Genomic DNA, 72,089 nt, shown 5'->3' with positions numbered 1-72,089 from the left:
AGGATTTTCATTATATTAAAAACCTACCTTTGTCATCGTAGGATGTCTTTGTTTGTTTTTTGTTTTTTTTTTTCACAGGTGGAAAACTTTCTGTTATTAACGTTTGCTCAAAAGTACAGTAAGCTTCGCTGAAGTGTTAGCATATGCTGCATCTTAAAAAGTTGGTTCACGTTGACAATTAATTGAAAAAATTAATAAAAATAAGTAAAATCATGAATGATGGCTCTGGGGGGGGGGGTTGCAAGTAAGTAGGAGCAATACAGTCATTTGTTAAAGTGTAGAATAATAACCAGGCGAGAAATTGTAAACAATAATAAAAATCAACAAATACCTGATACCAAATGTATCAAGTATCTTTTATACGTGCTGAAACTGTGTTTAAGTTTTTTTATTTCATTTTTGTTCTTAGTTGTCTTTATAACAATTAACTGCATGTCGTTTAACCATTAGGGACTTCACTCTTGGAAAATTGTATAAAAACTCTATGACTATCACTAACTCTAAATTTGGGAGTGCTTCTCAAACTTAGGGTTAGTTATAGATAAGTCATTTGTTTATAACTTTGAAAAAATTAAACCTCCTTACCCCTTATGTAATAAGCGGCCATTTGTTTATTTTATTTATTTATTTTTTACATGGAGTCACCACTTATCAAGGCATGAAAGCCACTCGGGGATAAGGATTATTGCGTGTTTAGTAATCAATGGGATAATATCGTAGTAATCGTTAGTAATGGAGATTTGATAAAATGTCTTACTTAAGGGGGCGGTTCATCAGGAATTTGTTTATGTTGGACTTGAAGACATCCAAGTTGTAGACAGGTGGGAAACAGGCAAACGGAAGAGAGTTCCACAGGCGTGCACTTCTGAGAAAGAAGCTTTGTTTATTGAATCTACATTTTGATTTAGGCACAGATAGGGAGTGGGGAAAATTATTGACAGTGGATTCAGCTAGACGGGTGTTTTTCGTGAAAGATCGGCGAGGGGGTAACAGAGATTGGAGCTCAGATGAGCACTTGCTATGGAAATAACGATAAAATGACAGGCTCGCAACAACCCTTCTGTGGGAGAGAGGTTGCAGGGAAAAGAAAAGGGCATCCCCACTAAGCTACGAAGTCTATTTTGTACTCTGTCAAGGTAGGATAGGCTGTTTTTAGCAGCTCCTGCCCAGATGTGGCAGCAGTATTCCATCCTCGGACGTACTTGGCTTTTATACAGATAGAGAATTGCATCAGTAGTGAGATATCTACTAGAGAAGTAGAACAATCCCACCATTTTTCCAGCGACATTGGCAACAGATTTGATGTACATGTTCCATTCCAGATCAGGAGTAAAGGTCAATCTCAGAAGTTTTTCAAAACATGGAACCTCCCCAAGACGAGAGTCATCCATTTCAATTGATGCCAGATGGGGATCAGAGCATTGATGATGTAAAGATAGAAGCTTGGTTTTAGATGCATTAAAAGTAACCAGCTACCTCTTTTCCCATTGTAACATGCACTCAAGATCAGAGGAAAGAGAATCAGAGAGAACTTTGTAATTTACGGTCTTTGATGTGTTGCCATAGATGGTCGTGTCATTAGCATAAATGTCAATGAATGATTTAAGTATGTGTTTCGGGAGATCATTGATGCAGATCAGGAAGACAGTTGGGCCCAGGATAGATCCTTGAGGAAGACCAGCATTAATACTGTGGGCTTCTTTCTGCCCATCAACCACTACTCTTATGAGCCTATGAGAGAGAAATGATTTAATAATTGAGAAAACATTTCCAGTTATACCGTAGCTGGAAATCTTGTGAAGTAGGCCTTTATACAAACCTTGTGAAATAGGCTTTTATGCCATACATTTTTTATTCAGTGTGTAAAAACCAATTTGGACAACATATTTTGAAATAAAAAAAAAACGCCCCAAAAAAGACTCTGTTTTAGTACGTTAAAAGAAATGGATTTTTTATATCTACGGTTTTTTTTTTGGGGGGGGGGGTATTACTTTTTTTTTAAATTAACAAATAAATGTTATGGTAAGATTTTTTTTTTTTTTTGCGAAAATAAAGGAAAATACAGCGATAGTTGGAAGAGGAAATTGTGATTTTAACAATCAAACTCTTTAATAAAACAAGGATGAAACTGTTTTTTAAGCTGTGGCAACTCTTTTTTTTTTACTGTAACAAAGCTTATAATATTAATGACACCAACATTTAGTTTTTAATATTACAAAAAAATAAAAATGCGACAATAGTTGTAGAGGAATTGTAATTTTTATTACACCATTATTAGTAGCGTCCTCGTCCTACTAGGTAGGTTGGTAGATAATTAAATTCTACTGTGTTTGGTATAAGTTTTACTTTTTTTTGTCATTCTTTTGAATGAGATCTGTTATATAACATTTGTTACATTAAAAAAAAATGTTACAACTTTTTATTTTAATGTTTTGATTTGATAAAAAATATCGTATATAGCGTCCTAAATTATGAGATAAAAAATGAACAAATTTCTTAGTAAAAGAGAGTTGTCTCCCCCTGCACAGTGAACGACTGTAAAAGAGCGGCGACTTTATAGGTTTTCAGGTATGCTTACAATGAATAGACACCCTCAACCTCCACATCTTAAGAACAGCTTTCAGAATTGACACCCCCAACCTCCCCATGTTAAGAATGGATTTCGGAATAGACATCCCCATGTAACAGCTTTCGGAATTTGGCACTTCAGATATATATGACCGTTTTGAACAACATGAGAAACCTCCTACTTAAATCTTCAGGTTTCCGAAATTTTACTAATGCATAAAAATTCTTGTATTTGTAATTTGTGTACATATTGATAATATCTAATTTTTTTTTTTACTTGATTTTTATTATTTTATCAATTATTTTCGATTTTTTGGGCGCATGCAAAATTAAAAAAGAAAGATGAAAACGGAAAGAAATTTAAATTTCCGTTCCGTTTTTAAAACAACCGTAAAACAGCACGTTCTTTGCATGTTTGGTGCTTCTACACTTTATCACCGAAATTGGAGATGCCATTTTATTTCATGCGCCTGCTGTCCAAATACAAGGGAGAAACCATTATTTTAAACTATGGCCGAAGCATGAAATAAATAATTAAAAAAATTAAAGCGGAGAACGAACGATTGCTTCCGGAGGGAAAGAATAAATTAACCTAAAATTAACATTTATTACTCCCGGAAACGTGATAAAACCGACATTACTGGAGAAAATGAATCTTGACAATATTACTCAAGAAGATATCTATATTTTTTTTTTTACAGATAATAACATCAGGATGATAGGCTTTCCTTCTCCATTCAAAAAAGGAGGAGGAGGAGGAACAACAACAACAATAACAGCAATAATGATAATAATAATAATAATAATAATAATAATAATAATAATAAACGGTGGCGCTTTTCAGTTTCATTTAAATTAATTTGTTGTTGACCCTTCAAAGTTACTTTAATTAAAAAAAATATTTAAAATTATTTTACGTTCGAAAAAAAACAAAAAAAAAAACAAACAAAAAAAAACAGAAAAAAAAAAACAAGCAAACTATTTTATAAAAATCCAATGTTGCTTTCATTTCAAAATTGTTTTATTAAAATTATATTTTCTGACATAAACTTTTCGGTACTTACGCAGAGAGTGATCCGTGCTGAAATAATAACGTTATTATTTAAAAAGCCATTCTTAACATGGGGAGGGTAGGGTATTTTGCACCTATTCTGTACTTTAACCTTACAATTAAATTAAAAAAAAAAACATATCATAAAACTTTAATTAAACGTGGAAATACGATTTAAAAAATAGCGTGGATCACTCTCTGCATTCGCACCTTATTTTTATTTTAAAACTAATAATTTTTAATATTCTTGATTTGACAGTGTAAAATACTGATGTGACCCTTCTTTAAGGTTAAAATTAAAGTGGAGAACCTAATATTAACATTTATTACTTCCGAAAACGTGGTGAAACCGACATTACTGGAAAAAAATGAATCGTGACAATGTTACTCAAGAAGACATCTTTTTTTTTTTTTACAGAAAATAACATCAGGATGACAGACTTTCTACCTCGCAGGTTTTCAAATTTGTTCCTGTGAGAGGGAAATGCGAATGATACCTGCAAGGGATCTCCCTCTCCATTCCATGTTTAAAAAGGATGTGTCCTCTATAGTATCAGATCTGACCGAATGGTTACATGTAGGCATAGGCCAATTCATACCATCCCAAAAATTCCAACAAAGACCTAACAGCCAGACATGGTTCTCCCCCGAATGTGCTGCTGCCATCGCACACAGAAATCACTTTTTCCATAGCTACCAACGTAATAGATGCACTGAAACTAAAGCTGCTTTCAGAACCGCCAGCAACCATTGTAAAAGAGTAATAAAAAATGCAAGAGAACTATATGTGCAATCCGTTAAGTCCAAAGTAGCTGAGCAGCGGCTTGGTTCCCACCAGTTCTGGCAAATAGCAAATAGGATCTTGAACAGAAACGTGCGCTCTATCCCAACCATTATCAATGAACCAGAGGTCATCTCGACAGCATTCGACAAGGCCAAACTATTTGCCAAAAACTTTGCGGCAAATTCTACCCTGTGTGACGAAGGCCATCAACTCCCATATTCCCTCCTATAACAGACAACATGCTATGCAACATACAAATATCTGTGCGTGAGGTCGCCAAGCTAATCAAGAACCTTGACTCCAGTAAAGCAACTGGTCCCAACGGTATTCCAATTATAGTGTTAAAAAAATTACAACCAGAACTTGCCCCCATACTTTCCAAACTGTTTAAGCATTGCCTTAAGGAGAAGTGCTTTCCAACACCCTGGAAAACCTCATCAGTTTGCCCTATATTTAAGAATTCAGGTGATAAGTCATTCCCCTCTCAGTACAGACCAATAAGTCTCCTGTGTGCCATGAGTAAGTTGCTGGAATCCACAATAAATAGAGAAGTAGTCAACCACCTCAGCAGAAATAACCTTCTTAGTGACACGCAATATGGTTTCTGCTCTACTAGATCTACAGCAGATGTGCTAACGGTTATATCTCATAGGATTAGCGAATCTCTCGACAAAGGCTTCATTTCTAGGGCAATTGCTCTCGACATATCAAAGGCCTTTGATAAGGTTTGGCATAAAGGCCTACTACACAAGATTTCCAGCTACGGTATAACTGGAAATGTTTTCTCTATCATTAAGTCATTTCTCTCAGATAGGCTCATAAGAGTAGTTGTTGATGGGCAGAAATCAGAGGCCCACAGTATTAATGCTGGAGTCCCTTAGGGGTCCATACTGGGCCCAACTCTCTTTCTGATCTACATCAATGATCTCCCAAAACACATACTAAAATCTTTCATTGACATCTATGCTGATGACACGACCATCTATGGCAACACATCAAAGGCCGTAAATGATGATGTTCTCTCTGATTCTCTCTCCTCTGATCTTGAGCCCGTGGTACAGTGGGGAAAGAGGTGGCTGGTTACCTTTAATGCATTTAAGACCAAGCTCCTATCTCTACATCATAAACGCTCTGATCCCCATCTGGCATCAATTGAAATGGATGGCTCTCGTCTAAGGGAGGCCCCAGGATTTGATAAGCTCCTGGGTTTGACCTTTACACCTGATCTGAAATGGAACACATACATCAAGTCTGTGGCCAAGGTCGCTGGAAAAATGGTGGGATCCTTCTACCGCTCCAGAAGATATCTCACTACTGATGCAATTCTCTATCTATATAAGAGCCAACTACGACCAAAGATGGAGTACTGCTGCCACATCTAGGCGGGGGCTGCAAAAAACAGCCTATCCTGCCTTGACGGAGTACAAAATAGACTCCGTGGCTTGGTGGAGGATGCCCTTTTCTCTACCCTGCAACCTCTTTCCCACAGAAGAGACGTAGCGAGCCTGTCAGTGTTCTATCGTTACTTCCATGGCAGGTGCTCATCTGAGCTCCATTCTCTGATCCCCCCTCGCCGATCTTTCTCAAAAAACACCCGACTAGCTGAAACCACCGTCAATAATTTTCCCCACTCCCTATCTGTGCCTAAATCAAAACGTAGATACCATAAACAAAGCTTCTTTCTTAGAACTGCACGCCTGTGGAAATCTGTTCCACTTGTCTGTTTCTCTCCTGACTTCAACCTGGATGTCTTCAAGTCCAATACAAACAAATTCCTGATGAACCGCCCCCCCCCTAAGTAATGACACCTTAACAATTATCCAATACTATTGCTACACTATTCCTTTGATTACTGTACACACAATAACCCTTATCCCTGAGTGGCCATTGGGCCTTGATAAGTGGTGAACTCCATGTAAAAAAAAAAAAAGAAAAAAAAATCCGTGACGGTTTTATATGGCGGTGTCGGTGTCCCCATCAACTTTTCAATAAATGTTTGGGTTGAATCCAATTTTAGCGTTACAAATTCCAGAGAATTTTTTGCAGATCGGCACTACTGCTAAACAAATTACTTTGCGCTAAATAATAGTTTTTGATTAAAAAAATAACCATTGTAAGCACTGAAAAAAATATCGAAGCCGGTGATTTTGTTTACTTTATCGCCATCTTCTAAATTGAAAATAAAAATGTCCGCTTCTTGTCTTCCTCATAAAATCATCTTTTAATCTGATTGGTCAATTTTTTTCTTCGAGAGTGACCTGCCCTTTCTTTTTTTTTTTTTTTTTTGGTGGGGGGGTCACTTTGAAAATAAAGTAAAACAAACGAGAAAATTATTAAACAAGATTTAGTTTTTTTCCTTCAATGTGCATTAATGTTACGCTTTTCTCGAAGCTTATTTTACCGAATCCGTACGAATGTAAAATAAATGTCTAATAATGTTTGTTTTATTTTTATTCGAATCTTGTTTAATAATTTTTTTTGTTTGTTTTATTAAAAAGGAAAATTTCACAACCACCCCCACCCCACCCCCAGTTGAAAGAAAAAAAAACAAATCCTGTTTAATAATTTTTTCGTTTAAGTAAAAATCCGTCTCCCCACCCCCCAAAAAAAGAAAAATAATTCGTTTAGCAATAGTGCCGATCCTCAAAATATTCTCTGGAATTTGTAACACTAAAATTGGATTCAACCAATGTTTGGTGCAAGTCTATAAATGGTCCACAAGTAATCCTTTTTACTATAAAAATCTGAAAAAAAATCTTTATAATGTACGTACTTGATGTCTATTCCGAAAATCAGGTAAATCGATCAAGTAGTTTTTCTTTTTTAAGAAAATCAAATATTATCAGACATTTTACCGAAAAAAAAAAACCCATCAAAACTACGTAACACAGAAAAATGAACCACATGTTTTTGTTTCTGAAAACTTTCTTGTTTATTTCAAAGGTATTCTTCTGCGATGTGACAAGTCACCTTACTACGCGCGTCCATGCGCAAACACGTCGCATCATGTAAGAATAGCATAAACGATGGCGGTGAGTTGGCACGAAATAGTGCGAGGGTTCAGGGGTTAATACCATGCAAACGGTAAATTTGCGACAGGTTTGAATATCAGATTCGTTGTTAGCGACCCCGAAAACTTATAAAAAAAAAAAAACAAATTTTATTGGTCGGTGTTCTGTTGTAGTTAAAGTAAACATTTACCAAAAAAGAATATGAATAAAAACAATACCTTAAAAATGATTAATGAAAATCCATTAATTTTAAAATGGGTTAAAAATATTCATATTTATAAAATCAATCGTATTCAGCGTGACCCTTGGTTTTTTTAACTCTCGATATTTTTCCGTTTTGTTGTTGTTGTTGTTGTTGTTGATGATGATGATGATGATGATGATGATGATGAACAACAACAACAAAACAACTTTTGAGAGAGAGAGAGAGAGAGAGAGAGAGAGAGAGAGAGAGTCGTTTCGGTTGATTGCGCATGTGCCGAACTACTTCTTTTTCATGCTCAGCATGTAATTCATGAGCTCACAGAGCTAGGGTTATAGATTTAAATTTAACAATGATAGCATTAAAAGATTCACTGTTAGAAATTTCAGAATGCAAGGGCGATAACTGCTAGATTGTTCAATCACACGATTATTTTGACCAATGAAATTGCATTGTTTCAGTGGCTGCGGAGGATTCAGGAATTGGCGGGAATATTGTGTTTCTTCAAACAGATTTCCATTCCGTGTCGAGCAAAGCAGACGCGTGGTGTCTCGCTCCGTGCCAAATGAACTATCAGGCAGGGTTCTATTCTATTTGTTATCTCCGCTCACTTAAATGCGGATACAAGCCTGAGGCAAAAATGTTTATGGACTAATTACATTCATCATCATTGCGCGCAGGAGGGCATCCTTTATTATGGAACATCGATCGCAATGTGCGTTGTTCTTATTTAGAGAGTCCGGAAGGATTTCGAAGAACCCTCAACCACTTCTACGAGCAGCCGAATTCAACCAGCATCTTCAAAGAAGAAAACTACCTACACCTTTCGAGGCATAAACTACCCGCCATTTGGCCGAAGCTAAAAAGGTGCACTCTTTTGCAATTATGGACTCATTTTACTTTTCTTGTAAATAAAATATTCTTGGAATTTAAGGTGAGCCTTTGTTGCTTTTCTGGGTGTCTCTTTCATTCTGCCAAAGGCAAAAACGAGTAAGAGAAATTCTTACACCGTTTTTATTGCAAAAGAAATCCCCCCCCTCCAATTTTTTTTTCTTATGAGTAATAACGTTCTTATTGCATAAGATTTCGATTCCCCCCCCCACATTATTTTGGATTTATTCCTTTCATTGTGTCGCCTTTAAAAAAATAATATTTAATATTCTTTTTTATATTTAATTTGTAATGGTCCTTAAAAGACCATGTGCTTTGAAAAAAAAATAATATATTGAATATTCATTCTTATATTAAATTGTAATGGTACATAAAAGAACTTATTCATTGAAAAATAAATATTATTTCATGTAAATTGTAACTGAAGTTCATTTGAAAAAAAAAAATTATTTCATGTAAATTGTAAACTGAAGTTTTAATTCGTAAAAAAAAAAACCTTTCAAATATTTTACGATAATTGTAATCGTTTAAATAATGTATGGAAAGCAATTATATATTAATTCTTGAATTCATAATTGATTCATTGTTGAAATGTGTTGTCGTAATGTCCGTCTGAACTTTCCTTATGGGTTTAAATTCCTTGTTCATTGAGAGTCACAAATTTTGTTGACGTAACCCCCTTCAGATAATAGTTGTTCTCGTCGGAGAATCCTTTTCGCACCCTTTGCTTTTATTTTCCCACATGGGAACGGCCATTTTTTTTTTCTCGTGTTGTGTCCTTCGAACATGGCAAATTCAAATCTCCTTGGTCGAATAGAGGCTAAGAAGTTTTGTATAACGGCTTCTTTGGATTGGATGAACGAGAGAGGAGGTGGGCGTTGTATAAATAATTTTTCTTCGGACATCGAGAAACGATTGTCTGAAGTGGACGATTTATTAGATCAGTTAATTTTGGAGTCCCCAGATGAGGAAAGACTAAATATCTATTGTGGCTTCGAAATGTTTAAGGCGGAAGTCCACGACAGACTGGCTGAGCTCCAGCTAGAGATTGAGAAATCAAGGGATATTGTTCCCATGAAAATGGAGTTGGAATGCCCCCCTTTAGTGGGGATCCAACCTCCAATAAGTTTGAATTCCGTGGGTTCCTAAGGAAATTTTAATTCTGTACTGCGAACATGAAAAGTGCAGATAAATTATTATTGCTAAAATCCAAATTATCAGGAGAGGCGTTTAATATTGTTTCTAGGTTTGATGTGATTCCCGAGAATTACGACGCAGCTTTGGAGTGTCTGAAGGAAAAATATTAAATCCTTCAGCAATTATGAACAAAATATTCAATGACATTATTCCGCAACCAGAGCATTATGCGTCTTTGAGGGATATCAGAATCCTCCTCCAGCGAGTAAAACTAGAACTGACGGAGATGGATAATTCCTTTGGCACGGATTTTCTTACAGATAAATCCACCTCAGGAAGATTAATAGCTCATATTCTGTTCGCTAGATTTCCGAACAGTGTTTGCAGAGAAATAATGAATAAATCCTGTGAACGGTTTCCTTCTTTAAAGTCTATTTTAATGTATACGTTTGACGTTATAGACATAATAATAGCGTCGCCTTTAAATGTGTCAAGGCGGGAAAATTTCCTGCCAAACATGTCGGGTTCATTGAATGCTGGAACCCTCGTGGCGAAGAATTCAGAGCCAAAACAAATCAAGTCCTTTCAGAGTAATAATAACTCTAAGTCTTTCGTCAAAAATGGCGAAAATAAATTTTGTAAATTGTGTCAGGTTGATGGTCACCTGACAAGAGTTTGTTCTAAATTTCCAAATTCGGAATCTAAAATTATTCGAGCGAAAGAATTAAGATTATGTTTCCAGTGCCTTGGTGAGCACTCAGAGTCCAGTTGCAGGGGGGTAAAGGAGTTCCCCTTCCATTGTAGTAATTGTGGTCTAAAAAACCATTATTCCTTAATGTGTCCTAAAGGCTCTAGATCCTTTGTGGGACGTACTTTCATGGCGGATCAGGACAAGAGTATTAGTTCTGTACTCAAGATATCTATGAAGGTTAAAGGGCACCCGGTTTATTTTTTCTGTCTGATAGATACGGGTAGCCAAAAATCCATTTTCTCTAAAATAATTCTGGACCGGTTGATTCACAACCGTAATCTAAATCCTGAGACGGTACAAATGTCCGTCAATACCCTTGTGGGGAATAAGTCCTTACATCTTTCAGAGCTGGAAGTGTCTATTAAATTGGGACATCAGCGTCCTTTTTATCATTCTGCATTGTTTGCTGAAAATTTTTAATTGAAATTTAACGTAAACAGGTTTGATGAGATTACGTTGAATTTAACTGAAAAAGGGTATAAGTTTTGCCCTGGTTATTCTGAACTAAACGGTTCTAACATTCTCGGTATCATTAGCCCGGATCTTATTCCTAAAATCCATTATCTCAGTTTAATTAAGTGCTTGGGAGTTTCCGCTTGGAAACTCCCCAATTATATCATTCCCTTCGGTGAGGGGTCAAGTTTTTTAAACAAAAATGATAAGGCTGTGGAAAAATTGCCAGCCTTCGATCAAGTTATTAAAACACTCCCTATGTGTCAGTCATATTTAATTGATAGTGTATTAAAGCCAGTAGCATCTTACGAGGATGTGCTGCAACCTTTTTTTGACGGTCCTGCTGTTGAACGTGGAGTAGAAAAGTTTTTTTCTCTGGACTCCATAGGTATCGAGGATGCCAACCAGTTGTCTTCAATTGATAAAGAAAAAATAAATGCCTTCGAAGAGGCTATAGTTCTCAAGGAAGGAAAATATTACGCTGAGCTGCCTAGGGAGCATGACAAGCTTCTCAACGTGGAGTCCAATTATGTGCCTTCACTGCGAATAATTCATAGGGTGGCCCAGTCCTTGGAAGGAAAAGGACTGTATAACGATTATATACAGGTCTTCAAAGAATACGAAGACTGCGGAATTATCGAACCTTTCTCCGTTCCCCATGGAACTTATGAGAATTATAAATGGATTCCCCATCGGCCAGTAATTAAAGAAGGTCTGGGAATAACTACAAAAATCTGCCCTGTTTTCAATTGTTCATTGAAATGTAAAGGTAGCATTTCGATTAACGACGCTGCATATTCGGGTGTTTACATGACTGCATTGTTGCTAGATATTCTACTAGCTTTCCGAAAAGAAAAATATGTGCTTTTGGGCGATTTGCGCAAAGCTTTTTTACAGATCAGGTTAAAATCAATTAAAGATAAAAATAGATTTTGTTTTTTCCTCAAGGTAGATGGCAAATTGTGCGCCTACCGATTTAATACTATTATTTTTGGGTTCAATGCCAGCCCTTTTATATTAAGCTTTATACTTAAGCATCATGCCAAAAAATATGAAGACAATTTAGCTTCACATTCGATTTCCAATAATTTCTATGTTGACAATTTAGTTACTACTAATAGTGACCGAGATACTCTAACCCATGTGTATAATAAAGTCCGCGACAGACTCGGAGAAGCGGGGTTTGAGCTCCAATCCTGCAACTCCAATTGCACGAGCATACAAAATAAAATGATGGAAACGGTACTATCTCGTCTTCTTCCCCCACCTTTGAAAAGGTGCTGGGGTATCAATATTCTGTTGAAAGGGATACCCTTAAACTTGCTCCATCTGTAATAGATGGCAATGCCAATACCAAACGCAAGATAATATCTCAAGTTTCAAGTGTATATGATCCATTATCTTTACTTCTTCCTGTCACCGTGCAGGGGAAGATTATTATTAGTCAACTGTGGAAAAAGGAGTTGTCTTGGGATCAACAAATCCCTGAAGAAGTTAAGGCCACATGGCAAGCACATGCCAACGAGCTGAATTGTATAGGAGACTTTGAATTTCCTAGATGTACTCTCCTAGCGGAATCCCCTGTTGAAATTATTTGCTTTAGCGATGCTTCTAAGCACGCTTATGGGTTTTTCGTGTATGCAAAACAAGGTGCTCAGTGTTCCTTGATATTCGCCAAGGCAAAAGTGGCACCCATCAAGGGAAAATCACTACCTGTTTTGGAATTATTAGCTATATTTCTAGCGTTTAAAGTTATTCCACAAGTTTTGGGTGCTCTAGCGCCCATCAATATCAAGTCCTTTTTTGTTGTGTCTAATGCACAAGTAGCCCTGTCATGGATTTTGAATGGGAAGGCTGCGAGAAAAAATATATTTGTAGAAAATTGCGTGTCAGACATTAATAAGTTCATTGAAAACATTAAACTTAAATACGGGATAAACCCTGAATTTAGATATGTTCCTTCGTCGGATAATCCGGCTGATCTTTTAACCAGAGGTATTACTGCCTCTAAGTTCAAACAATTTTTCAAATTTTGGACCTGCAGACCAGATTGGCTTAATCAAGTTGAAATCAGCTGGCCCACGTCCCCCTTGCCTTGTCTTAACAATGTTAACAGAAAGATGGTAACATGTATGTTCTCGGATGAAACTGCTTCTAACGAGAATCACTTGCCAATTAAGATATCTGATTTTTCCTCATTAACTAAGGCTATTAATGTCTTAGAAAAAGTTGTGAGATTCGGTGATAAATTCCGTCACCGAAAGACTGACACCGTCAAGATAGCTAAATTTTTGCTCTTCTCTCATTTACAAAGGGAAGCCTTTCCCACGGAACTTGCTTATTTGCAACAACCCTCTAATAGGGCTGCTCCCCCAAGAGTTACGGCCCTTGGGTTATTCCTAGATAGGGAGGGACTGATACGGACTCAAGGACGTATTCAGAACTCCGAGGTTTTCACATATAAAGTGAAATTTCCTATATTGTTAGGAAAAATACCCACCTGACCAAATTGGTCATTATTGAAACTCACCAGAATTGTTGTCATATGGGAGCAAATTCAACCCTTAGCAAGGTGAGGCTATCGGGTTTTTGGATCCCCCAAGGGAGACAGGCGGTGAAGTCGGTTCGCCGTGACTGTGTTATATGTAAGAGAATTAATTCTCTACCGTACAACGCACCCTCTGGGTCTCAACTGCCTTCTGATAGAGTAAATTTTGTCCAGCCCTTCAAATGTGTAGGGGTGGATTTTACTGGACATTTTTTTTGTCAAAAACAATAATGAGGATGTCAAAATGTACATCCTACTGTTTACTTGCATGAGTTTACGTGCCATACACTTGGAATTGGTACCGGACATGAGCGCAAGATCTTTCTTGTTAGCGTTCATTAGGTTCACCAACTTATTTGGTGTACCAACTCATATGTATTCCGACAATGCTAAATCTTTCATAGCGTCGGGTATTATATTATCAGACATATTTGTGTCTGATGAATTTAGAGAACATTTCAAATCCACTACTATTGTTCATTATACCATTCCCCTGTACTCTGCATGGCATGGTGGAGTATGGGAGAGATTAATTAAAACTGTGAAACAGTGTCCTTCCAAGTTGTTGGGTAGGAGGAGGGTCGGTTATTTTGAATTCCTAACAGCCCTTTCAGATGTTCAAAAGGCCATAAATGATAGGCCTCTAACATTTATTTCAGCTTCTGATAGAGGCCTTGATGGGTTGACTCCCAACCATTTTTTGCAGACAGGATATCATCCCAGCCTGCTTATCAATCTTAGTGGTTCAGAGGACCCTTGTCCAGAACCGCCAACAATGGAACAACACCTATGGTGTGTTGCGACTCGTGCAATGAGTGGTACCATTTTGGTTGTGTCGGGGTCGACCAACAAGTTACCGTTGAAGATTGGGTGTGTCCGGATTGTGCGGACCAAACACCAAGTTAATAATTGTATATTCCTTTTATAGACTCATCAGTAGAGTCATACCTTTTATTACTAATAAATTCTCTGTTTGCCATAGAGAGATCGTTATAAGTTCAGATTGACAACAGACACACATTGAATTTAATTGTTATTATTGTGTTAATATTAAGTCCTTTGGGACAGAATTTCATTGTAATAACTTGTCCAAATAGGCGACAATCATTAATTTCCCGATAAAAAAAAGAAAGAAATGAGTAATCCATTTCTTTCTCTTCCTTCCTTTGGCAGTGTGTTAGAAATTTCAGAATGCAAGGGCGATAACTGCTAGATTGTTCAATCACGCGATTATTTTGACCAATGAAATGGCATTGTTTCAGTTGCTGCGGAGGATTCAGGAATTGGCGGGAATATTGTGTATCTTCAAACAGATTTCCATTCCGTGTCGAGCAAAGCAGACGCGTGGTGTCTTGCTCCGTGCCAAATGTACTATAAGGCAGGGTTCTATTCTATTTGTTATCTCCGCTCACTTAAATGCGGATACAAGCCTGAGGCAAAAATGTTTATGGACTAATTACATTCATCATCATTGCCCGCAGGAGGGCATCCTTTATTATGGAACATCGATCGCAATGTGCGTTGTTCTTATTTGACCAGTCTGGAAGGATTTCGAAGAACCCTCAACCACTTCTACGAGCGGCCGAATTCCACCAGCATCTTCAAAGAAGAAAACTACCTACACCTTTCGAGGCATAAACTACCCGCCATTTGGCTGAAGCTAAAGAGGTGCACTCTTTTGCAAATATGGACTCATTTTATCTTTCTTGTAAATAAAATATTCTTGGAATTTAAGGTGAGCCTTTGTTGCTTTTCTGAGTGTCTCTTTCATTCTGCCAAAGGCAAAAACGAGTAAGAGAAATTCTTACATCACCTAATTCTACCCTTTAAAGCAAAAAACAAACAAACAAACAAACAAAAACAACACACTCAACCCTTAAAACATCAACGAATTAAAATCAATCGTAATCAGTGTGATCCTTGATTTTTTAACTCTCAATCATTTCCCGCTTTTTATTATTATTATTATTATTATTATTATTATTATTATTATAAAAACACAAAACAACAACAACAAAAACTTGAGAGAGAGAGAGAGAGAGAGAGAGAGAGAGAGAGAGAGAGACTTGTTTGGGTTGATTGCGCATGTGCCGACCTTTTTCATGCTCAGCAATGACCTCACAGAGCTAGATTTATAGATTTAAATTTAACAACGATAACATCAAAAGAGTCACTTAATTCTGCCTTTTAAAGCAAAACAAAACAAAAAAAAACACACACACACTCAACCCTTAAAACATCAACGAATGTTTCGATGAAACAAGTCAAGCAAACGTAAGTAAAATATTATTTGAATTATTTCAACCTTTTTGTAAATATGTTTTTATTAATTAAAAAAAATATATATCACACCGAGGTGGAAAGCAATTTTAGAAAGCAAATGTCTGTAATTGGGATTAGATAAATTTAACTTTTTAAAAAACATAATTAAAAATTTAATCTCTTTGACAATTTTATGCGAATTCGGTTGATCATAGCGAAAAATTAGTTGCTTGTTGACAATTAAACTACGTTAGAACAATAAACAAGGGAGATAATTGCATATTTCGCCGTTATCGGGAGATGGCCGAGATAATTCAATTTGCCGCAGCAAATAAATATATAAGTTAATAAATAATAATACTGAATAAATAATTAATGAATAATAATAATAGGTAAACGTGCAGTTTGGCGGTGGAAATTATTTGATGGACAAAAAATTATAAAAACTATTTTTATATAAAACACATTAGACTCAAACCAGAAAAAAAAATTCATTTATTATTTTTTCATTAATTTTATTAGACTAAATGTACGACATTCGAGGCCGTCGTATTGCTATTAAAATTTCGCCTTTATACTGGTTGACAGGGCCTTTTTAAGGCCAAATTTGGTCTTTTTTTTTTACACACCTTCATTACAAAAAAAATATATGGCGGTCAAAAACATGGTCCATGAAAGAGCATAAAACGGCCAAATTTGGCCTTAAAAAGGCCAATCTGTCAAACAGTAAGACGACCAAATTTTAAAAGCAACACGGCGGCCCTGAATGTGATACATTTTGTTTAATAAAAGTGATGAAAAAATAATAAACATGATTTTTTTCTGGTATTTGGGTCTAATATTATTTTATATAAAAATAAATAGTTTTTTTTAATAATCTTTTGTCTATCAAATAATTTACGCCACTAAACTTCACATTTACCGGCACTAATACACTTACTGATCACAGCTATTTTTTTTTAATCGTATTTCCACATTTAATTAAAGTTTTATGATATGTTTTTTTATAAAATTGTAAGGTTAAAGTACAGAATATGTACAAAACACCGTCCCCTCCTCATGTTAAGAATGGCTTTTTAGATAATAACGTTATTATTTCAGCACGGATCAATAAGTGCACTAATACCATTTTTTTAATTATTTTTATTAGATTAAATGTACGACATTCGAGGCCATCGTATTGCTATTAGAATTTGGCCTTTCTACTGTTTGATAGATAGCCTTTTTAAGGCCAAATTTGCGGCCAAAAACAAACAAAAGAGCATAAAACGACCAAATTTGGCCTTAAAAGGGCCTATCTATGAAACAGTAAAAAGGCCAAACTTTAAAAGCAATACGGCGGCCGCGAATGTTGCCCATTTCGTTTAATAAAAATGATGAAAAAACATGAATTTTTTTCTGGTTTTATTTCAGTATTTGAGTCTAATTTGTGTTTATATAAAAATAAATAGCTTTTATAATTTTTTGTCTATCAAATAATTTACGCCACTAAACTTCACATTTACCTAATAATAATAATAATAATAATAATAATAATAATAATAATAAAACTGTGCATGAAACCAGACCTTAACTTTCAAATATGGCGGCAGATCTATCAATTGAAGTATGGAAGCACAAAATAGATACTATACTTCTGCTATTCTTCAAAAGTGGTTACTTATATATTTAGGCAAACTAATTATTAATAAAGATATTGGTACTCATGCAGAGAGTGATCCATGCTGAAATAACGTTATTATTTAAAAAGCCATTCTTAACATGGGGAGGGGAGGATGTTTTGTACATATTCTGTACTTTAACCTTACAATTGAATAAAAAAAACACATCATAAAACTTTAATTAAATGTGGAAATACGATTTAAAAAAATAGCTGTGATCAGTAACTGTATTAGTGCCGGTAAATGTGAAGTTTAGTAGCGTAAATTATTTGATAGACAAAAGATTATTAAAAAAAACGGGTTTGTATTACTGTACACATAGATTCGAAAAAGTTGTCAAAAAACAAATATAGAACAAATAAATGTTATCAAAGGCAAGATAAGTTACTTTTCTACCAAACTGGATATATTTTTTGTGTTTTTATTCAGTGTAACATGTTTATTCAGCTCGAAAAACATGCAGTGTTTACCGATGTATTGGAAAATTCAAAATGGCAGCCGACTCTCCCTCGGAGAGGGTACGTTTGGGAAAAGGTATTATAAATAATAAACTAGACAAAATACTGTTAGAAATTCGCTCAATATATGTTACCGTGACATAAGTTGACATATATTCGGTTGTTTTCTAACAGTATTTTTCTAGTTTATTATTTATAATACCTTTTCCCAAACGTACCCTCTCCGAGAGAGAGTCGGCTGCCATTTTTGAATTTTCCAATACATCGGTAAACACGGCATGTTTTTCGAGCTGAATAAACATGTTACACTGAATAAAAACACAAAAAATATATCCAGTTAGGTAGAAAAATAACTTATCTTGCCTTTGATAACATTTATTTGTTCTATATTTGTTTTTCACAACTTTTTCGAATCTATGTGTACAGTAATACAAACCCAAAAAAACTATTTATTCTTATATAAAATAATATTAGACCCAAATACCAAATGTGGAAATACGATTTAAAAAATAGCATGGATCACTCTCTGTATTAGCAGCAAGATATTTTTTGTTTATATATTTTTTCAAACATATTTACATTTTGTTTTTTGTTTATTCAAATATAGTTACATTCTTTTTAAAATGTACTTTATTTAAATATACTTTATTTAAACCTGCACAATCTATTATGACTGTCGCTACTGGATTCATACATATTATGTTGTTTGAATTTAATGGCTTTTTTTTTAACATATGTGAAATATTGTAAACTGTAAAACTATTTTCTGTTTCACATTTCCCTTATTGTAACTGCAAAAACTGTAAAAAAAAATGTGACACATTTGTTGTTGTTGCTTTTTTTTTCAAGTTTCTGTAAATAATAATAATATTGATAATAAGTAACGTCCTAAATTAGCACCAAGAATATTTCAATTTTACGAAATGTGTCATTTGCAGCTATGCAGAAAATAATCTGTGATATTTTTTGTGGTGTTTTCCATAAAATTAAAGTTTTACAGTAAGTTTAATTTACTACATTGTTAGGTGAAAGTATCTAATAGTTATAAAACGCCCCCCCACGTTAAGAATGTTTTTTTTTTTTACACAGTGGTCACTACTTATCAAGGCCCGGAAACCACTCAGGGATAAGGGTTATTGCAAGTACATTACGTTAGTGTGGAGATTTGATGAAGTATTTACTTAAGGGGGTGGTTCATTAGGAATTTACTAACGTTGGACTTGAAGACATCCAAGTTGTAGTCAGGTGGGAAGCATGCAGACGGAACAGAGTTCCACAGGCGTGCAGTTCTAAGAAAGAAGCTTTTTTCATGGAATCCATGTTAATAAATAATCACGTCATTATTTCAACATGCTATCTTCTCTGTATAAGTACTAAAAATAATAACAAAAAAATCACATTTCAAAAAAAAAAGAAATAGTAATTTTATTAAATAATGAATATTCCAATTATAAAGTGTTTTCAGTGAACTTCTGAAAACGGCGAAATATGCAATTATCTCCCCCTTTTTATTTTAAATGAATCAACCAAAAATTAATTTAGCATTGAAATTTTATACCAGGTATCAACACCGAGTAAATGTTCTTTTTTTCTTGATTTTTTTAATTTGAGTTGACTTCTAATAATTTCATAATAAACTAATATAAAATAAAATTTGATTACAACTGTTTCTAAAAATTGTCTTGTATTTACTAATCCTCAAAAGGCCACATATTGTCTGGCATAATTGTATAAAGATGATAGTTCTTATCATTAGATGTTATGAACAACCACAGTGAAATATCTTACGGTACTGCATATTTCAATAAAAATATATAGATAAGTGCCTATATACATAAACAAAGACAGAGTATTATAGCTACAAAATAAAACAAATAAAAAAACATAAATGCATAAAAGAATAAGCCCGAATTACCTTCTTAACACACGAACACAGATACATAAAAGATAAAACAAAACAAAAAAACAAACTATAAACAAAAGAACACAAAATAAAAGCATCAACAACAGCATCGAAAAAAAATTAATATTTAATACAAACTAGTATAAAACACATATATATGTATATCTAATAATAATAATAATAATAATAATAATAATAATAATAATAATACATTAAAAAGAGATAAAATAAGGCCTTACACTGTTATCTTCACTTCAATACTATTATTGTAAAGAATGAAACCCCTTGTCAGCATAATAATAATAACAATAACAATCCTACTACTAATAATAATGATAACAATAATAATAACAATAATGATAAATTATACAATATTATATAAAATAAAAGAAAAATAATATATATGTATATATATAACCAAAGCTTACAACAGAAATAATAAAAAAAATAAATAAGTAAAATAAAATTACCCCCAACTGACCCTGACCTTTTTCTGCAATCCTGTCACATTCTCTTCCGCCATCTTGAATCTACTTTTGTCTTCTATTTTGAAAAAGAGAAGTCCCTTTCTCTCGAAATTAATCAAAGTTCCATACCACCCACGGACTTTACATACACCGGACATACCAGCAACTTGGTTATAAATAAGTATACATTGAGGTGAAGAATGATAGACGAATAAATGGCTAGGCACTCCTCTACTCAAGCATACCCGTCTACATTTGTTTGTTGTTCAATTTTTTACTTTCATGATTCCGGTCTTTATCCGCATTGTTTTTGGCTTTTAAAAAAATTCTATATATCTTTTAATTTAATTTTAAAACAGCACCAAAAATTATTTTAGTATTGAAACTTTAGTTTTAAATAAGTGAATACCAGATATCCATCAGCAAGTAGATGTTTTTTTTTATTTGCGTTGACTTTTAATAATTTCATAATATAGTTAATATAAACAATCATTTCTAGAAATTGTCTTGTATTTACTAATCATCAAACGGCCACATACTGTCCGGCATACTTGTATAAAGATGATGGTTCAACGAACACATGAAAGGAAAAAGAAAATGTTTTTATAACAACAACAACAACAACAACAAAAGTGTTTATTCAATTAACTATATCGTTTTGTATAAGTTAAAGAAAAGTTTGACACTGTTCAAATGAGTAAAGGTACAGTTGGGTTACTGAAAGTTTTTGAGCTGTTATCTTCAGTAAAAGGCTGTTGCTGATTGGCCATTCAGTAGGAAGGGACAGGACAGATAGAGAGAGAGGGGCGTATTTCTTTATAGCTTTCAAGGATCTTTCTGCTAACTGACGGTGATTATCAAAGGGGTTGAAGTAGTTCTATGAGGAACCATAGCCCTTGAGGGGCATAGGCCATCTACAACTTTTGTAGATGTTTTTGTAGCGAGGAGTTCTTTTTACAGGGTGAGGGTGCTGGCCCCACGCCCAACTTTTCTAGAAGGTACATACAGTGCCTTGCCTTCCCAAATGGTCACCCGTCTGGTACTGGCCAGGCTCAACGTTGCTTAACTTCAGTGATCTGGTGAGAACTGGTGTGTCAACGTGAATGTGTTGTACTCTTTAAGGAACAAATATACTCAGTCAGTATGTAACCAAATCGTCCACAGCAACATTTCTTCAAAAAAGATAAATCTTTTATTGTAAGTATTATTTAGGTGCTGAAAGGGGTTGACGTAGTTCTTTACGGAACAAATAAACTCAATGATACATGTAAGTGCATTAGTCAGTATCGATCAGTCAGTATATAACTAAATCGCACACAGCAACATTTCTCAAAAAAAAACAAATTTGTATCTATTATTTATGTGGTTTGGAGAAAAGCTAACAGAAAAATTAGGTAGTGCTTTTTGGTAGATATAGCAGTTATAAATAACAAAAATAGAAGATTAAAAAAAAATCAATTTAGAGATTTTTCTTTGTAATAAAACAATGTGTATACTTGCAGTGAACACTATTTTAGGCAGAAAATATATTTAGCTTTTTAGATAAAATTATTTTTCAATAGAAAAATGTTTTGGTAAGCAGAAATCATATAATAGATTTTAAGGCCTCACCATCAACTACACGTAATGGGGGTACAATTGTGTTTTGGAAATGTATGCATTTTTATTAGGATGGGTTGATGCAATGTGTATGTACAAGAAATATGAGCTTTTGTGTCTTCAAATGCCTGTCAAGGGTGAATAATTTGTCATTGCATAGAAAGCTTGCAATAAGAACCAATGTAAGGTTGAGTGAGAGAAGCTTATGAACATCCTTAGGTTTAATGGTCTCTTACCTAAGGCTAGTCTAGTTGGAGAGTAATCAAGATCTTGCTTGATAGTTGCATGGCAAACAACTAAGACATTCGGTACAAACTTCCTCCATCTTTATTGGTCAGGATAAACACACAATGCAGGTTTCAATTGGTGATAGAAAGGTTCTATCTTCCCATCAGAAGCCAGATGATAGCTAGTCATATTACCATATTTAATCTCTAATGAAATCAATATCAATGGACCTGAGGTCATCTCGTCAGCGTCAGACAAGGCCAAACTATTTGCAAAGAACTTTGCAGCTAATTCTACCCTATGCGACGAAGGCCATCAACTCCCCATATTTCCTCCTATAACACAGAACAAGCTAGGTAACATACAAATATCCGTGCATGAGGTCGCCAACCTAATAAAAACCCTAGATTCCAGTAAAGCAACTGGCCCTGATGGCATCCCAATTATAGTGTTAAAAAAGCTTCTACCAGAACTTGCTCCCATACTTACGAAACTATTTAAGCGCTGCCTTAAGGAGAAGTGCTTTCCGACCCCCTGGAAGACCTCATCAGTTTGCCCTGTATTTAAGAATTCAGGTGATAAATCATCTCCCTCTCAGTACAGACCAATAAGTCTTCTCTGTGTTATGAGTAAGTTGCTGGAATCAATATTAAATAGAGAAATAGTCAACCACCTCAGCAGGAATAACCTTCTTAGTGACACACAATATGGTTTCCGCTCTGCAAGATCTACCGCAGATGTGCTGACGGTTATATCCCACAGGATTAGTGAATCTCTTGACAAAGGCTTCCTTTCTAGAGCAATTGCTCTTGACATATCAAAGGCCTTTGACAATGTATGGCATAAGGGTCTACTTTACAAGATTTCCAGCTACGGTATAACTGGAAATGTTTTCTCGATCATTAAATCATTTCTCTCCGATAGGCTCATAAGAGTAGTGGTAGATGGACAAAAATCGGAGGCCTGCAATATAAATGCTGGAGTCCCTCAGAGGTCAATCCTGGGCCCAACTCTCTTCCTGATCTACATCAATGACCTCCCTAAACACATACTTAAATCATTCATTGATATCTATGCTGATGACACGACCATCTACGGCAACACATCAAAGGCTGTAAATGACAAAGTTCTCTCAGATTCTCTCTCCTCTGATCTCGAGCGCGTGGTTCAGTGGGGGAAGATGTGGCTAGTTACCTTTAATGCATCCAAAACCAAACTCCTATCCTAACATCATCAACGCTCTGATCCCCAGCTGGCATCAATTGTGATGGATGGCTCTCGTCTGGGTGAGGCCCCGTGTTTTGACAAGCTTCTGGGTTTGACCTTTACTCCTGATCTGAAATGGAACACGTACATCAAGTCTGTTGCCAAGGTCGCTGGAAAGATGGTGGGGTCCTTCTACCGCTCCAGAAGATATCTCACTACTGCAATTCTCTATCTATATAAAAGCCAAGTACGGCCAAGGATGGAATACTGTTGCCATATCTGGGCAGGAGCTGCCAAAAACAGCCTATCATGCCTTGACAGAGTACAAAATAGACTTCGTGGTTTAGTGGGGGATGTCCTTTTCTCTACCCTGCAACCCCTCTCCCACAGAAGAGACGTTGCGAGCCTATCCTTGTTTTATCGTTATTTTCATGGCAGGTGCTCGTCTGAACTCCAATCCCTGGTCCCCCCTCGCCAATCTTTCACGAAAAACACCCGTCTAGCTGAATCCACTGTGAAAAATTTCCCCCACTCTATATCTGTGCCTAAATCAAAACGCGGATTTCATGAACAAAGCTTCTTTCCTAGAACTGCACGCCTGTGGAACTCTGTTCCTCTGCCTGCTTCCCTCCGGACTACAACTTGGATGTCTTCAAGTCTAATGTTAACAAATTCCTAATGAACCGCCCCCCTAATTAAACACTTCATCAAATCTCTTCACTAACGTAATGTACTTGCAATAACCCTTATCCCTGAGTGGCTTCCGGGCCTTGATAAGTGGTGATCACTGTGTAAAAAAAAAAAAAATATAAACATGACTGAACTGAGTGTCTGGAGTACTGCATGTACCAAGATGTGCAGGGATATATTTGTACGTCTTTGAATTTTGGCAAGATGCATGTTCATGTACTGATGTCATGTGTCATTTGCAGGTTGAGTATGGTATCAAAAACAACCCTTTAATAACATGAAAAAAAAATAAGTGATGTGAATCTTAAGAGCTGATAAAGATGATCTGTGTGTCTGAAGTATGTAAATTTTCAAATTCAAGTAACAACGGATCCAAGACCAATTGCTGGAGGTGATATCTTCAGTACATAGAATAAGGGGCAGGACAATACGTCCATTGCAGCATTCTGTGCACTGAAGGTATGTAGAATATTATTGGTTAACTGCAATATAAAATTCAAGTAGTACTCTTCGTCCACCAGTTTTTTTGTAAATAAGCATCACTTAAATCAAATTTAGAAAAAGTTTCCGTTGTTGAGTTTAGCAAAAATCTCTTCATAACTAAGCAGAGGGTGGTGATAATTCCTTGGTGCATTATTCAATCCTATGGAAAAATCTGCACTAGAATATATCTTTTATATTTTTACGAAACATGCAGGCTATATTCTACTTTCAATAATATTTACGTTTCTTAAGCATGGAAAAGGAACTTATAAAATAAAACTTATGCAATAAAAATCAGGGTTTTTTGTCCAAGTAATCTTTACAATAAGGATATCAGCAATATATATAAAGAACCAAAGAACAAAGGCAAAAATATGTCATGATGCAACTAAATGGTTGGGGACAATGGCAAATAATAGATATGCAGCATTCCAAATAATATGAGTGACATATTTTATTAATAACCTCATAAATTTGATAGTCTGGGAACAATCATCCAGATAAATAAATCGTGTTTTACCCACAGATATCATTGTGGAAAAGTCACTCAAAAGCCATTATGACATTTTGGCTTGGTTAACACAAATAGTAAGCCTGTATTAGAATATATGGAAACAGTTTTAAAAAAGGAACATTTTTACCGATAATAATAAAAAAAATAAACATTGTTTTACTGGCAACAACCATTCATAACGATGCTTAATCGTCGTTGCATGTAACAATTTTAAATTTCCTGTCAACATGTTGTGCCAACAAAACAACATATTTTTTATCTCTGAATCTTCTATAAATTCTCTTTTATATGCATATTTCGTAATTATCAACTCAAAAGTCATTATGGTATTTTGGCTTGGTTGACATGCAGTAAGCCTGTATTAAAATATATGGAAACTGTTAAAAAAAGGAATAAAGGGACATTTTTACCAATAATAATAATAATAATAAATAAACATTGTTTTACGGGGCATAACCATTCATAACGATGCTTAATCGTCTTTGCATATAACAATTTTAAATTTCCTCTTTGCATGTTGTGTCAACAAAACATTTTATTTTCTTCTATGAATCTTCAATGGACATTATAAATTCTTCTTTTTATGCATATTTCGTTAGTATCAACTTAACACATGCTAACATGTAAAACGGTATATAACAAACGTGATAAAATTCCAACATAATGTGGTGTTGTATGGATGTTATGTTTTAGCAAATGAAGAGAATGAAAGATATTCACGGACATAAATGTAGAAATAAATGAAACATTGAAATAATAAAAGTGTCAATAGGTAGAAATCTAAAATATAAAATGAGTTTATAATAAAAATTTGCAAAAACGAAATTTTAGACAAAACATTTTATACAAGAATACAAAAGTTAAATTTTCATCATTGAAATGTTCATTTGTAAAAACTTGTGTTTGATTAATGAAAGTTTGGTTAACAATCACAATCAAAATGTTTATCGTGTGAATAAATGTAGATGCAAGTTTTGTATGGAAAATTTATTTGCCACTTACCTCCTGGCTCCCCAGGCTACATGTGGTAGAATTAAAATATTTATTATAGTCTATCAATACTGTGGCTTACTTGAGAATTCTAGACAAAACTATTTTTCTTGACGAGCGATTTACTATAATTCCTTTTACAAAATATATATGAAGTGTTCCTGGTTTAGGACAACAAAATTAAAGAAATAAAAAAAGGAATTCGTCTTTGCAAGCCAACAACCACCGGGTTTGAGATCACCACTGGTACCAATCTTCGTCTGTCTGCCTCACACAGAGCAAACCTGTCAACTCCTTTTATACATGCCTCCCGCGTGATTTCACGTGACTTCTACCAAAGCACACCTTTTAAAACTATGGCCACCAGCTTGATTTCTCTCTCTCTCTTTCGCTCAACCTCGCCCGACACACACACGGTAAGACCTCCGTTTATTTGACCTGTTTTTCTTTTTCTTCTTCTCCATTCCGTCTGCTAACTTTAAACAACATATAAATATATATATCTTGTCAATGTTTGTATGTGTACAGAACAATATCTACAGAAATACTCCGTCAATTCTTGTTACATAAACTTGAAACTTGACAAATAAAAAACTTCAAACATGTGAAAGGTATCACATTTGGGGTTAATTCGTTAAAATAGCTACTAATCGGTCAAAATTGAAAAATCAAAACTAAACTGGTGTAATTTGCAATAGCACCCTCTATCCCAAACTATACAGGTCTGCTTTTCGGCAATGACTAGGCCTATGACAGCAAAATATTCTTATCATTGTTTTGACTCTTAAGTATATATCTGACAGAGTGAGACACAGTTAATCAACTGAGAACCACATCATTCTATATAAAAGCATATAAGATATCAACCACATCACGCTATATAAAAGTATATAAGATATCAACGAATACACACTCGAGAGTAAAAAAATGAAAAGAATATGCTGTTGTCCTAGCCCTAGTAATTGTTCTTCCAACCCGAATTACTTTTTTGCCTTCCTCAGACCATAAATATAAGGAAACAAGTTTCAATAAATTACTGAATGTAGTTTTTAATATTCACGTTCAACTTTAGTCACTTTACATCTGGCAATCATAATTGCTTTTAGATATCCCTTTGACCGTCATTGCTCTCTAGTATTCCTTCAACCGCAATTGTTTTTATGCATTCTTTCAACGATAAATGAGGAAACAAGTTTCAATAAATTACTGAATATTTCTTTACATGAAAACTGATTTAATGAATAAATAAAGTAATTAAGGTAAAATATTATGTGTAATAATTTTAATCCTCAAAAATTTATTTTAAAAAGTTTTGTCTGCTTTTTTATTTAATCGTTACTATTATTTTTTTATTTAATCGTTACTATTATTCTTTTATTTAATCGTTACTATTATTTTTTTATTTAATTGTAACTATTTTTTAATCGTTACTATTATTTTATTATTTGTTACTATTATTTAATCGTTACTATTATTTAATCATTACTATTATTTAATCGTTACTATTATTTAATCGTTACTATTATTCTTTTATTTAATCGTTACTATTATTCTTTTATTTAATCGTTACTATTATTTTATTATTTGTTACTATTATTTAATCGTTACTATTATTTAATCATTACTATTATTTAATCGTTACTATTATTTAATCATTACTATTATTTTATTATTTAATCGTTACTATTATTCTTTTATTTAATCGTTAATGTAGTGTCAGTCCTTCTCTTTCCATCTGTTATCATTTTCTAATGTTAAGATATTTTAATTGTTTTAATTTTACAGAAACTGCATGAATTAATGTTTTTTCTTGGCATTAAAGATATTTTAATTTTTTAATTTTTACAGAGAATCCTGTAATCATGTAATATTCACGTTCAACTTTAGTCACTTTACATCTGGCAATCATAATTGCTTTTAAATATCCCTTCGACCGTCATTACTTTCACCACAATTTTATGCATTCTTTCAACGATAAATGAGGAAACAAGTTTCAATAAATTACTGAATATTTCTTTACATGAAAACTGATTAAATAAATAAAGTAATTAAGGTAAAATATTATGTGTAATAATTTTAATCCTCAAAAATTTATTTACAAAATATGACGATGCATTTAAGATATTTTAATTGTTTTAATTTTACAGAAACTGCATGAATTAATGTTTTCTTGGCATTAAAGATATTTTAACTTTTAAATTTTTACAGAGAATCCTGCAATCATGAGAAAAACAAGTATCATTGGATTGAATTGATGTACATTTTATTGGTGAAATGTCCTACAAAATGTAATTATTTAAATGTTAAAAATGTTTATGTAAAACCACTTTGGATAATACAGATGTTTTTCTTTCATCAAATTCAAATTTTGGATTATATATTAGAGAAAATATTTTCTTGTCAATTATACGTGTACTTCCTCTCCAAATATGTATTTTTCTCTTATTATTTTATTTAGTTGAACATTAATGTTTATGCTTGTCACTAATGCACGCGTTCAATGTACATAGTCTTGCATATGACTAACAGACTCAGATATAATATTGATATTCATATTCTTATATTTTCTTGTTTTCCAAATAATGTGGTTATTCATATGCGAACACATACTAAAGAAAAACAAAATTCTTGTAAAGCATTTGGCTGTTCTTTTATGCAGAACCAAAACACTGAAACATTTGCAACAACATACTTAAGAGGAACAATATATTTGTGAAGTATGTGGCTTTATTTACATGGAAACAATATGTTAAAACACATACAAACACATACTGGAGAAAAACCATATTCTTGTGAAGTATGCGGCTCTTCTTTTACAGCGAAACAGCATATGTTGCAACACATGCGAACGCATACAGGAGAGAAACCGTATTCTTGTGAAGTATGTGGCTCTTCTTTTACACAGAAACAAAATATGCTGAAACACTTGCGAAAACATACTGGAGAGAAACCATATTCTTGTGAAGTATGTGGCTCTTCTTTTACACGAAAAGATACGCTGGTGAAACACATGCGAACACATACTGGAGAGAAACCATATTCTTGTGAAGTATGTAACTTTTCTTTTACAATAAAACAAAATATGTTAAAACACATGCGAAAACATACTGGAGAGAAACCATATTCTTGTGAAGTATGCGGCTCTTCTTTTACAACAAAACAACATATGTTGCAACACAGGCAAGCACATACTGGCGAAAAACCATATATTTGTGAGGTATGTGGTTCTTCTTTTACAACAAAACAAAATATGTTACAGCACATGCGAACACATACAGGAGAGAAACCATATTCTTGTGAAATATGTGGCTCTTCTTTTACAACAAAGCAACATATGTTGCAACACATGCGAACGCATACTGGAGAGAAACCATATTCTTGTGAAGTATGTGGTTCTTCTTTTACACAGAAACAAAGTATGTTACAACATATGCGAATACATACAGGAGAAAAACCATATGCTTGTGAGGTGTGTGGCTCTTCTTTTACACAGAAACATCATATGCTGAAACACATGCGAACACATACTGGTGAGAAACCATATTTTTGTGAAGTATGTGGATCTTCTTTTACGCGGAAAGATACTATGCTTGAACACATGCGAACACATACTGGAGAGAAACCATATTCTTGTGAAATATGTAACTCATCTTTTACAATAAAACAAAATATGTTGCAACACAGGCGAAGACATGCTGATAAGAAACAAGATTCTTGTTAAATATGTGACTAATTACATAGAATATGTTGCAAAATATGGATGGCATATGCTTTAGCAAGAGGTCTATACCATAAGGGAAGGATAGAGGCCTAGATGGATTATCCCTCAATATGTCCAAACAAAAAAAATATTCCACCACCAAAAATATATCAGCGACACAGTAGTCTGAATGTTTTTAATTAGGCTAAGATTGAATACATTAAAACCAAAACTTACAAACAAAACAATAACATTACCATTAAATATGTTGCCATGTAAATGAAAACATACAACTGTGGCATAGTTGACTGGCTTCAAAGGACATAAACATACTAGTCACTTATAATAACATAGAAAAACCAGTGTTTGCCTAGAATGTATCTGACCAGAGATTGACCATCTGTATGGTGCCACTATCTCAAGTACTGGCCAATTTTGGATAAGCTCCCACAATCCAAATCTAAATATGACGCACCAACAAGATGAAACAAGGGGTAGCAGAACAACTTCCTTCACGAAACTGTCCAAACTTTTTAACAAAACTTTTGTACAATAAATCGAAATCAGAAAACAAGTATACGATGGAAATATCACCAAAAAAGTCGTCAAATACATAGTAATAACTCCCATTGCAAAAAATAGAAGAATGGGTTAACAGTCATTTTGGTGTATATAGATAAGGAGGCTCGATAACCTTTTTTTTCCACTATGTATTGAACCCAAATATTCTACAGTGCCACTAAGTCGTAAGGGGCTACTGATAGGGACCAAATTTTCTGGGATACTATGTAGGAGGTTTCGCAGGGAGATGTCTGTTCATATTACACTTGAATTTCTGAATGTCGATGCAATCAGGGAAGCAGGGGCATGGTGGGGAATTCAAAGCTATAGCAGTTCGAGGGAGGAAGCTATTTGATTAGAAAGCTGGACGGAATCCAACGATATCTAGAGTGTAACGGTTGGATTTAACTGATTTTCTGGTTTGTCAGCGGTATTTATGTCGACAGGGTCCTAGTGTTTTGAGTTATTCCAAGCACTTACTATTAAAGTACTTGTAAAACAGTCACAGATATACCCCATTTTAGCGATGAGACAGAGGTTGAAATTTTGCCGACAGTGCGAGATCTATTAGGTTGGTGACTCCTTTTCTCATATTATCTTGAAGGAAAGACTATTGGCCGATGCATTAACTCAGATGTGACAACAATATCCCATGCATGGGCGAAAAATGGCTCTGTAGAAATGAAGGGTGCTTTCAGCTTTGATTAATAGGAACACAGCACTTTCCTCGCAGCAGCCTTGGCGATTATCTCAATGTATTTGTTCCAATTCGTGTTGTTTTTTTTAATTGTTAAGCCTAAGAACTTGAAAGGATTTCAGGTAGTTTATCATTAGCTCTAGCAATCGGTGACTGATAGGGTCTCTTCTGATTATTAAAGGCAATAAGTTTAGTCTCAGTAGCATTGAACGTTATAATCCAGTTTCAGCCTCATTCCACTACAAACAGGTCTTCTAGAATCTTAGGAATTTCTTTAGATATGTATTCATTAGTTTTCCTCTCAAATCTGTTATAGAGCATAGTATCATCAGCAAATATACCCATACCAGAGACGATTTTATCAGGGATTTTGTTTATGAATATCAGGACATAATGGTCCGAATATTGACTCCTGTTGCACATCCATATTTATTGATACTTGGGATTTTTTTTATCTAAGAAAGATTTATTTTTATTAGGCGTCAAATAATACTGTATGATATCAATTTGAACAGTACCATATCCAACGCCAGGAGATTATAGTTATACCTGCAGAAAGGGTTTTCCTAAATGCATACTGTCAGTCAGAAAGACGTCTATTATCTATTAAGTGGCGAACTAGTGCTTGATTAATTAACACAAGGGCGTGTGCAAATATCTTCACTGGACGATCTGCCAAAGGTTGGATATGGAATGCAACAGTAAGTCCTTTGAATATATACCAGGAAGAACAGTTGGGAATAAGTTATACACCATCCACTATGACTATCCAGTTTCTACATAGCTAGAAACTGGAAGCATGAAACTTGAGATATTGATATGGAACAAGCAGGGGAAAGAAGCAACCTTAGTAGAAGTTAGTATCTACAATGATGCTAGGATAAACAGAACTGAGAGAAATGATAACGAAATACCATTGTCTTATGTATGACATTAGATGAAACTGGAATCTATGGAAGATTGCTATCATTCCAGTAATTATAGGAGTAACTGAACTTATGAAAAATAATTTTTTTAAATTACCGGGCAAATATAACTTTGGAACCAAGTGCAAGAGAGATTAAAACAATTGCACTAAAATGACGGCCAGAATATTAAAAAGGTCTCTCGGATTATCTGTATTAGAAGGTAGATGGTTGGCATTCAATAGGATGTCTCACCCCGAGCTTGAACAAACTGATAAGAAAATTGAAAAAAGGGAAATACATTCCAGTAATCATACGAGCATGTTAAGTAATCAAGAAAAAAAAATTACTATGCAAAAATAACCTGACAAATATGCCTGGTGTAGGTGTATCAGAATTTTTATAGGAATTTTTTGACACCTCTAACACGAAACTGCGAATAAAATACAAAAAACTCGTAATTTCTCTTTTCAAAGTGGGTTGTTTTTTTCTTTATTTATTATACTTCCAAAATAAACTATTAAAGTTGTATAAAAAGTAATAGAAATATTATTTAAAAAAAAAAAACAGTAATGAAATCAATTGAATGTTACGAGTTCAGTATTTTTCAATTTTTAAACTTTAAAAATCTATCAAATTATTTCTATTGATTCTATTTTTACGATATTTTCAGGGTCAATGTGAAATTTTGTGCTCTTTCTAATAAACCGAATATAATATTTTAGACAAACTTTTTTTAGTTCGCACCCCACATTTTGAAATGTCTATTAAAAAGTAAATAATTAATTTACTCACCAAAGTTTAATATATCACAAATTGAAGACAAAAGATCAATAAAACATATATTCAAATTTTAACCAACAAAAAAAGAAGTGTTTTTTAAAAATTTACCTGTAAAATTTGGAGTGTAAAACCTTTTTTTTTTTTAGATCACGTTGTTTTTTTCTTTTTGTTTTTTTTTTTAAATGAACCCTTGGTCCTTGCTTCTTTAATTGAAAAAAATTAGGGCTTGAATTACATTTTTCGAGGAGTTATAAGCTTGGAAAGACAGGGGGTCGAATTATTCAATATTTTTTACGAAGTTTCTGACTCACCTATGCCTGGTGAACTCATACCGAAGTGGTGAAGATTGTACTTCAATAATCTTTGGAACTTTAATTTATCTCTCATATTTTAATATTTCGATATGATTCATTAACATCTCTTGAAAACATAACAAAAATCTGAGTTGACACAACGCCAAATCGTATATTTGGCAATATTAAATCAATGCAAACATGAAAACCTTTTTAAATGAAGAAAAATGATACGTATTTTAGTAACACATTTTGTTTTATAGCAGATAAAAAGCTATAAGTTTAAATAACCCTTCAGATACATCACAAAAAAATCAATTTTTGTTTACTGTGAGAAAAACATGACATCAGTAATCATATTTCTGAATTTTAATTTTGTACTTCGACACAAAAATAAAATAATCTCTCAAAAAATGTGCAGTTTTCCCTTATATTTTTTAAATACATTTTGTCTCTATTTCTCTTTTACTTTTACTGTTATCAAAATGTAACGTCATCAAAATGTAACGTAATATTTGTGTAACATTTACCATTTGTACAATATACTGCAAAATTTAAAAATTAGTTGTAACCCAATTTGCATCTTATTGATTTTACTTGTATGAGAAGTAGTCTTTGAGTTGACCGTTTTGATTTAATAAAAATATTTTTGTAGGACGAAATCGATTTGAAAAATATTATCTCATTTATAACCCGTTCCTGCTAGTACAATTGCGTTGTTATATACATGACTGGTATGGTAGTAGTTTATGAAATATAAATTTCAAATTTTAGTTGTTTTTTTAAAATAAATATTGTAATGTCTTAAACAATAAAGGGAGATAATTATCATTTTCTTCACTTAGGTTGAGAGATTCTCCCCTCGTACATAATAATTCATAACTATCACTTTCTTCACTTAGGTTGACAGATCTCTCCTCGCACAGATGTCGGACTCATCGGTGCAAGAACTCCAGACACATCATGTTTGAATAAACTCTTTGACACATATTTAAAAAAAAGCATTGTAATGTTTTGAACAATAAAGGGAGATAACCTTTGGTGTCACATGAGTTACGGCCCCTGGTGACATCCGGGGATGATCAGTCTGTATATTTATCAAACACGATTTCGAGTGTTCATTTTCTCTCTCTCTCCTTAATCGCTACCCATCTCTCAACCTCATGACAGTAATACTCGATATTTAACAAGTATCGATTACTTACTACACCAATCATCACAATTATATCACTGCTCGTGATATTTTTTGCTATTATACGTTTATTATGAAATTACATTTTATCAAAAAGGCACAGTATTCTAACGTGTTGATTTTCTTTTTGTATTTTTGTTCAGTTTTGTAAAATAAAGAATATTAATCTGCCTTTTATTGTTTCAATAATTGTGTTGGAAATATTTTTGCTTTTCTATGCATTAAATGTCTTTAATTGTGAAATCTTATCAAAAAATGACACTGTAAAAATTTTTTAAAGGGAAATTACATTACCTCGAGTTTCTGTTGAGATAGTTAAGATAAAGCATGGAACGAGTGAGAAATTTATTTGCTCAATTGGAATTGAAAAGCGTTACCGGAATTAGCTTAACTTAAAGGTAATTTGACCATTTACGTCAGAAATTTTATCCTCTTTCAGATAAATTCGACGCGAAAATGACTAGCCTGCAAAAACAAAAAAAAAGCATGAGATAAAAGAGGGGGGTAAAGAATGAAATATAAAGGTCTTGTTTCAAAACAAAGAAGAGATTTTATTTACAATAAAATTAGTTGCAAATTTTTCCCTTTGCCGGCATTAAATCCAAAGAACGCCAAGGTAACAACATATAATGCAAAAAACAAAACCAAAAAAACGCTGGTTCCTATATTGAAAATGTATCCATGAACGAATAAAATATAATTCAAATAGTAGTTCCTAATCCCACTCTCATATGTGTGGGGGTCGCCTGGCCTTTTTTTGGGAACTGACTTCCTCCACAAATAATAAAAATGAAAATAAGAAATCTTATGTGCAACACAAACGGAGGTTTATTTCCGGAATAGAAATAACAAACAATAACAAGCAAAACATAGTTCTCAATATTTCAGAGTTCTTTTTTTTTGAGTTCATATGAAAGATGGAGAGTCTCTTTTTTTGTGTTCTTTGAATGTTCAAATATGTAACAGAGACAATATTAATGTTCGTCTGCTAAAAGAGAGTAGTAATGCGCGGAGCAGTGGAAATGAAATAATTGATGTTTGCACGCGTGGCAAGTCCTAATGAGAAAGCGTTGAATGAGTCGGAAGAGTTTAAAGAGACGAAAGAATGCTCGAAAGGCTAAGAGACTAAAGAGATAGATTTTGTGTTTGTGCATGTTTATATATGATTTGATCGGCTCCAAACGAGCTCTAGAAAATCAGTTTTAAAATATGTCCTAGGAGGAATTCCATTGGACGGAAGACATCACATGGGGTGCTTTCAACTACGTCCGCACCTTTGGTATATAAAGGTCACGCCGGAATTTGCGTGGGTGTCATTTTTCATTTTTTTAACGCGCTGAAACAAATCAATTGCACTGCGCGCCTAAATTGTATTTAACGATTTTAAATTTGAATATTAAACTGTGCCAACTGGCACATATGCAATAAATTTTAGGAACGTACTCAAAAATTGATGGCGGTCAGGCATGTGCTTTTTTCTTTTTTTTCTTTTTTTTTCTCAATTTAAAGTCCTTTTAAATTTCTCTCCTTCCAATTGCATGCAAACCGTAGCCACGTAAATAAGTCTTCAGAAGTTCACTTTCAACACTTCCGGGGTGTTCTTTGTCGGTTACTTCTTTGAAGGAGGGCTGTTAAAGTTCTGTATCTGCGCCGGGTAATGAATCCACGTCGCTGGAATTCAAAACAGTTCAATTTTCGCTCCGGGGGCCCGTGACGTCATCAAGGAGCTAGCATTTCCCTTTTCTTCAAATCAAACGGAGTTTCATTTCTTCAAATTAAAGGGAGTTTCATACATACCCAAAATATACGAAACTAAGAACCATAAAAGATACGAAATACAGGAAATCAAATATGAGAACCAGAATAAAAATATAATAAACAGGGGGATGCATAATTATTGGTACAAAAAATTCCAACATTTAAGAATAAAACTACTAGCATTTGACATTACCTCGAGTTTATGTTGAGATAGTAAAGATAGAGATTTATTTGCTTAATTGGAATTGAAAGGCGTTACCGGAATTAGCTTAACTTTAAGAATAAAACTACTAACATTTGACTCTGTAGTTAAATAGGCATTGATTTACATATCAACGAATCAGCATCCACAAAATGAAATCAAAAGAGCAAAGGAGAAAGGACAGTGAAGTGGTTGGCACTTGGCACTATAGCGGAATTTAAGCAAAGAACACCGATTTATATAGACACCAGGAAGTGACTTTCCTTGACACACATATGGAGAATGGGGTTGAGCATTGAAAAGGGAAGCCATGAGAGAGACACATGTTTCGGCCTTGACAAGAAATGTAAAGTTTTACTTCAATGAGAACACTGTCCCACTATGAGATAAAGTAGGACTTTAATCACTTCCAAGTGAGTACCAAGTTATTGTTGTTCTGTATGTATGACTTTCATGGTTGTCAATTCGTAATAAAATGTGTATTTATGTACTTGCGACATATCTGCGTTTGTTAAGTATTTATGTTTGTAAGCATTTCTAGTTTCAGTGATTCAACCGACTATGAAACCCCTAACGTTTACAACAGCATAAAAGATACGAGACGTGTCTAAAGTTGTACACATACTGGCAATAGATTTTAAATATATCTTTTTAATCCTCCTTAGGCCACAAACTAATTTTGGCGAGAAAGGAATGAGTTTAAATTACGAAACCAGAATATTTATTTACAGATGGCGGCGTCAAGTTATGCATAAGAAAAAATTACAGTTCGAGTCGGATTTTTTAGAAACACCGTCGGCAGGTTATGGAAAAAACCTAATTACAATTCAAATTCGATTTTTGAGAAATATAGTCGTGAAGTTATGAAAAAGAATAAAATACAATTCAAGATGGATTTTAAGAAATATCGTCAAGTTGTGAAAAAGAGTAAAAAATGATTGTTATGATTTAATTTGTTGTTAAGAGTTATCCCCCTTGGGATTGACATTCATAATAAAAGCGCCCTCTGTTTCATTTTCCCGGTCGATCCTTTCAAGAGCGTACGTGTATTTTACAGTTAATAAAACCTTTCTAAAAGGCAATTCTTTACTTACTGATACTATTCACTTCAATTTTATTAACTGTAATCACTTAACATCTTGTTATCGGTTTAGTTTTTAATATTCATGGCGTGCTAAAATAGAATCATTTCACTTGATTTTTATTCTGCGTAAATATTTAAATATTAATCCAAGAGGAAATGTCATGCCAATGGAAGATGTATGCACAATGTCTTGGTTTACTTTCCTGGAATTTGTTATTGATTTTCATTTTCTTCTGTTCATGAGTTTGCAGATTGCTGAGGTTCTACACAAGAACTCGGTTCCAGATCAATGCTTGCAATTGGTAAGGATGTTGGTACGCGACGAGGTTTGCCATCTTTAGCAGCACATAAATCTAAAAAGAACTGTTTTTTTTTATTTCATATTTTTCATTCAAACGTTCAAACGAAAATAGTTGTGTTTTTTCTTCATAGAGGGCAGCACAAAGATGATCAAATGAGTTTGGACCTTTCGAGATGATGATATCCAGAAACTTACTGGCTTTTTTCTCATTCGATGGCTCATTCTCAATAACTTCACAATCTGTTTGGCTTAAAATATTCGCTTGACACAGATAATCAAAATGAAGTTCAGGCAGCAGGTGTTGACAGATATAGTCGCGATTAGACAGTAAAATCTCTTTTTTGAATCCCATCAAAACATCCTCCTCATTCATGATTTCACCTTAGAAAATCAATTTAGACACCAATGTAAACTAATCGAGTTGAAAAAGAGAAAGTCCAAGACTGCGGCTCTAGCGATGACGCAAAAAAAAAAAAAAAATTTGTCTATAATTAATTACCCCTTACTTGAATACTTTAGGACGGGGAAAATGTTATGATTTAATTTGTTGTTAAGAGTTATCCCCCTTGGGATTGACATTCATAATAAAAGCGCCCTCTGTTTCATTTTCCCGGTCGATCCTTTCAAGAGCGTACGTGTATTTTACAGTTAATAAAACCTTTCTAAAAGGCAATTCTTTACTTACTGATACTATTCACTTCAATGATTCAGTTGGATTCTATGAAAAGATTCATTGCTGTTAAATGTAGAACTTAAAAACAGTCCAAGTTTTATGAAAAAGAAGTCGCTGTTTAATGGAGAACTTAAAATGCGATTCGGTTGGTTTGAGTGAAAATATTCGTTTCATTTAAACGAGGACTTAAAATACGATTAGAACCGGATTTTTTATTTGGCCTCGTATTTTCGTGAGTATTAGGTGCTTGCTGTCTCGCCATGTAATGAGGGCTAGCTGTGCCAAGCTGTGTAGTGAGGGCTAGATATGTTTAGTTATTTAGCGAGGATAGCTGTGTCTAGCCATGTAGTGAGGGCTAGCTGTGTCTAGCCATGTAGTGAGGGCTAGCGTTGTCTAGCCAGGTAGTGAGGGCTAGCTGTGTCTAGCCATGTAGTGAGGGCTAGCTGTGTCTAGCCATGTAGTGAGGGCTAGCTGTGTCTAGCCATGTAGTGAGGGCTAGCTGTGTCTAGCCAGGTAGTGAGGGCTAGCTGTGTCTAGCCAGGTAGTGAGGGCTAGCTGTGTCTAGCCATGTAGTGAGGGCTAGCTGTGTCTAGCCATGTAGTGAGGGCTAGCTGTGTCTAGCCAGGTAGTGAGGGCTAGATGAGCCTAGCCGTGTAGTGGAGGCTTATTAGACATTAGTTATGAAAATATATATGGCAATTAAGCTACACAGAATATCCCACGTTTCAATCTCGTGAGAATTCATCAGGCTTATATATATATATATATATATATATATATATATATATATATATATATATATATATATACTTGTTTATTGTTATATAAACATGCTCACATCCCGCTGCTACAAATAGCCACTTGTTTCAATCAAACAACAGATATCATCAGGCAGCGACTTGACTATTCAAAAGTTCAATGAATAAACAATAAAGATTATTCATTGAACTTTTGAATAGTCAAGTCGCTGCCTGATGATATCTGTTGTTTGATTGAAACAAGTGGCTATTTGTAGCAGCGGGATGTGAGCATGTTTATATAACAATAAACAAGTATTATTAGCTCTTTTTATTGAGCACTATCTAACAACCTCATTGAATTCATTAGCCCATTACTTTTGAATATAAAAAACCCGAGTATATATATATATATATATATATATATATATATATATATATATATATATATATATATGTGTGTGTGTGTGTGTGTGTGTGTGTGTGTGTGTGTGTGTGTTTGTGTGTGTGTGTGGTTGTCACCCGAGATTATTGTTTTTTAAGAATTATTTGATTATACAGAGTGAAAGAATTAAAATGTTGTCATAAAGAAAACAAAACTTCAGCTTTATTTAAAAACTTTTATTGAAAAAAAATCAAGTCAGGTTACTTGATTATCTACTAAAGTTGACATCTGTTAATGTAGCCGCCTTCAGCCTCAATCACTGCCTCGATACAAGTCCAGAAACGGGAGCATGTCTTTCCTACAAGCGCCGACAGGAATACGGCGAATATGCTGATGATGGCGGTAGTCAGGTTGACTTTGGTGTTGTGGGATGTCATGTTGGTGATGTTCTCGACGTATGACCAAAGTAGTCCAGCGGGTTCAGGTCGGGGAAAGAGGAGGGATAGTTAGAGAAGGGTACAAAATCGAAGCACTCATGACGCCAAGACTGGGCCCCTTTAGACTTGTGGGCCGGCGCAGAGTCCTCCTGCCACACCAGGGTCTGCCAGCAGCCACCTGATTGCACCAGGGAACTACCACATTCTTCAGCACGTCTAGGTACACTTTGACATGACGCACCTGAAGAAAGTCAAAAGTTACATCGGCTGAAACGTTGCAAAAATAACATGCAAGATGAGAACAGTAATCAGAATAATCGAGATATTACTGATTTTCAATTCTCATCTAAAAATAGTCAAAACAACAAAAAAAATTTCCGTCATTTTTTTCAACCGAATGTCAACAATACAAGGTGGAACGATAAAATTGTCGCCCTAGAAAAGATGACATGATTCCATTTCCATTTGATGAAAACCGGTTTTCTTTTGTTGTTGCAAATCATCAACTAGTTGGCCAGTTGTGCACGAATCCCAAGCTGAGCATAACCATGACTATAAACTTTGGTTCCATCCCCCTGTGCACGTCTCTGTTAATCGTGGCAATCCAGCCATGAATTTTGAGGGTGTTGGTAATGGTCTTGTCATAACTTGGATCGGTAGAGAGCAGGAGTTGTACAGCGGCACATCTCTGATCTCACTCGTTAAACATTGTGTCACTTTCAGACATGATAGAAGACTCCTATCGCTTTTGGGATTTGTACGCAATTGGCCGACTAATAGATGGTCTGTAACAAAAAAGAAAACCAGTTTTCATCAAATGGAAATGGAATCATGTCGTCTCTTCTGGGGCGAAAATTTTATCGTTCGATTCTGTATTAAATCTTTTAAGTAATAGTGTAGGAACTATTGTTTTTATATAAAGATCTTTATGCCAGACAGTATCCAAAGCTGCCGATATATGAGGTGATACTACTGTAGCAGAAACAAATAGAACTCTTTTCTCGTGCGTCAGTACCACCCACCCCCCTGACTGTGCGATATGGCACATACTGACCAATCAGAGGCATAACGCAGGGATCTTCCTTACCCCTTAAGGAACTATAACTGCTTCTGTCCCGGACAAGAAAAACTCTCCCCTTAATCCAGCGAGACGTCAAAGAAAGCGGACCTGTTTCCTCACTTTCTCTCTCTAAGTGACTAAAAGTAGTTTTTTCCCCTCCCCTCTTCTTGGGGAAAACGATGCTAGAACGCACACACATGTAAACAGGAGACAAGTAATTCGAGGGACAGTTAATTCCGCAAAACAAAAAAGAGAACTTTTACTAAAAAAAAAACTTGCTTTCACGTATCGGCCAAAACGTAAGTACCCGTTTAAAGAATTAATTTACCTCCAGGTTATAGGTTACACACACAGGCACACACACACAAAACACACACACACACACACATATTGTTCATTTTTTTACCACTGCTCTTTTGAACCATTTTTCTAGTTTATTTTCTGGTAAAATTCTTTCTTCTCTCTCTTTTTAGCCTGTTATTTGCATTTGCAATGATGTCACAACCTAACGACATCGTAGATATGGCTATTTTAAAAACCATTGAGAGACTCACTCACAAGGTAAAAAAAATTAGCAAGCTGAAGCCGCAGTTGCGCAGGCACCACCTGCAGACTAACTCCTTACATACAGGCCACTACCGTCGCCACCACCGCCGCCACCACCGCCGCCACCACCGCCACTCAAACTTTTATCACAGTCGTTTTGGTATGGAGGGGCGGAAATGTAAAAACCCCTGTTCATACATGAACCAGGGAAACTAAGGTCTGGGGAGCTAAGCACGGCAGGCTCTCCACGGGATATTCACAACAACCGTGCCTATTTCATTATGGACTCTCGATCCCAAGCACTTTGTTTGGTTGATACAGGGGCAGCTTGTAGTATTTGGCCACTTAAACTTCTCACAGAGAAGCCTTCAGTGTCGTCCATTACATTGCAAGCAGTAAATCATTCTCCCATTCCGACATACGGTCAAATTTCTTGTTCTCTGGACTTGGAACTACGGAGAGACTTTACGTGGGTCTTCACTATAGCAGATTTACCCTATCCCATACTAGGCACGGACTTCCTGTACCACTTCAACCTGATAGTGGATATGCGCAGACGGCGGCTGATAGACGCAAATACAGAACTTTCTGTCCCTGGTGTAAAAACAAACACCCCCTCTATCAGCCCAGTATTCTTTATTGCCGCTTCAGATAGCCTGTATCAGACCGCCTTAGACTCCTACCCGGAGTTAACCAACTTAAATTTCGTGGTCAGCAAACCCACGCACATCACAAAACGCCACATTGAGACCACAAGTGCTCCTGTTTTCTCACGCCCTCGCCGCCTCCCTGCTGATAAACTTAAGGCAGCGAAGGCAGAATTTAACCATATGCTGCAGCTAGGAATAATACGCCTCCTCGTCCAATCCATGGGCTTCCCCTTTGCATATGGTCCCGAAACGAGATGGAGATTGGCGTCCGACTGGGGACTACCGACGACTCAATGCCATGACGGTACCTGATCGTTACCCAATCCCACATATACAAGATTTTGCTTTCTCTCTGCATGGTTGTAAGACCTTCTCCAAGCTAGACCTAGTTAAGGCTTACCATCAGATTCCAGTGAATACAGCCGACATACCTAACTGCGATAACAACTTTATTTGGAGCGTTTGAATTCTTAACTATGCCCTTTGGTTTACGAAATGCGGCTAGCACATTTCAGCCCTTCATTGACGAAGTAGTGCGTGACTTGGACTTTGTCTACAACTACATAGACGACATCCTCGTGGCAAGTGCCTCACCTGAGGAACATGTCACCCACCTCCGCCTACTATTCGAACGGTTTCAGCAATACCAGATGAGGATTAACCCTGGTAAATGCGTTTTCGGTGCTTCGTCATTAGTTTTCCTGGACCACATTATCAGCCCAGACAGTATATCTCCGTTACCGGAAAAGGTGAAGGCTCTGCAAGACCTTCAACCACCCACTTCACTTCACCAGCTAAGGCACTTCCTCGGTCTGTTGAACTACTATAGACGCTTTATCCCACACTGTGCGAATCTTCTAGCTCCTCTTTCCGACTTGTTATGTAACAGGAAGAAGAAAAATGAGCAGATCTCACTTAAAACTTTCAATGAAGTGAAAACAAAACTAGCGACAACATCTCTAGTTGCACATCCTGTACCTGATGCCCAGTTTTCACTGGTCTTTGACGCATCAGGCAAAGCTGTAGGTGCAGTATTGCAACAGTAGCACCAACACCAGTTACAACCTCTCTCATACTTTTCGAGACAGCTGAAACTGGCTGAACAATGTTACAGCACATTTGGCCGTGAATTCTTGCAATGTACCTCGCAGTGAAACATTTCCAACATTCTTATCTACACTGATCACCGTCCGCTTACATACGCACTTCGTTCTAAGCCGGACAAATATTCTCCCCTTGAAACACGCCACTTGGATTTTGTTTTGCAATTTACCAGTGATATCCGACATATCTTAGGTGAGCGGAATGCTGCGGCAGATGCTTTGTCCCGCCTCCCCATTAATTCTCTGTCCTCACCATCGGATATCGACTTACAGCAGATGACCTTAGACCAGCCAAGTCTGGACACGTTGGATCCGTCGTCACCTGAATTTGCAACTTACAAATTCGCATACCTGCCCGTGCCTACCTCGGACACGCAGATCATTTGTGACACCTCAACGGATTCACCTTGACCATTCATTCCATTGATTCATCGTAGAGTTGTTTTTGACACCCTACACAATTTGGCACACCCCAGATGCAGAGCCACAGTGAAGCTGATTACAGCTAGATTTTTATGGCCAAATATGAGGCGTGATATCACTGTCTGGACACGTTCCTGTGTATTCTGCCAAAAGTCAAAGGTGCACAAGCATATCCGTGCACACCTTGGAACACTCACCACCCCAGACGCTCGGTTTAGCCATGTGCACATCGACCTGGTTTGACCTTGGCCGGTCAGTCAGGGATTCACTTATCTCCTGACCTGTATAGACCGTTTCACACAGTGGCCTGAAACCATTCCCCTCACAGATATTTCGGCTGAGTCCATAGCACAAGCCTTATATCAGGCTGGATATCGCGTTACGGAGTTCCCACTACCATCACCACTGATTGTGGCGTACATTTTGAATCCCACCTCTTCCAGGAACTCTCCAGGATGCTAGGGATCCAACGTATTCGCACTACAAGCTATCACCCTGCTTCTAACGGGATGATTGAATGCTTCCATCACCAATCGAAAGCAGCATTACGTGCTTACCCTGACCAACAGCGATGGAGCGAATATGTACCAGTTGTCCTTCTTGGCTGTCGTGCCTCAATCAAAGAGGACTTGATATTCTGCAGCTGAACTAGTCTATGAAGCACCTCTATTGTTGCCAGGTCAGATGCTGACCCCGACAGGGGATACAACAACTGACTAAGCTCTGTATGTCAACAAAGTACGAGGCTATCTCAGTAAGCTACCACCAATGCACCCTAGGAAACAGACCATAAAATCTTTGGTCCTGAAGGACATATCAACATGGACCCACGTGTTCCTTAGAAAGGACGCAGTAAAAGCTCCCCTAACTCCACCCTACACTGGCCCTTATTGCGTGCTTTCACGCACTGATAAAACTTTTATCCTTGACATTAGTGGTAAAAAAGAGACAGTTTCATTAGATAAGGTAAAAAGAGCCTTTCTGGACGCATTAATACATGAGCCACACATTCCTCCAACATACACACAGCATCATCATACACCTGAGGTAAATGCTCCACGTGAGAACAGTTATGTGACCACTACTACACGTAGTGGCCGACGGGTACATTGGCCAAAGAAACTATGTAAAACTGTATATTTCTGTTAAAAAAGAAACTTTTCTTTCTCTCCTTTCTACAAAAAAGAACGTTTTATAAAAAAGAAAGAATATTCCCCGACTTTTTACAGAAAACTACGAACATTTTTTTTCTTCGTAAAAATAAATAAAAAACGTGTATACATTGACATTTTTATTTAATTTTATTTACTTTTTTTTGCTATTCGTTCTGCTACCTTTTTCTCTCTCGGCTTTCAGCCTAAGCAGGGGGTTATGTAGCAGAAAAAAATAGAACTCTTTTTATCGTTCGATTCTATATCAAATCTTTTAAGTAATAGTGTAGGAACTATTGTTTTTATATAAAGATCTTTATGCCAGACAGTATCCAAGGCTGCCGATATATGAGGTGATAATACTGTAGCAGAAACAAATAGAACTCTTTTCTCGTGCGTCAGTGCCCCCCCCCCCCCGACTGTGCGATATGGCACATACTGACCAATTAGAGGCATTACCCGCTTAAGGAACTATAACTGCTTCCGTCCCGGACAAGAAAAACTCTCCCCTTAATCCAGCGAGACGTCAAAGAAAGTGGACCTGTTTCCTCCCCCCCTCTCTCTCTCTCTCTCTCTCTCTCTCTCTGTGCCTACATCGGTATCGACGGTCCCCACTTGGGAATAACTACCGGGCAAAGGCAGACGAGTCTATCCCAGCTATATCTAAATGGCATCTTGTCTTACTTCAATAAACCTTTTCCTTGCAAGTTTTACGAAGTCGTTTGTTCGTTTATTCAGTAGCTTGTGTTGAAATATTTATTTTATTAGGGAGTGCCCGAAAAGCATAAACTCAACTCCCTAAACTACCATATCTTTATCTGTCTTGGAAATGAATGAAATATGCATTCAGTTGTGGAAATTAACATATCTAATGTAGAAGAAAGTGTCCTAATTCCATAATGTTTAAAAAACAATTTAGCATTATCGAAATGGTGAACTATCATTGTTTCTTTTAAAGTTTTACATAGCATTTATTTATTTCAAAACATAATTTAATATGAACTCGTATAAAAACTTCTCATTTTTATTACAATTACATTAGTCATTAGAAACTGACCTTACGAAGGCTTGAAATATATTGAATAATTCGATCCCCTGTCTTTCCAAGCTTATAACTACTCTAAAAATGTAATCCATCCCTAATTTTTTTCAATAAAAGGACCAATGACCAAGGTTTCATTTACAAAAAAAGTGTTTTAAAAAAAAGGTTTTAAACTTCAGACTTTACAGGTAAATTTCTAAAAAAAAACACTTCTTTTTTGTTTTAAATTTGAATATATTATTTATTGATTTTTTATCTTCAATTTGTAATATATAAAATTTTGGTGAGTAAATTAATTATTAACTTTTTAATATAGATTTCAAAATGGGGGGGGGTCGTCAATTAATTCGAAACCCTGTCTTTCCAAGCTTATAACTACTCGAAAAATGTAATTCAAACCCTAATTTTTTTTCAATTAAAGGAGCAAGGACCAAGGTTTCATTAAAAAAAAACAAAACAACAACAACAACAAAAATAACGTGGTTTAAAAAAAAAGGTTTTAAACTTCGGACTTTACAGGTAAATTTCTAATAAACTCTTCTTTTTTGTTTTAAATTTGAATATATTATTTATTGATCTTTTATCTTCAATTTGTGATATATAAAACTTTGGTGAGTAAATTAATTATTTACTTTTTAATCGACATTTCAAAATGGGAGGGTGTGAATTAAAGAAAAAACGTTTGTCTAAAATACTATATTCAGTTTATTGGAAAGAGCATAAAATTTCACATTGACCCTGAAAATATCGTAAAAATTGAATCGATAGAAAAATTTTGATGGATTTTTAAAGTTTAAAAATTGAAAAATATTGAACTCGTAAAATTCAATTAATTTCATTACTGTTTATTTTTTTAAATAAAAAATAATATTTCTATTACTTTTTATACAACTTTAATAGTTTATTTTGAGAGTATAATCCATAAAGAAAATAAACAACCCACTTTTAAAAGAGAAATTACGAGTGTTTTATATTTTATTCGCAGTTTCGTGTTAGGGGTGTAAAAAATTCCCCCCAAATTCTGATACACCTACGCAATCGACCCAATGTTAATGATATAAGGTCACTTTGTATCTGTCAATTTTTTTTTTCAGCGTGGACTGTATACGTAAATCACACAAAAAGCTCAGTCAGCAATATTGGGAATTGTCATGCTGTGTTGTGCATGGATGTGTAAGAATAAGATTGGAACACATGTGTTTGGTTGGTAAGAAGGGAACTAAATAATGGCGCCCCGCTTTATTGATTAATTGCTATGCGCATGCGTGAGTGCATACAAAAGTTAGATCATGAAACCGGAACGAAAGGGTCCATATAAAAGTTACTGAAACGAAAGAGCATTACATGTCCCTTTCTCTGAAAACAAAGATGACTTATGCATGTAAAACAAAACAAAGAAAATGGAAAAGCTGGTTCAGGGTAAACTGTCTGAACAGCTACAGCGAAGCAGGGGATTATTCTGCCCCATGAGATGTTTGCTGGGGGGGTTATGAGTGTGTGCTCATCATAAGTTCATTTTTGATGGTAATCGTACCACCCTACCACTACGGGTACGTTTTTGAGTGTCATTTGGTATGTTTGGGGATGCACACACAAGTGGATCAACAGACGTCGCACATTTTTGTGGAACTATGTTGGGGAGTTCTTGCGACATTTGTGGGGTAGGCGTCACTGGAATATTTCTTATGTGTTGTCGGTTTCTTCGCAGCACATGCCCATTGACATTCTCCAGGAGATAGGAGAGCTGACCATCTACCTGGGATACTACAGTCGCTTGGTCCCAGCTTCCAGACACAGGATTCTGTACCCTTACCCGTTGACCATGGTATAGGGGTGGTAGATCTTCCTTAAGTGCATGTCGGTCAAAAAACTTCTTTTGGTTCTACTGGCGTTGTTGGAATGCGCTGTATATCTGATCCTGATCATGGTTGTTGTTTCTGAGTTTGGTGATCAGTGGAGATTAGATTCGTCTACCCATGAGTAGTTATGCGGGGCTTGGTATGACACTTGAAATTGGGGTGCAGCGCCAGTGCAGCAGTGCGATCTCAGGAGTTGTTCCCGACTGTTTGGCTTTCTTGAGAATATTTTTGATAGTCCTTATTTGACGTTCTATGAAGCCATTCCCTTGTGGTCTCCGAGGTGACGTGGTCTCATGATGAAAGCCCCATTTTTTGGCGAATTCGTAGTAGAGATGACTTGAAAAGTGTGGTCCGTTATCGCTGACTATCTTTAATGGTATGCCAACCTCTGAGAAGATTTGGCATGTGATGACACTGCTTGGTGAATTATCAGATAGGCGTTTGACCATAGGATACTTTAAGTAATAGTAAGCTATGATCAACCATTGACTTTCATGGAGATCAAACAGGTCTGTGCCAACTACGCCCCATGGCTTTGTTGGAATGTCATGTTGCATTAGCGACTCTTGCATTTGGGAGGTCTGATGCTGTTGACAGATACTGTATGACTTTGTGAACTGTTCAATGTCTTTGTTTATGTTTACCCAATGAACAGTGTCCTTGGAAAGGAGTTTTGTTTTCTCTTGTCCTAAATGAGCAGCATGTAGTTGTTCTAATATGTCTTTTTGAAAAGAGATGCTTGCAGTGGTTTATGGTCTGAAAAAAATTTCATCATTACACGTATGGAAGAAAAGTGAATGTCCTCACTGACCCCAAACTACTTGTGTCGATCTGCTGGAAACCACTAGCAAAAACATCTAAACGGCTCCAAAACTTGCTGCTACGGGCTGAACATTATGATTTCTCTATCAAATACAAGCCAGGAAAAGAAATTCTGTTGCAATATTTTTTTTTATTTATAATGGGGGTATGCTGCCTCACAGTTGGGAGATTATTTATAAACGATGTTGCTGGGAACTGACGAATCAAATTAATTCACGTTCTGCTAGCAATCAATAAGAAACCAGAATTACTCCATAAAAATTAAATCTTTTTCTTTAGCAACTTCGCATATGTTTTCTTTGTGTCAACACGGGAAGAATCTTTTGCTCTGTGGCTTCCAACTCAAGAACCGTCTACTGAGAACCAGTCACCTTCTTCAGGACTTGTATAGAACAACTAACAATCGGAAACTGTTCTGAAACTAAAAATGGCTTCCAACTCAAGAACTGTCTATTGAGAACCAATCATCTCAAGGACTTGTATAGAACAACTAACCATTGGAAACTGTGCTGAAACTAAATATGGTTTTCAACTCAAGAAAGTCCATTAGCAGACACCCTTTCACATGCGCCTGCAAACAAACCAAAGGCAGCAGAGCTCATGACAGTGAATAACCTGACGATGATCCCGATCAAAGATCACACTTTCTGAGATCAGATCCAAGACACAGCTCTTCTTTCATTTGTGGGATCTCGTTTCCCCTTCAAAATTCCAGGCCACCCGACGCATTTCGTTTCAGCTTTAATCCCAAAGCCGCTCTCCCAGCCAATTCTTCCAGTGCCTTGGCGACCAACCCGAATTTTATTAAAGTGAACCACCACTTCCTTTACAGTCACTAAAGTTTCATTCACGAGGATGTCGTTGATATATGAGCTCACGGCGCCATCTCCTTTCCCCATTCTTTCTAGAATCTTCCTTAGACTGGTTGACATGATCTTGGGTGCCGAGTTCAGCCCAAACCCCACTCTCGTAAGGCGGTAGGTTCTGCCTTTATATCTGACCAACTCGTATTTCCAGAGTTTCTTGGTAACGTGGCGTTGCAAATAGGCAGATTTTAGATCGACCAACTTAGAGGCACCGTTCATTTGCCTCCATTCTCTGATGGTCTCACTGCATATATCTAGAGCGTCACCCCCAGTATGGCACGCGACCTGTCAGTTCAATTCTTGGAAATCTAGTACTGGTTTGACCTTTCCTTTTGTTGGTCATAGAACGGCCAGTAATGGCAAGATGCCCGATTCGACGTCATTCGTCCACAGCAACAGTAATCCCTCCTCAATCCATCTTTTCGTTCAAAATTCTTTTCTTGCTCCTCCTTTGAGCGACTTATTGTAACATGCCAGCCTGTTTCTTCGCGTCGGTGGTTAATTCTTCCATGCCCACTCCACTGTCCACTGATCCTCGTCGAATTCTGCTTTGAAATCCGGGATAACTGATTGATATCCATTTCTTTTCTCCAACCTATTTGATTCCTTCATTGACCTGCTCTGATACTGCACATCCAGCTGGTCCGAACCTCACGCCATTGCTGCCGACTGTGACACCTCCAAGTCGGCATATTACGTCCATTCTGACAATCGCTTGGACGCCAGACACCAGGTGATCAATGACAACCGCATGGACTCTCATCCAGTGATCCTCACTTTCAATTGTGACAGTCCTCCTCCCTCAAACTTTTCAGTCGTGACCCATTGAATGCCACTACTTCACCCTTCTCTTTCCATCTTCTGATAAGGCTAGTGTGCACTATGGTAGTAGTACAGCCAGGATCTATCAGGGTCACAGCTTCTTGTCCATCCATCACGATTTCATGCTTGGGTATCTGCTGCAAACACGCCATTATTCCCAAGTCGGGGCAGCTGCTGCCATTTTGGCTCCTCTTTGACAGTTTCCCCGGACTCTTGTAGTTAACTGCCATGTGACCACTCTGGTTACACCTGATGCACACTGATCTTTCTAAGAACTTCCTGCAGTCTCTCCGCAGGTGTAGGCCCCCACATTCGAAACATGCCTTGTGGTCTTGGGCGGCTTTTGGTCTCATCTTCTGCACTTTTGCCACCGTTCCTACAGCTCCAGAGGGTTGGGTGCTCACTAATATTCTTGCAGTTGGGAGCACAACACTTAGCTCCAATGTCTCAATATCTGGGACCTGCTGTAGCCTCTTGGAAATCTCCTCAGGGAACCCAGTAACGAATGCCATCTTTGCTACGTGATTCGCTACTTGTCTCCAAATTCCTGCCAGTTCCACCAATCTTTTGCCATCATTTGTATACACATCGATGGATTCACCCGTCCACCTCTTCTCTTTCAATTTATTGTACACTTCCAACGGCCCTTCTGTAAATGCTTACATCAATCTGGCTATGATCATCTCAGCATCCTCTTGTTCACAGGAGCTCAGCTCCAAATATAGGGCTAGCGTGTCACCCTCCAGGAACAACAGTATCACTGTAGCAACGTCGCCTATCTTTTGGAGCTTTGCCACTAGGTCCACTTTCTTAAACCAAGCCACCACATCGCCTTCGCCACTGAATGGATTTATCATGTTGTGCAGGCCGGGAGCCATCGCCAAAATAGCTTGAAGTGTTCTTTGTTTAGGACAACAAAATTAGATAAATAAATAAATAACAAGCCAACAGTCGCCGGGTTGAAGATCACCACTGTCACCAATCTTCGTCTCTCTCTACCTCTCCCCAACCTAACCTGTCAACTCCTTTTATACATGTCTCTCACGTGATTTCGCATGACTTCCATCAGAACACACCTTTTAAAACTATGGACGCCATCTTGATTTCTCTCTCTCTTTCGTCCAACCTTGCCAGACACACACCCGCTAAGACTTCTGTTCATTTGATCTCTTTTTCCCTTTTTATTTTTTCTTTTCCTTCTGCTAACTTTAAACAATATTTTTGATAAACAAACGTTTATTACTAGTTACGTGCAAGTGACTCTATAAGTAACTTCGTCGGTCCGTCGGTCCATTTGTTGGTCGGTCCATAACACTTTTGTGCTTGGCCTTTTTGGTTAACACCAAAGATCTGTTGTTAATAGATGCTGTTCTTAGCTTTTTAAGCTTTTCCTGGCCTTTTGGCCAAGATCAAAGTATAGTATCTGTTCTTACTACATGCTGTACTTATGTTTGTAACTTTGTGATATAAAGTGGGGGATCACTTTTCTGTATTAATTTAATATAAAATGATCACCCACTTTACAACCAGTCAGTCTTAAAGCCATTCAAGTTGTTTTTGAAGGATTCCAGTTATTTTTTTAAGCATTCAAGTCATTCCTAATGTCATTCAATTCATCCTTAAGTTCATTAAAGTCATTCTAAGTCATTTACTTTTTATTTATTCAAGTCATTTAAGCCCATATTTCGGTCATTTTAGTTTATCTTTAAGAATTTCATGTCAATCCTACATTCACGCATTCATTCATTGCATGAGAGCATGCGACTAATGGCTATAGGCCTTGTTTAATTTGTATTACATTTTTGGGACAATATAAGTATGATAAGTAAAATGTGATTATTTTTCATCTACACACATTTCTTCATGAACAAGGCTTGATGGCTTACGCGTATGTGTTGCTTTTAGGTCCTTTTATTCATCCATATTCCAAAACAGGAAGAAACCCTGCTTCGCTAACACTGGTTAATGCTTACATAATGGCGGTCCCTTCAAATAGTTGTTTAAAAAAATTATTTTATTTAAAAAATACATGGAATATAAAATAGAAATATGGACAAATCCTCATAAATAAAGAATGGAAGTATCCATTGATTAGTATTTTATATAGGCAAGTGATTTTTTTGAATTTATATATATTTATAATATTTAGATTAAGTTTAAATTCGTTGAATTTCGTTAAATATTTCTTAAAAAAATCCGATTAAAAAAAAATATTGTATATTTTTCGATAAAACCTTTTATTATTTAAAAGTTTTGTTTTTTCTCTTTTTTTTAAATCAGGTTTTAAATTACATTATTCATATTGTTATAAGCTTCGAAATATAGTGAGTCTAAATAATCACTCCTTTTTTAATGGCGAATTCTGACTCCTAATTCTTCACACTTAGCTAATGAACGGGTATTTTAAAAAACGAGGAACAAATTAATGGTTACACCGTTTTACGATGACCCAAATTCATTGTTCTTTAGTAGTTTATTTTCTCTTTAAATAGTTCCATTTTCAAATCGTGTTCTACATTTTGATTCTTTTATATTTTCATATATATATATATATATATATATATATATATATATATATATATATATTTTTTTTTTTTGATGAATTTGACACTAAAAAAGTTGTATCAATTTACTAAAGAAATCTTGACAAACAAAACAAATTTAACGAAATCATCCCGCGTTTAGTCTTGGCTTTCATATTGAATTATCTGGAATGAAAGGTAAGATTTTCATAATACTTTAAAAAATTTAATTCAATAACCTTTTTCAACAATCGCAAACATTTAAATGAGGGATGCATGTCGTAAACGGTTTCAACTAAAATCCGACTAAAATAGTGTACAGGTGATAATAATATTTAATTTTAAGATGAGACATGAGAAAAATTTGGAATTAAAAATTATTTACTATTACATAAAAACAAAACAAAACACATTTTGCGTTCAACAATATAAAAAAGACAATCGTGGCTTTTATACCAATACCTACTTCCGGTTCAAATATGACGATATTTTGTAACAAGTTTTGTCGCTTGAACACAATTTTATTTGCATTTTGTTTACAACGGTGATCTCATCATTTACCTAAACAGTTTATTTTTATCCAATTAATAATTTGATCCTATTATTTTATATGAAAGACCCGATTAAAAATCTATGAATCTTCGATTAAGAAAATCTTTTAACAATAAATTATATACTCCGACATTTAGATTTAAGTAAGAAAAATAAGTTCATTTTAGTATAATTTTTGGATTTTTGAACAAATAATGTCGTTTAAAAATAATTAATTTTTTAACGTTGTCTAATGTAGAAAAGGATGTTTTTTGTTTTGTATTTTATCATATTTATACAATAACATGTATTTTTGTTTGAGAAGGATGTTTTTACTAACCAATTTTCACATTTATTTTGTCTGATTTTCATAATGGTGTTGATTCTTATAGCTGAGAGGCGGACTTTTACACACCAGATTTAAATTTAATTGATAAAATTCCAAAATATTTTTGTAAAACTGTGTGTTATAATTAGTTTTATTATTAAATTCACCAACGATTATACTTTGATTTTGCTCTGTATGTTTTCTTATATATATATAAGGCCTTTGATAGGGTATGGCATAAAGGTTTACTTCATAAGATCTCTAGTTATGGTATAGCTGAAAATGTCTTCTCAATTATTAAATCATTTCTTTCTGATAGGTTCATAAGAGTAGTAGTTGAGGGGCAAAAATCAGAAGCCCACAGTATTAATGCTGGTGTCCCTCAGGGGTCGATCCTGGGCCCAACTCTTTTCCTGATCTACATTAATGATCTTCCAAATCACATCCTTACATCATTTGTAGACATTTATGCTGATGACACTACCATTTATGGTAGCACATCTAAGACAGTAAACGACCAAGTTCTCTCCAATTCTCTCTCCTCTGATCTTGAGCATGTAGTACAATGGGGAAAGGAGTGGCTGGTTACTTTTAATGCATCTAAAACCAAGCTTCTCTCTTTACATCATCAACATTCTGATCCCCATCTGGCATCAATTGAAATGAATGGCTCTCGTCTTCAGGAGGCCTCAAGTTTTGACAAGCTTCTGGGCTTGACCATTACTCCTGATTTTAAATGGAACACGTACATCAAATCTGTTGCCAAGGCCGCTGGAAAAATGGTGGGATCTTTCTATCGATCCAGTAGATATCTCACTGCTGATGCAATTCTCTATTTATATAAGAGCCAGGTACGTCCAAGGATGGAATACTGTTGCCACATCTGGGCAGGAGCTGCTAGAAAGGACTTGTCCTGCCTTGATAGAGTTCAAAATAGACTTCGTAGCCTCGTAGGAGATGTCCTTTTCTCTTCTTTGCAACCTCTATCTCACAGAAGAGATGTTGCGAGTTTGTCTCTGATGTATCGTTATTTTCATGGAAAGTGTGCGACTGAGCTTCAATCTATGGTCCCCCCTCGCCAAACTTTCACGAGAAACACTGGTCTAGCTGTAAACACTATCAATAATTCCCCCCACTCTTTATCTGTGCCTAAACCTAAACGTAGATTCCATGAACAAAGCTTTTTTATTAGAACTACACGCCTGTGGAATTGTCTTCCGTTTTCCTGCTTTCCGGCTGACTACAATATGGTTGTGTTCAAGTCTAACGTAAATAAGTTCTTGAGCCGTTCCATATAAGTTATCAAATTTAACAAATTTTCATTACTAATGATTATTATATTGTCCAATTTCTACTGTACACTCTTTAACCCTTATCCTTGAGTGGCCTCTTGGCCTTGATAATGTGGTGATACCTATGAAAAAAAAAGAAAAAGTCCAATGTGAACAAGTTCTAATTGAATCGTCCCCCTAAGTAATCCAAGTTACAAAATTCCCACTGTTTACTATGCTAAAATCACAATGACTAATGTATACCTATTAACCCTTATCCTTGAGTGGCCTCTGGGCCTTGATAAGTGGTGACACCCATGTAAAAAAAAAAAAAAATATATATATATATATATATATTGTCAGAATTAGCATACCGCCGAGTAGGGGTGGGGGGCAGAAAAGACGGTTTAAGTCTTGCAACAAAATGTTGACGTTGCTTACAAGTAGTCTTTCCTTGTAAAAGTAACAAATGGGTAACGATGGTCGAAGTGTAATTTGTCTAAAAGATTACAACAACTACTCACCCCACTGTAGAGTGGCCACCCCTTTTTATCTACTCCAACTCTCAGTCAACGAGATTCACGCGTGACTGAAATGTCTATTTAACTTGTAAGGAATAGGCACTCAGGTTCTTTGATTAACGGACCAACCACCGACTGTGTTTTTTTTTTTTTTTTTTTTTTTTTTTTACACAGTGATCACCACTTATCAAGGCCCGGAAGCCACTCAGGGATAAGAGTTATTGCAAGTACATTACGTTAGTGAGGAGATTTGATGAAGTGTTTACTTAAGGGGGCGGTTCATTAGGAATTTAACATTAGACTTGAAGACATCCAAGTTGTAGTCCGGAGGGAAGCAGGCAGACGGAACAGAGTTCCACAGGCGTGCAGTTCTAAGAAAGAAGCTTTGTTCATGGAATCCGCGTTTTGATTTGTGTTGGTCACAGCTACCAGCACTCTTTTCTTCCCCACCGACCTACACTCGGCAAGTCAACCAATTGAAAATTCTCACAATATTATAGTTAAAAAAAAAATAATTATATATATATATATATATATATATATATGTGTGTGTGTGTGTGTGTGTGTGTGTGTGTGTGTATGTATACGATTATACTTTGGCTTTGCTCTGTGTATTGAAACTGTAGAAAAATTACTAAAAAAAAAAAAACTAAATACATAAAACCAAAATAATCCAAATCAACAAAACAAAAAAAAAAAAGAAAAAATTGAAAATAGTTGACCAAGATTTGTTTACTATCCCCACCTCCAAATTCTTTACATTCCAAATCTTCTGGCTTCCCCTTCATAACAACATTAACATTAATGTTATTTAAACAAGTTTATTTTTATATCAATTCAAACAATAATTTAATCCTGTAATCTTATATGAAAGACCCGATTAAAAATATGTGAATCTTTGATTAACAAAATTAAAACTAATGTTATTTCAGTTCTTTTTACAAGAGAGACACGATTTATCAAGGCTCGAAGACCACTAGAGGATAAGGCTTAATGAATATAAGATAGGGTAGAATAGTAATCGCTAATGGTGTAGATTGGGTAGAATTTGTATTATTTATGGGGACGGCTAAACAAGAACTTGTTTACATAGAACTTGAAGGTTACAATATTGTAATTAGCCAGGAAGCAGTTCTTGATTATAATTAGAATTAGGCACATATACATAATAGTTGATAGTAGTTTATTGTGAAAGTTTTGCAAGAGAGGACTTTAGATTGGAGCTCAGACGAGCACTTGCCATGATAATAATGATAGAGTTCAGAGGCTCGCAATGTTTCTTTTGCAGGAGAGAGGTTGCAGAGAAAAATTTGGACCTCTATCATTGCAAGATAAGCCATGCCAAGAAGATCCTCAGTTGTGGAAACATTACTCCATTTTAGGGTATAACCTGTTGTTCTACAGATAGAGGATTGCATCAATACTGAGATACCTACTGGAGCAGTAGAGTGATCCAACCATTTTTCCAGCAACCTTGACAACAGATTTGATGTATGTGTTCCATTTAAGATCAGAAATGAAGGGCAGTCTCAAAAGTTTGTCAAGACATGGTTCTTCCCAAAGATGAGGGCCATTCATTTCAGTTGGGGCCAGATGGGTTCAGATTATAATGAAAAGAACGAAGCTTGGTTTTAGATACATTAAAATTAACCAGTCACCGTTTTCCCCATTGCACCAAGTTATTTTTGTTGAGGTGGTTCACCAAAACTCTATCACAAATTCCAGCAATTTACTCACGACACACTGGAGACTGGTTGTTCTATACTGAGTGGCAGATGACCATTATGCGTCAGTGTTCCTTTTCTTTTTTTGCCCCACTGATAATCAAATCACCTGTGGAAAAGGAAACATTTAAAAACGAAAAAATTATTTATTTTCATATAAAAATAACAAATTTATAGAAAAGGACGAAAAATTAGAGATGACAGTACTTTCATTATTTTTGCTTTCACAATATTTATGCCCAATAAAAATCTATGATTTAAAAAAAAATTTTATGATTTAAAAAAAAATTTCACAATGCAAAAAACTTGAATGATGGTCAAAGGCTTATCTTATTATACTAATGCAGGTTTGGTTGGTCTCCTGTTACTCAGGTCAACCTCTAACTTCTTCAGAAACTGTGACTCATGATGTCACGTCTACCGGGAGTCCTCCATATTAATTCTCAGCGTCTTTATGTTGAATTCTGCTGAAAAGCAAAAGCAAAGCTTTATATGCGCCAGAAAGAAAAGGCAGACAAAATCAGGTTTTTCTAAGTACGGAAGGTAATTTCTCAAAAGTTAAAGATTTTTTACATATGTACATTATTCAGTTCACCAAAACATTTTAAGTTTCACAAATCTCCTTCTCCATCACTGGATGGCTGGTCAGGATAGGCGGAGGGGGGGGAGTAGAGCATTGGTTTTGGAGCTTATTTCTTTCGAGATGTTGGCGCAATCTGGTAATTTCACCCAGGTATTGGCTTTTTTAGAGAGGTCACAGGGTTGGTTGGTCAATCCATTCAACCAATCAGCATTCAACACGTTTTCTGGGGGATTTCAGATCCAAATTGTGTGTGTGCAATTCAGCAATACATCCAGAGTTTTGTAATCTGAGACCAAAAATGGAATCCTTTTCGCACAACCTCAAGAGGTCAAACCCATCATTCAGAAAGCCCTTGTCTGAGCAGGTGTCATAGAGGCCAACATAGGTCTGGCATCATTTCCACATTGTTCTGACATTTCCGGTCTCTGCTTTCAAACAATAAAATTTATGTCTGATTTTAATAATAAAATATATATCTGTTTTATTTCAAGTATTTTTGATCGGTCACCTGTCATTGTCCGGGATTCAATTTACATTCAACAGACAATTTTAGCATATTTACCCGGCCTCCCTTAGGACTTAGGGGAGTCTCAACCTCCCAAATGGGGAGCAATCGCTCCCTCACATGTGGGGCTTCGTCTTTGCCTGTGCTTTTGCCCTCTGTTTCAGCGTCGGTAAACCTAATGCTGCTAATCTCAGGGTCGCTGTCCTACAAAGTCGGGATAACCTAGAATGATGGTTCACTGATCTCGGATCGAGTCTCACTTTCATCGCCGAGTGACGGCTGCGCTTGTGATGTCGATCAAAATTCCTTGATGTGACGGGGCACCTCGTCAACCCGCACCGATTGTGGGCTGATCACCTCAGTAACACATCCAGTTCTGTAGCATGTGGTGCACTTGTTGTGGGGGATCTTTACCAAGATGACATCCCTCTCTTTGATACTCTCCCTCATCACCTCCAACTCAGGCAGTGGGCTGGTCTCCATGCCTCTCACCCTGATGTGGTACCTGTCCAGTACTTCAACTGGTGTGGGAGAGAGTGAAATGTCATCCTTAGGGGTGACGTTATACGAATAGACCGCCTCAGGCACCGTAACCTCTTCCTAGCTGCGAAGGTCTTGAGGGTCCTGTGGTATCTCGCAATAATTCCATTCCTGCTAAGCACATGGCCACACGGTAATCACAGACATATACCCCAGCTGTCTGTGAACTGTTTGAACTGCTCACTAACAAAGGCGGTGCCATTGTCGGTCAGTATCTCAGAAGGGGGACCACATGCTCAAGGAAGACACTTTCCAGCTCACGGACAATGGCAGCCGAGTCCGGCCGGAGAAGGGGCTGCCACATATATATATATATATATATATATATGTGTATTGCCACAATGCAAATCTAGACGGTCTGCAATCGATTAGCATCGTTGTGGTGAGTTACGTCCATTGCGAGCTTGTTCCAATTTCCTCTCACACTTAGTTTTCCCTTCTTTCACCAGACAGGTGCTGGGTTTATTGACCGAGAGGTTTCACAGCTCCTAACAACAGATTTCACATCCCTCTTTGACACATAGGGGTCAACCAGTTTGGCGAAGTAAAGGGTTTGGTTTAGACCAGGGTGCCCGCTTTGGTAATGGACATCAGCAACACGGCTCGGGCTAAGCCAATGCCCCACTGCGGCAACATTCACAAGTGCTGGTTCGTCCACTTCTTTTGGCAGGTACAGCCAACAGTGTGGTACGCTGGTCATGTGATTCTGACAAGACTGCAACAGTGTCACATCTATGACCAGGTGGATTTCCTTGATGATCTCGGTCAGGGTAGCAAGTCGTCTCCATATAAGCATTTCGGCCAATGCCTTCATTGTCAACCATGCTTTCCCAGTTATCCACCGATGCTCGCACATGGAGTCTGTGACGATGTGTAGCACTCTGACCTGCCACTGAAGCACCAAATTTACCCTTTTGAGTGTCACATCAAGCTCAGCTAGGTTTATGTGCCTGGTGTCATTTTCTGGCCAAAGCCAGCAGGCATCTTCTATGATAAATCTGTTGACCGCCAGAGCAACGGCAACGGTGAGTGAACTGGCATCCACCCAAACTGTAAACTCGCTCCTGTCGACACACCAGCTCCCTCGTACGAGGTTATCCTCGGTCACTCTGGCTCCAGCTTCCACCAGCATGCTTCGTAGGGCGGGATCGCGGACCTCATCGTCCCATCCCATTGACATGGAAATCGCACGTTGCTTTATGGCTTCTCCTGCCACCCGGATTCACCCACACATGGGGATGTTGCCCACCAGTTTTCCACAGACGGAAAAACCGCTCTGACGCGTCATGTTGAATGGAACTTCCGGGATGTCACCATCTCTTCCCCAGCGGAGTCCCTCTGTGCTGCAGCTCACATGCAAGCCAAGAACTTTCGCTCCATCTTGCAGGCGCTCTGGCTCCTTGTACGACAGCCCAAAGCTCTCAAAGTGTTCTTTCACCACCTGGGCAGACATGAGGGTGTCGTTCACGAAAATGTCCAATATATGATGACATTGCCTGTTGCATGGATTCATCCCCATGCCAGATCGCCTGCATAATCGCTGTCATAATGTCAAGGGCCATGTTCAGGCTAAACCCCAGCCTGGTCAAATAATAACGAGTCCCTTTGATCTCGACCATCTGGAATGGCTACCATGATTTCTCAATGCGTATCTGCAGGTAGGCTCTTTGCAGGTCCAGGTCCCTCAGTTTATGTGCGCAGACGTCAGCTCCCACCGTGTGTGGGTCGATGTGTTCATTAAGTCCCAGGTAATCCATTACAGGTTGGACCTTCTGTTTATTCCCTTGTCTAACAGCCATCAGGGGGATCAGCCTCCTTGGTGGCCCGAGCTCATCCTCTGGGTACAGAACCAGCCAGCCATTATCCATCCAAACCTGGAGTTCTGCCTTGTACTGCCTCCCTGAGCCATGCCGGAGGAGGATACTCCGTCATCGATTCTGCAAGGACTCTGGTGGCTGGTCCCCTGACCACTTCCAGGACGCAGTCCATGCATTTGTGCCCTTGTCGTATTCCGTATGGAAGTCGGGTTCATCAAGAAAGATTGTCGTGCAGACCTGTTCCTTGCATTGGGAAAACCTCACATCACTGGCGTCATCCATGGTGATTCCACCCAGCTGTGTAATAGTGTCCATTCCAAGGAGAAGGTCGTATCCAAGAAGCTCCCTGTCAAGCACCAATGCCTTCACAGTCACCAGTGGGCCATCGCCAATGCTTATATGGACAATGCTCACCCAACAACACACCAGCGAGCCTCCACCAACGGTTATTAGTGGGACCTTCTGTTTTGTCCATGTGATGCAAGATTTCTTGTGTATGAGGGTTTGGGTTCATCTGGTGTCAACCAGTGCTGAACCTACACACCCATCAACTCGCACTGTCACTACAGGAAGCACCTTGTTCAGTGTTGCTTTGGAGAGGGTGCTGACGCCACAGCTTCCTCCCCTTGCTCGTTTCCCAGACAATTCCGTGCTACGTGGCCTGACTTGTCACATCAGTGACATCATTCTCGTTTCTGTGCTCCATAGTCCAGGGTGTGATTCACACCACTTCTGCAGTCTCTGGTGAAGTGGTTGGGGCCGCCACATTTGTAGCACTGTGGGCTCTCTGTAGGCGATTCCAGTGTGTCAACCGCTGCTGAGACCTGCTCTACATCATCCTATAGGATGTTTTAGGCTCTAGCCAACAATTGCTCCAACCCAAACTCATTGAGCTTCGACGACGCCCGAAACAGCCAACTGGTGTCATCCGGGAGCCCAGATAAAAAGATGCATGCCAATATTCAGTCGCTTGCACTGCCAAAGGGAGCAGCAAGCTTCTTCAAGTCGGCTAGGTACACATCCACAGTCTCCCCTGACCCAAGCCGACATTTAGAGAATTGCCTCCAGGCAACAAAAGGGTCCACACTGAATGCTCCGTACAACACTTGTTTTATCTGCTCCATTCTCGCCTCATCCTGAGCTGCAGGTACACGGCATAATCTCCCTTAGTGAGCCTCAATAGGATGACCATACCTAGATCCTTAATTTTGCACAACTGGCAAACGTGCTCGGCCTTCTCCAGCCATTTAACCACCAAAGGACCATTGAAAGAAAACTGCCATCTCTTGCAAATTAAGCTATCATCTAGTTGGGGGACAGGAAGTGGAATTAAAAAATAAAACCTTTCATACTAATTTATGAAAAAATAAAACCTTTCATACTAATTTATGAATATCAAACTTGACATACTCTTGATTTTGGGAAACGGGTCATAGCTGATGTTTGTTTTCAGAACTCTAAATACTCTTGCCTAAGATATCCAAATATTAAGCAAATCTTGCCCACTTACATAACAGACTTGTGCAACAGACAAACATCTCTCAACAAAGTAAGCTGAAGAGAGCCATAATGTGACCCTTCAAATAATACATTCCTCTCACACACTAGTTTAGTCATTAACTTAAAAAGGCATAAAAATGGATCATAAACTAAACTTACACTTGACATTGGAAATTTGATCAAGGATGATCTTTGCTTTATGAACCCCAATTTTTTTGCCTAAATCATGTTCCAAATTTCACCATAATGTGAACCTTTTAGATTATATCAGATTTAATTAATTCCCCTGCCTTGTAGAGCACACATACGAGTTTTTCAGATAATACAGCTCATCACCACTTGCAATGTTTAAACCCATTTTCCAAGCTCATTAGGCGTTGGAATCCAATTGGTAAGAAAATTGATAGGTTCCAGATTCAAAGATGTTCTTTATGCAAATCATGATATAGCAAGGATATGGGCGATGCCTAGATGTCTTCGTCAGATAAACGAGGATGAGAGAAGATGATGCATGCTCAGGAATGAGGTTATGTTGACACTTGGTCAAGAAAAAACAGATATCCATAAAATTCTGTCTATCAGAAAAATAATGTTTTACCGAAAAGAAAATATAAAGTAGCTTTGGTTTCCATCTGTTGATATGAGTCTGATAATACAGAAAACATCGTCATTCCTTTTTTTTGGGGTGGGGGCTGCAGTGGATCTGGTAATAGGATTTATTTAAATAAAGCAATTAAGATGAGACAATTTTTTAAGGGTTTGAAAAAATGGATCTGAAATACCTATTGAAGAGAGGCAAGTACACAAAATTTGGATTTAAAAACCAAGAAATCTAAAAAAAAAAAACCTATAAATCAAAAAAAGAACTAACCATTCAGTCTCCAATATTTTAGATATCTGAATGATCGGCCACCCAGGCAGCCATAAAACAGTGATAAACTATCAGTTTCAGAAAAATAAGAGTTGATCATCACAAAGAACCATCCACTAGATGAAGATAAAAGGGACTTAGGGTCTGTGTATATTTTCTTGTCCATGTGTACGACCTGGACCCTGCTGGGTTACAATGAGACTCACAACAACTCAATTAGCAACAATATGGTACAACAATAGACAAAGGCATGTCAAACTGGATTCACCAAGCAAAGTGAATGCAGTCGCTTAGCAACCCAAAGTGCATGTCTGATCACAAGCCGAAGCAGACACGCCTCCTCGTTAGTGATGTACTCCCACCCAGATGCCTAAGCCTAGATTATACATAGCAGCTCCCTCTTTACTCATCAAAGCAAGCCTGAATTGATCCTTTAACACTTGATATAATGCTTTTTGTGACAACTGTCTCATGTCAGAAAGGCTTTCTTTGAATTAAAGCAGAATCTTCAATATCTGATGACATTCACAATAGAAGGAGTGTAATGCATGTATCTTCTGCTTTGCATAGGTACACACTTCTCAAAAGGTAAGCCTTTGCTTATATCTTCTCTTTAGAATTCATCGTTTCCTGAAATTTGTGTACACATTCGATCTAGAAATTTAAGCCGAAGTGTGTATTGACAAATCTCAACAATTTTCATATCCTAACTGTAATAAAAAAGAATGGATATATCAGATATCACGATAGACCATGGGGGCCTTTTCAAGCCACAACAACCGGAAAATAACCCACTGCAAATATAGCATCATATTCAACTTGAATAAAAGAATCCAAAGATTAGATATATGTGAGAACCTCACTCCTTCACTCTTCTCTTTAATGAAAGATTTCTGCACATCTGACTAGCAGCACCCTATCCACTTTTAAGACTTTTGATTAATTTTTCACGAACTGAAGATCAGGCTTGAACCAGACATCGACTATCTTACAAGGATTGTCATTCCAACTAAAGGACCCCTAAAGGAAGACTCTCCGTCAGGCAAAGATGTGCAAGCAAAGGACTTGTTGCAGTTGATTTACCATCTCATACACTCTGATTTTGACAAAACTAATGTCAGCATTGCTTATTACAAATACTGTTACACCATTGGAATAGGTGGAATACTTTATTCTGGTGGAAATGCCTTGCAAAGTGATACTGCATAGAACTATATTCAATCTTATCCTGCAAGGAAAAGACTCAAACATAAGCACAGAGAATCGATGATAAAAGCCAACACTAATGATTACATCAGACAAATTAATTTCCAATTTCTGCAAACCTGCTCCATTTACAATAAAACCCACTAGGAATGTTTGAAAGTTGAACACATGCCTGACAAAGGGAAACATCCCGATATCTAGGATCACGGTCACACCACTTGACCCCCTGATGCAAATAACATCGTTTTACATATAAAAATATTGTGTAAGAAAAAACACATATATAAATATATGCATGGTTATACCGATACACATGAATTGGAACAACAAAATGAAACTGTATAGCTGGTTCTCAAGATGCGTTATTCTGAATCTATTGGTCAAAAAGATGATCAACTAGACAAATCTAAATCTAGATCTAGAACCACGTTATAATCTCCTGCTGAGACAATCGTTCAATAAATACTCATAAAATACCCGATTTAACAAAGAAAAGCTCAACATGGCTAATAGGTATATAAATATGATGAAAGAAAATGCTTTACCTTTTATGATAACAAATCGATAATGAAGATTTCTTTTGGGATTCATGTAGCACGAGTCACACAACACATTAAATGCAAATAATATCAAGTAACAAACAAATGTCCGAGATTAATAAATAATGCATCTGAAACAGCAAAATTAATTTCCCATTTCTGTAAATCTGCTCTATCTACAATAAAATCCACTACGTACGTTTGAAAGTTGGACACGTGCCAGACGAAGAGAAGACACTCTAAAATCTAGCATAATGGTTACACTTCCTGTTGTACACTTCATGTTGTACATGACACAAGTAAGATTATCTCATGTGTGATATATTGTATAAGAAAAAACATGTATTGTTATGTATATATATATATATATGTATAGATATATATAAATATATATATATATATACATATGAATTGGAACAATAAAATGAAACTGCATAACTGGTTTCACAATTATAGTTGCATTAATCAGACTTTAGTCGTGTTCTGCCTTCTTAAATGTTTTCTTATATACACATTGAACAATGCTTCAAGCGACCTGCCTTAATCTATTATCACTGAGTCTGGGATAAACTGATTGCTATAGCCAGAGAAAAATTTTTGACTTAGGAAAATGATCAAGGGTTAGATTTCACATTAATTTCCTCAAACGCCTTAAATCCAATACTTTTTCAACTATTTTTATCATGAGAAGAAATCGATTGTTAGATTCAAAGTAATACTGATGAAAATAAAGAGCATTGAAGAAATTTAAATAAGTGTAAAAATAATTAAAATGGAATTGCATGGGGAGAAAAATATACATTAACACTTCATATTTTTCTTTTTATTGTTAATGGATACAATTTTTTTCTAAAACTTTCACAGAAAAATTCTTTACAGTTTTTTTTTCAGCTAAATCAATATTGAAAATAATAAACAAACTGAATATGAATGTCAATACTAAAACATTAATTTTTTTATTTGCAGATGTTTCTGCTTGAACGCCTTTGCTAAAATTGAATTGATCATGAGAGATGTAGTGTGATATGAATTGAATGGGCATATCAATAAGACTTCCTTCCCTAAAAGACGCTATAAAAAACCTGAAATCAAGAGGAAAGGGCAGTCGAGTTCTTGGACACAAATTGTACAGGTAGGACTATAGAATATCATACGAATTCTAAGAATTATTTCCTAATTAAACGAAAAATTGAAGGAAGTGAGGTTTTTCTTTGATTTATATTAGTAGGGAGAATACAGAAATCTTAGATAAAATATAAATTACGATTTCGGTTTCGGATACATTTAGAAGAGAAATCAATAACAAAAAGACAAGAAACCATTGAAAACAAACATACTATACCTCTACCGTAAATATTTAAGTGGTTTGAGGTACAGCATTTATAAATATGTTTAAACATGGTGGTCGGTAAATTCTCTGTAGCTTTTTTAACCATCTTAGAAGCACGTGTGGAAGAAAATATTCATTAACACTTCATTTTTTTTTCCATTATTATTATTACATTATAAAGTATAATTCACTCTATAATATGTCCTAACCAACATCTTTATCGACTGAGTTTACATCAGTGGATACAATTATTTTTCTAAAATATCTTATAACTTTAACAGAAAAATTAACTTAGAGTTAAAGTAACATTGAAAGTAATACTAAAAATAACTTGAACAGAAAAATTAATTTAGAGTGCTTTTAGCTAAATCAAGTAACATTGAAAGTAATACTGAATATAAAAAGCACTGAAGAAATTTTAATAAGTGTAAAAAGAATTAAAATGGAATCATGTGGGAAGGAAAATATATTAAATATTTCTGTTTATTATTAAAATAAAGTATAATTGGCTCTATAATATGTCCTAACCAACATCTCTATTGACTGGTCAACAGATACAATTATTTTTTGGAAATATCTACATGTAAAAAGAATTAAAATGGTTTCACAATTATAGTTGCATTAATCAGACTTTAGTCATGTTCTGCCTTCTTAAGTGTAAAAATAATTAAAATGGAATTGCTTGGGAAGGAAAATATATATTAACACATCGTGTTTTTATGTTTATTATTAAAATAAAGTATAATTGGCTCTATAATATGTCCTAACCAACATCTCTATTGACTGGTCCTGTGTCAACGGATACAATTATTTTTTCTAAAATATCTCTTAAGGAAAAATTAATTTACCGTTTTTTAAAGCTAAATCAATTAATATTGAAAATAATAAACAAATCGAATGTGGGAAGGAAAATATATTAAATATTTCTGTTTATTATTAAAATAAAGCATAATTGGCTCTATAATGTCCTAAACAACATCTCTATTGACTGGTCAACAGATACAATTATTTTTTTGAAATTATCTACATTTAGATATTTACAGTCTTTTTAAAGCTAAATCAATTAGCATTGAAAATAATGAACAAATCGAATGTGGGAAGGAAAATATATTAAATATTTCTGTTTATTATTAAAATAAAGCATAATTGGCTCTATAATGTCCTAAACAACATCTCTATTGACTGGTCAACAGATACAATTATTTTTTGGAAATATCTACATGTAAAAAGAATTAAAATGGTTTCACAATTATAGTTGCATTAATCAGACTTTAGTCATGTTCTGCCTTCTTAAAGAGCACTGAAGAAATTTAAATAAGTGTAAAAAGAATTAAAATGGAATCATGTGGGAAGGAAAATATATATTAACACGTCCTGTGTTTCTGTTTATTATTAAAATAAAGTATAATTGGCTCTATAATATGTCCTAACCAACATCTCTATTGACTGGTCAACTGATACAATTGTTTTTTCGAAAATATCTCTTGAAGAAAAATTTACATTTTTTTTAAAGCTAAATCAATTAATATTTAAAATAATGAACAAACCGAATGTGAATATGAAAACTAAAACATTAATTTTTTTTATTTGCAGATGTTCCTGCTTATAGGCTTTTGCTAGATTTGAATGGATCATTACTTTCTTTAGGATTTACAAATGAAAAGATGTATCCTTGTGAAGTATGTAAACATCCTTGTCTTTCTAAATCAAAGTTAGTAATACACATGAGAACTCATACTGGGGAAAAACCATATTCTTGTGAAATATGTGGATATTCTTGTTCTGTTAAACCAGGTTTAGTGAGACATATGAGAATACATACTGGTGAAAAGCCATATTCTTGTAATGTATGTGAATATACTTCTGCTGAAAAAAGTAAATTACTTAGACATATTAGAACTCACACTGGTGAAAAGCCATATTCTTGTGAGGTTTGTGAATATTCTTGTTCTGTTAAATACAACTTAGTGACACACATGAAAACTCACACTGGCGAAAAATCGTATTCTTGTGAAATATGTGGATATTCTTGTTTTGCTAAATCACATTTAGTGATTCATATGAGAATTCACACCGGTGAAAAGCCATATTCTTGTGAAATATGTGAATATTCTTGTTCTGTTCAATCAAGTTTAGTTACACATATGAGAAATCACACTGGGGAAAAACCATATTCTTGTAAATTGTGTAAATATTCTTCTTCTCAAAAATCAACTTTAATGAGACATATGAGAACTCACACTGGTGAAAAACCATATTCTTGCCAAGTATGTAAATATTCTTCTTATGATCGATCAAATTTAGTGACTCATATGAGAACTCATACTGGCGTTAGACCATATTCTTGTGAGTTATGTGCGTATTCTGCTACTACTAAATCGAATTTAGTGATTCATATGAGAATTCACACCCGTGAAAAGCCATATTCTTGTGAAAAATGTGAATATTCGTGTTCTGTTAAATCAAGTTTAGTAAAACATCAGAAAACTCACAGATCTACAATTACCAACAAAAGTAAATAAATTATCTTCTAAAGTGTGTGACTATTTTTTACTTAATTACTTATTTGTCTGGGCGCTGCATCCATCTTATTCCACAAACAAATACAAACACCTGCCTTTATTAATTTTTGCATTATATAACCCAAAAAGTGTATATAAAACACAACATCAAACAACCAAACTAAACACTAATATTGTATTATTATAACTGGATATGTCTTTAGTGTTTTTATTTAATGTAAAATGTTTATTCAGCTCGAAAAACATACAGTGTTTACCGATGTATTTGAAAATTACAAATGGTGCCACACTCTCTGTTGGCCATGGTAAGCTTGGGAATAGGAGTTAAAAATAAAACAAAACTATACAAAATACAGGTAAAAACCCACCGAATAGATGTTAGCTTATGTAACAGTAACATATATTGAGCGAGTTCCTAACAGTATTTTATATATTTTTTTTATTTTTAACTCATTTTCCCAAACTTCTTGTGTTCAGCAGAGAGTCCAGCGCCATTTTATTGGTACATTTTTGTTGGAGCTATTCTGCTTACGCCTATCCAATTCTGGAACTAAACTCCAACGAATTCCTTGACGATTTCATTGACAAAATCTCTGCTGAAAAACAGATCTGCATTACTATTTATGCTGACAGTATAGTCGAGTAGGAGTGCGATTTACCCTTCAATCAACCAATTAACTCATACTACCTGGTCACGAACTAAACAATTATTGGTCACCAGGCCCCTGACCTTATTACAGATTTCAAAGATGAATATAATTCAACATCATTTGAAATATAAAAGTAAACCAACATTTTCCATTATCTTCAGAAATATCTTTTACTGAAACAATTACTTATTTATCATTCTCATTTGGACGCTGCATCTGTCTTATTCCACGAACAAACACCAATAACGGGAATTTTATCATAACGTCCAATGAAGATTATCCTATTGCACAACAAGAAGGAAAAAAAACCCCGAAAGAATACTACGATAAACTTTTTTTTTAATAAATGGAAAGGTAAATAGGGAAAGAAAGGTAGTCAGTTTTATGTTCACCAATAACAGTGTCTGCCAAATTAGTCCATCTGACAGTTCTCAAAGAACTCCATTAACAATATTGTAAGGGATAGTTGAGGTAAGAATATAGGTGTAGTGAAGACTTACTGCATGTCAAAGAACTTAAATAAAACATGTCAACACTTAATCTTTTTAAAAGTGGGTGTATGTAAATTAGCTCCCTTATGCCATTAACTTAAATATTCTCATTCGAGAAAATTTCAATCCTCTTGGTTCTATAAGCCAAGAAAATAATCCAAATCTTCTGTGGTGTAATGTATTTCTATAGAAGATTTCTTGGTTCCTTTTGACATAAATTCTAACGCCTCACTGCCAAATTAGAACTAATTTTTTTTTTCCATTATCTTCAGAAATATCTTTAACTGAAACAATTACTTATTTATAATTCTCATTTGGATGCTGCATCTGTCTTATTCCATGAACAAACATCAACACCTGCCTGTCATCTAATAGGGTTTATCGTACAAGTGACATTTTTGGAATTTGCTTTTCTTCTTGTAAATTAGGTTTATTGACACATGCAAAAACCAAATTTTTGTAAATTACTTTTATTCTTGAGAATAAGGTTTATTGAAACATGCAAAATTAATGTTTTTGTATATTGATTTTCTTGTGAATTAGGTATATTAACACAGGCAAAAATCATATTTTTGTGAATTGGTTTTATATGAATTAGTTTCATTTACACATATGCAAAAATTATATTTTTATAAATTGCTTTTGTTCTTATAGATTTGGTTTATTAACACATATACAAAAATCATATTTTTTGTAAATTACTTTTTTATGAATTAGTTTTATTTCCACACATGCAAAAATTATATTTTATGAATTGCTTTTGTTTCCCTGAATTAGGTTTATTAACATACATGCAAACACAATATTTTTGTAAATTGCTTTTTTAAGAATTAGGTTTATTAACACATGCAAAATTAATATTTTTGTAAATTGCTTTTTTATGAATTAGGTCTATTTACACATGCAAAAATAATATTTTTTAAATTGCTTTTTTTTAATTAGGTTTATTTACACATGCAAAAATGATATTTTTATAAATTGCTTTTGTTTTCCTGAATTAGGTTTATTAACATACATGCAAAAATCATATTTTTTGTAAATTGCTTTTTTATGAATTAGGTTTATTAACACATGCAAAAATAATATTTTTGTAAATTGCTTTTTTATGAATTAGTTTTATTTCCACACATGCAAAAATGATATTTTTGTAAATTGCTTTTTTTATGAATAAGGTTTATTAACACATGCAAAAATAATATTTTTGTAAATTGCTTTTTTTATGAATTAGGTTTATTTACACATGCAAAAATGATATTTTTGTAAATTGCTTTTTTATGAATTAGGTTTATTTACACATGCAAAAATGATATTTTTGTAAATTGCTTTTTTATTAATTAGGTTTATTTACACATGCAAAAATCATATTTTTGTAAATTGCTTTTTTATGAATTAGGTTTATTAATGCATATACAAAAATAATATTTTTGTAAATTGCTTTTTTATGAATTAGGTTTAGTAACACATACAAAAATAATATTTTTGTAAGTTGCTTTTTTTATGAATTAGGTTTATTTACACATGCAAAAATCATATTTTTGTAAATTGCTTTTTTATGAATTAGGTTTATTTACACATGCAAAAATGATATTTTTGTAAATTGCTTTTTTATGAATTAGGTTTATTAACACATGCAAAAATAATATTTTTGTAAATTGCTTTTTTATGAATTAGGTTTATTTACACATGCAAAAATGATATTTTTGTAAATTGCTTTTTTATGAATTAGGTTTATTTACACATGCAAAAATAATATTTTTGTAAATTCATTTTTTTATGAATTAGGTTTATTTACACATGCGGGAGATCAACTTATCATACAAAGTGAGCGTACAATGATCACTCATTACCCAACCAGATAATGTGTCACAAGATTTTGCCAACTGATTGTTATTAAATCTTGGGGAATAAGTTTTTCTCAGTGTGTGTGTGTGTGTGTGTGTGGTCTATTGACACTTGGTCTAGGTTGTGGTATGGTCATAGTTGGAACATAATAACTTGTTTGGAAGAGGGAGTCTTCTGCGACCCAGAATCAGGACTATTATGGGTTTAGGAAGCCATGTACATTTTTAGAGTGCTATACTATCGCATATTCACTTATGCTTCCGTTTAATGAGGTAAAATGCATTCAAAAGAAGACGTTTGTTTAGTACGGAAGAAGCGGCAAGATAGCCTCGGCATCAGAAGGATCGCCATAGATTTGAAGCTGTCAAAATCAATGGTCGAATACATGCTGAAGACAAATTCCGAGCGGAAATAGAAGAAAGGACAAAAAAGATCAATTGGTAAGAGGACTGAAAGGAGAATGAAGCGGACCGTGACACGGCTTTTGACATCTGAAGAAAAAGTTACAAGAAGAAAAGTCGAGGTGAAATAGGAATTGGATGTAAACCTCCGAACAGTACAAAGAATGCGGGATAGGATTGGTTTGAAGTATGCAAAGGCTAAGAAAAAAATTACACTAACAAAGAAACACAAAGGAGCAAGACTGCAGTGTGCTAAAACGTGGTTAACAAAGCATGTTAACTTTAAGAAGGTTATATTTACTGATGAGAAGCATTTCAAGTTTGATAGGCCAGATGGATGGTGTACTTGGTCGAGAAGGAGTGAGCCCGTTGTACTGAACAGACCACAGATGGGAGGAGAAGGAGTTATGGTTTGGGGTATGATCTTTGCTAATGGAAATATATAGTTGGAGTGGCTAAAAGGTCGGCAGAACAGCAAAAGCTATA

The 72,089-nt window shown here is 35.6% G+C and overlaps 1 long non-coding RNA gene and 1 pseudogene across 2 annotated transcripts; both read left to right on the top strand.

Moving 5' to 3' along the window:
- Positions 1–15,443: 15,443 nt before the first annotated feature.
- Positions 15,444–70,180, top strand: LOC145269559 (uncharacterized). 2 transcript variants are annotated; one of them, XR_013865093.1, is made up of 3 exons: positions 15,444–15,670; positions 65,334–65,499; positions 67,291–70,180. It is a non-coding gene; the product is annotated as an uncharacterized LOC145269559 (long non-coding RNA). The 2 variants fall into 2 exon arrangements; XR_013865092.1 differs by lacking the exon at positions 15,444–15,670 and adding an exon at positions 52,481–52,629.
- LOC145269965 (U2 spliceosomal RNA) lies at positions 51,293–51,429 on the top strand (annotated as a pseudogene).
- Positions 70,181–72,089: the final 1,909 nt, after the last annotated feature.

The sequence above is a fragment of the Euprymna scolopes genome, chromosome 45 (genome assembly GCF_053919585.1).
Source record: "Euprymna scolopes isolate OS-2025 chromosome 45, ASM5391958v1, whole genome shotgun sequence".
Classification (NCBI taxonomy): Eukaryota; Metazoa; Mollusca; class Cephalopoda; order Sepiida; family Sepiolidae; genus Euprymna; species Euprymna scolopes.
This window is presented reverse-complemented; position numbering and strand designations above follow the sequence as displayed.